The sequence below is a fragment of the Melanostigma gelatinosum genome, assembly GCF_949748355.1.
Source record: "Melanostigma gelatinosum genome assembly, chromosome: 7".
Taxonomy (NCBI): Eukaryota; Metazoa; Chordata; class Actinopteri; order Perciformes; family Zoarcidae; genus Melanostigma; species Melanostigma gelatinosum.
This window is the reverse complement of record NC_136640.1, coordinates 13,067,144-13,130,741: the sequence shown is the minus strand read 5'-3', so window position 1 is coordinate 13,130,741 and position 63,598 is coordinate 13,067,144. Positions and strand designations below refer to the sequence as shown.

Sequence of the window (63,598 nt, the reverse complement as noted above, 5' to 3'; positions counted from 1 at the left end):
CTCCGGCTCATTGAACAGCATTTACCGTTGTGGAAGTCAACACCTGCTTTGCATCGCTGGTTTCTGAAGGTAAGATCAAACACAAAAAAGGACTTGACGTCCGGGAAGGCAACACTCTCGGACATCGTGACGTGCACAGCTGCAAACATGTTCTGGCTCATGAAATAATTTGGTGATTAACATTTCTTACATAATTGATACTAATCGATCGATGAAAACAGACGATAGTAATTATAGAGGAAGCACTCAACAATTATGGGTAATCAGACCGTGTAAGTAATAAAATATGCATCTATCTTACGTTCTCGCTCACACACACATGCACGCTGCTGTCCAGAGTTTCTTCGTGGAGTTGGACCAACAGTGTTGGCTGCATATTTGAAATATGATAACACACACAATGTTAAAATTACAAAATCAGTTATCTTCAGATTAAAGTTTAAACTTCACATTCAGGTCTCTGTCACCACTAACATTCTGTTTTCAATTTGGGATGAAAGAGTCAAATCAATACAGCCAAGACCATACCTCCCTGGGCTCCACGTTTCGTGATTCCAGTGAAGCATGCGTTATGATATGATGTATGATTCTCTTCCTGAAAATTGTGACATTCTTTGCTCAAGTTCCCATCAGCAAGCAGATGCTGCTGCATTCAAAATACAAGCCAGAGGTTGACATGCATGCAACACCTCATTCGTTTGGAAATTAGCACGTTTTTTTTCTCTGTGATTCAATTGGAGGAGGAAATGATGCTTACCGGACCAAGCATCTTATGGTGAGGCAGTTCCAGGCAGAACACACACACACACGCGCACACACACACACACACACACACACACACAAACACACACACACACACACACACACACACACACACACACACACACACACACACACACACACACACACACACACACACACATACAAACACTAGTCACTGCATGTCATACTTCTGCACTTTCTATACAGAATTTTTTTTATAAGATTTGATTCCACAGCGAACCTAGTGAGTATCGTGAGTCGTTAGTGTAACTACACGCTGGGGGTCACCGGTAAGCAACAACAGGACAATACAATGAAGTAGAACAGATTTCATCTTCAGTTTGCATTTTCTAAACTGTCTTCCAGGATATCTAAGACAGATCTAAGTGTTTTCAACATTATGTAATGTGTCCTGAATGTTTGGATGAAGGCACATCATGTATTTACATGTGTGGTTAATGTGTGATAAAAGTATTTTATAGTTTATATTGAGTGACTTGCCTTTTCCTTCTTTGTGAGAACAGGTCCAAATTAGTTACAGTGTCCTGTTTTAACCCATTCATCCATCTCTCCATCCATCCCTTTCTCCATCCACCCAGCCACTGATTATCCCTCTGTGTATTGCTTTGTCCATCCTACCACCCATCTATATATTCATCCATTCATTTTTTGATACATTTGTCCATCATCATCCATCCACTCATTTAACAATCATCCGTCCATACGTCATCCAGCTATCTATTCATCCATCCAATCAAACCATCCAGTCCTCCATCCATTATCTATTTGTCTATTCACTCAGCCTTCTGTCCATCATCCATTCATCTTCACTGCACGCTTGAGTCACCACACCTATTCACACTTTTAATTACCGGTAACAACCAACACATGTAACCAAACACCAGCAGTTCCTATTGTAAGCCAATGCTTGGCTGCACTCATTGTAAACTGCTTATCAGGATGAAAACTTGTGTAAAATGACTAAACAGTTGTGATGTTGGCGTGTTGGTTCACAAACCGGTTTGGGGAAACCGCGCAAGTATGTCTGCGTCTGTTGTGAGCACGGCTGTCTGCTGTTTATTCAAAGATGGCAGCCTGGTTTGGTTTATCAGCAGTGCAACTATAAACACCCAGTGTGCAATCCACGCCTTTTAGGTGCCTTGTGGTAGTTGAAGATAAAAACAAATATCTGCATGTCTTTGTTTGACAGTATCACAGTGGCCCCTTCCAGCAAGCTCCCACCCACTACCAGCAGTGCAACTGTGCATCAACACGTGCAAAACACGGAGAAACTTGATCTCCATTACTCCAACCAGAAGAGAGCATTGGCACTATGCTGATGTCATTATGTTCTCTCAATAACAGCAACAGGAAGCAAGATGACAGAGTGGAAACTGAGCAATAAAATGTAATTACTATGCGGCCTATTTTCTTGATTGTGTTCATGTTATTGTTGCTACATCTTATTTTCGGTGTCATGAAAAGAAACCATTAAGGAGAGCAATAATGGCTCCTCGGGACTTTCATTATTGCCTCCTGCGTCTGCGGAAATGGTGATGTGTTCATTATGTGCCATTTTATATCCATCAACCAACATAATATCACAGCACTTGGCAGTAGCTGTTGATCTGTTATTCTATTTTCATTGAGTTTTGCTGTCTTGAAAGGCCCTGCACGCACGCACAGGCGTTTCCACTTCTCCGATCTGAATTAGACCTCTGCTCAAGTTTGGAGATACAGTGCTCAAAAAAAAAATCACGTGGAATATGTGTGAGGGATATCAGGCACATCCTGCTCCCACTGATAAAGTCCAGAGAAGACTAATCAGGTAGGGTAAGTGAAAACACCTGCACAGGTCGTGGCTGTGGACTGCATCAGGGTTAAACACAATGACCAAAATGTAAATCTAATACTGTCCACATCCAGACAAACCTGCAAAGCAACTGCAGGCTGTAACTGCAGCGTTTCCCATGGATCAATCAGATCAATTGAAACGAGCTTTAACATCTACCGTGTTTGGACAAATGAGGTCACTCGCCCATGGGACCAAACATTTTAATTTGCAAAATTACACAGCAAAGAATGGAGCCTTCCTGTCCCTGCAGTGATGGAGAGGAATAAAGCAAATTAAGTTACGTGAGTATTCCCATTTAATATTGCCCCTTTACACTTTTACTCCACTACATTTAAGAAGGAAACAAATGTTTTGCTTTAAAACTTCCTCCAGGATATATGATGATCTGTTGAAGATAAAAAACAATATAAAGCACTTCAAATTACCATATTGCTGCTTACAATTTTTATTATGATAAACATCTGGTTAATCTGCATTCTGAGTACTTTCATTTGTGTACTATGTAGCTATATCTGTTTGATAAGAGCACTGCACGTCTAGGTAGGGTCAAATGTTTAATATGTTTATTAAATGAGAAATATGTTATTTTGTTGAATCTCTATGTTTATTTACTAAAGGATCCAAATACATCTTTCCCCAAAAGCGTCCTTGTTGCTGCATGTTTTATGCTATGTATATGTATAAAGGCACTTTTGTTAAGCGCTCAAGTTGCTCAAATATTTGACAGCATGTTTGTAACCCTGAGGGCTATAATATCAAAGTCTACTTCACACTTTTGGAAGATGTCCCTCTTCATTCAGGTCACCAAAGGATGTGTCCACAAGCAGGTAAAGGATCTAGAAATGAAGAACGAACCAGCACAAACAAGCTGGGAAAACGTTTTGTAGATCCAGCTGAAGCACATGGTTCTCCCTTTCTCGGTTGAGTTGCATCAAAGGCTGCATGCAATGTGAACCATGGAGAGTACGGCTATTCAAAACAGACTCTTAAAAAACCAAGAAAACACTGCCAAACCAAATACTTCCATAAAAGACTAATTGGATGACATCTTTTTCTGAACTCTTCTTGTGAAACAAGCCAATACTACTAAGTATCCCTGAAACGTAACCCTTTCAGTGTGTTGGTGTCTGTGTTTTGTTATTTATTTAGCCTATACTACAATACAAGTCACTGAGAGTTCACTTTTAAGGTTATATATTTGTGTTTTATCTAAACTTGAGGGGAACATGTTTTTGATTTTGGCTATTCAGAGTGCTCATGCAATGCATCTGCTTCTATTTCTGGACACAAACATGCACGATACCTTGAAACAAGGAAGAAAATAACTCCACAAACAGTTCATGCTTCTTAATAGTCAGCATAAACAAGTGAATTCTTTAAGATGTTCGCCTTTATTTATTTGAAATGGTCTTTTGAATGATGTCTGTGAGCGTCTTTGGCTGCAGCAGCACAGTGGGTGGGACTTTAACATCGATCCGAAAGAGACTGGGAGGTGCGGCAAGAGAGACAGACGCAGAAAGTCAGCGGAGAAAAGCGGATCTTACTCAGTGTTTCTCTCCCTCCTGCGAGTTCAGTACTGCCGACACGTTACCGGCAGCGGCAGTTTGAAACTCCGTATCCGCGAAATATTTTACAAAGTAGGAGCCTGAATCTGCAGAAGAAGAAGAAGAAGAAGAAGAAGAAGATGAAGGAGGAGCAGACTAGTTACTTTTAAATGCTTCAGTATTTCTTCTCTCAGGCAGAGCCAATGAAAGGTAAGTGATTATGTGTCACTAAAACTATGACACGAACATTAACATGTTAACATGATGGGGGAATGAAAGAAAGCACTAAGCAACTTGTTTTTCTTGTGTTATTTGTTTCACAAAAAGATTCCAAAACTGGCTGCAATAAAAGAGAGAGACAGACGTCTTTAGTCAACGCATCATTATGGGACTTACCATACACCCCTGCCTTCAGTGTTGCCAAATGATGGTGTCAAGAGGTCAGGATCTCCATTTGTTGCATGGGAATTCCTTATTCATTCCACACTGAGCAGGCATATTTCTCTGGTGTGAGTTAAACATGAACAAAAGCATGGTTTCAAACGAATCATGTAACAATATCACGTGCAATGACAGTCTCATCGTGAATGAAGATGGCAAGCCAGCAACGAGCATCATCATGTTTTTGGCCGGCGTGGTGGGAAACCTGCTGGCTCTCTTCATCCTCGGGGTGCACCGGAAGGAGCATCGCTCCAGGTCTTCTGTCTTCTGCATCCTGGTGACCGGCCTGGCCCTCACCGACCTGCTGGGCACCTGCCTCCTCAGCCCACCCGTGTTCATCTGCTACGCCCGCAACATGTCCCTGATAAGTCTGGGCGGTGAGGGCCTGTGCAAGCACTTTGGCTTTGCCATGAGTTTTTTCGGCCTGGCGCCCACGCTCATCCTGTGTGCCATGGCCGTGGAGCGCTGCCTGGCCATCAGCCACCCTTACTTTTACTCTGTACACATCCGCCGCAGGTTTGCCAAATTCACCCTTTTCTTTATTTACCTCTTTTCTTTGGCCTTCTGTCTGCTGCCATACAGCGGCTACGGCAAATTCAGACAGTACTGTCCCGGCACGTGGTGCTTCATCGACATGGATGCGACAGGGGATGAACAGGCCAGCTTGGTGCTGGCCTTCTCTCTGTCCTACTCCTCCCTCATGGCGCTGCTGATCTTGGCTGTGTTTGTGTGCAACGGTTCAGTGATTGTCAGCCTGCGCCAGATGCACCGGAACCAGATGATGCGGCGCGGCTCGGTTGGGTCGACGGGGAGGAGGAAGCTGAGCCTGGCCTGGTTCGTGCAGGGGGAAAAGGAGATGGACCACCTGGTGCTGCTGGCGCTCATCACTGTCATCTTTGTGGTCTGCTCGCTGCCACTCACCGTGAGTTTTCATTTGACCTTCCCTCAGTGTGCGTTTGTGTGTCCCACTCCCTCTCACTCAGAACACATTTTGTGCTTCGTCCTCAGCATTTATGGCAGGTTTGTATCTCTGAATCATGATATTTCATTTTACAGTTGAAAAAGGAAGAAAGAGCTGAAACCTTGATGTATCATTTATGCAGTTGTTGAAACACGAACCAAAACTCCTCCGCAAAACTAAAGAGGGAGAGCTTGAATTGAAACGGGAACAGAGAAAGGGAGTTTTCGTTATTGTTATCATCAACGCTTTTCCCTGACTGGATGTACATCTGAACACTGACAGTAAAGGCTTTCCAGCATGAATAGTTTCTCCTAAAAATAATTCCATCCCCTCATTCTGTAATCATTCTGTACATAGAAAGCTCAGCAGGAATGGCGACCGTTAATTCTTTTGTTGCAGTGGTATGTGTTTGCATGCCCTGTTGGTGTCTCCCAAGCGATCGTGCTTTGCTCTGCTGGCTGGCCCCGCTAATGTAAGGTGTGCCTGGGAGTGCAGCCTTCGCCACACAAGCCATGTGTGTCTACTGTTAGAGAGGAGTGTGCAAAACCTGACAACCCTGGAGGACTGGTCTGGGCCTTGCCTTTCCCACCGGACAAAGCTCCTCTGGGAGGAGTCCGAGGTTAACCAGCCTCTCCTCTGTGTGTGTGCCCATGATCATTAGTCAGAGGTACTGAGGAAAGTCAAGTTTTTGGGAGGTAAAAACCAGCTGGAGGATGTGATTAATGTGGGTTTTATTATATAGGTATGCCTGCTTTCATATATTCATGTTAGCCCTGTTAACAGCGGTGGTCTGATGATCAGGTAGTTTAGAGGAAGCCGCAAAACGTGTTCACCTACGACTAATTGTCTGCATCTGGATGGTTTGCGGTAACTCACGGTGCGTGCAGTGGCATACGCCCAGAGTTGTGAGAAGACGAGGCCCTGGGGTATTAGCAGTGATGACGATACATACTTGTCAACACTTTGAGTCAGGCTTCACCACTTGCAAAGTGTACGTGTGCACCAAGACCTGTGTTCCCTCAATGTTCCACTGTTCTCTAAATTCATTTGATTACTTTACTTTTTTTTTGATTTACTCGTCAATATTCCCAAGTCAAACATCTCTGTCAAAAAAATCTGGAGTCACAAGCATGATCAGTCAATACCCTGTTATTAAGTAATTAGTGATTCATGCGTCATCTCAGCAGACCCGTGTGTGTGTGTTTGTCTGCTTGTTTGCGCTTGTCCATGTACATCTTGTGGTTGTAACTGAAACAACTGTGACGGTGGTTATGATCAGCAGACTTGACGCATTTCCAGACAGATGCAGCTTCATGATTAACACCAGTTAGTTTGCCTGAAGCACATCAGATGTTTGCGAGAAGTTTATTGCAATGCAAATATGGTAAAATGCATACTTACTACTCTCAGTACTGACGCAGCTCAGAAGTTTGTTCCTTCACATACGCAAGTATGCAAGCTGCTCACCGTCATTATTGTCGCATGTGTAACATTTGTTCCCGGTTAGTCTTCATTTTCTCTCTCTTTTCTCGCGTAACTGAATATACATTGGAGGATGATTTCAAGCTCTGAAGAATGGGCTCTGGCTGCGCTCTGCCCTCATCAGCAGGGACTGCGCGCTGGCAGATGTGGGTGAGACGGAAAACAGGTGCTTGAAAATGAATGCTTCCTTTTCTTAATGTAAGCAGAGGAGGTGAAATATGATCGAATCAGAGAACTGAATCATGTTGCAGACTTTGCATTCACAGATCAAGCTGTGAAATGTTGTATTTGCTGAGTTTGACAAAAAAAAACGACGAGGACCGGCAAGGGTATTTATTATTCAGGAAGCAAAAGATCAAATGTTGTGATTGTGATCGGGAAGTTGTGATGATCAGATGTGTGGGAGTTTCTCAGAAAAAGCTAGTTCTTTTTTTTTGGAGGTGGTGTGGTGGGCTGATGCCATTCTTAAGAGTTCTCTGTTGGCTGTGAATGTTTGACCTGAATCGCACCAGCTTCCCAGGCCTGTCAGTCCACAGCCCTGGCCTTATGTCGCATATCACTTCCCACTAATTTAAACCTCACTGTGCAATTGCAGTAGACGGCAGAAGCAGATAAGGTGCCATTAACCAATAGAAGGTGACGTGATGAATGTTATCACCGCTGCTGTTCTGTGAAAGAACGTTTGATTTGTTTGATGTAGCGTGAAACATGAGGTCGATCATGGTTTGTTCTAGGAAGGACAATTGACACATTGTTAGTGTGATGTAGTGCCTGAGAAAAAATCCATCTCCAGCTGTAGGATGGGGTTCAAAGCCTCCTCTCCAGTGTAGTCAAACACTATTAGAGATACATTATGTAAGGTTCATGTACACCACCAAACTGACAATAAAATCAACATACATAAAAGCAAGAATATAACACAGTTGTGATGATTTAACATTATCGTGACATACGCCTTTATTTTGAAATTCCCATAGCACGTCCGTCACTAGTTACGTCAGTGCACCTCCTTCCTACGGAGCCCAGTAAAAATAATAGTCAAATCATACTTTAGTTGCTTTTTGTGAGTTGACGTAGATGTAACCGATGGTGTTAAATGAGCCCAAGATATTATCTGTCCATCGCAGGCCCCTGAATGGAATCGAATCAAACCGATGAAACTTGTGATTTGAACCCCTTAGGAAATGGTGCTGGAATGGGAAGTTGATGAAAAGAGAGTTAGTCGTTTATATCAAAAGCACAAATACAAACATGGATGTCACCTCTTGCACTAAGAGGTTTTGTGATGGAAATCTTTAGACCGACATCATGATCAATCAATGAAAAATAAGATGTAAAAAAATGTATTAGCGTGAAAGCTGATCATGCTTAGCTGCTGCTCTATATGGAATAATTGCTCTGTCGATTCATGTGACTCGTGGGTATTTCAGGTCATTATTTCTCGAGTCTTGACAGGTTTCCCTCTGAAAGGGAAATCAACTTTCCTCTTTGTCGTGTCATCATCTTATCAATGATCAAAGCTCTGCTCTGCAGGCGACCGGCTCAGACTGATAGCTTGACAATCACCAATACCTCCCCCTCCCTGCTGCTCCCATGGAAACTACACAGGCTTCCCAGGTTCCATATGCTCCGAATCAATAACTGGATCAATAGAGTGCTGCCCTCATATCATGAACTATTTTTAGTTTTAGCTCAAAATGTCACCCGTTATCATGTGAATCAATAGTTCAGACTGTAAAAACATATATTTGTAAATAACCCCAGGGCAGGTTAGGTTTTAGGTTACTGCAGCAACTTTAATCCAGCGCAGCACTGTGGGATTGATTTCAATGCTTTGACTTAATGATAAAAGGTTTCCATTAGCGTAGCTGCCGTGTCTCAGTCAGCAGACTCTTGTTGACGTGTGGATGAGGTTAAGACGGGCACTGCAACAAAGATTGTACCTCACTGCGCTGTTGAAAGTACTCTAAGTATCAATAGCAGCTGTAATGAGATGATTTAAACTAAGTGTTCAGAAAAATACTCGATGCTGTGATCAGTAGAGTGACATTACGTGCTAAATGGTAGACTAGAGGTCAGGAAGTTGGAAACAGGATGAAGACTTGAAGGTTTACATTAATTGTCCACGGCCGGAGGCATTCTTTTTTCGGGCCGATTGTCCGCTGAGTCCATTCTGGTCAACGTGATATCTCGGGGACGCCTGGAAGGAATTTCCTCAAATTTGGTACAAACGAGCACCTGGGCTCATGGGTAAATTGATTGAGGGTCAAAGGTCACTGTGACCTCACAAAACACATTTTTGGCCATAACTCAAGAATTCATATTCTAATTTTGACAACAGGATGAAATGATGACGTTTTGGACAGGCATGGATCTAAACTGCAACTTTACTGGTTGGCGGCGGAGTCAAACAACCGAGAGGCGGTAATTCTAGTTTGGAATAATTTTAAACCCACGTTGTTCACATCCATGTTTGCATTCCAGCAGTCCTCTTCATGTCATGCCGTTGTTTCTACATTTGCTTGCAAGTTTCCCCACCTGTAGATCAGCCGAAGAGCCTTAATACCCTCAGCATGACCATGTATTGCATCACCATGTGTGCATGCATGAACTGTTTTTGATTTTATTCATGAGTACTTGCCACTGGGATAAGTCCACAAATGACTTTAACATCAATCTGAGAATTTCATTGCATGTTGTCCCTCTTGCTGCCAATCCTTTTTTTCTCACCCCTGTGGTCACCAAATAAAGATTGAACAGCAAAGGAAAGATAACTCTTGGGGGTTCACAAGATCACAGTAAGTTCTGGGATTGGGAAAAGGAAAAATGGAAATGCCAAACCACTTCCCATAGCTCTGAGCAAACTGTGCACGAGGATTGTCAGGAAGAAGGTAAACAGCTGCTCTGACACATATACAGTCCCAGGGCATCGTGCCTTCAGGAATCGGTGCGGCACCTCATACATCTTGGTTGTCTGGCAGACTAGGCAGAAGACAAAAGAAAAAAACAGTATGAAGCAAAATATTCAGTTTGAAGACTCAAAAAACACGTGTTCACCTTTCTAAAGCACCCTGAGACTGAAGAAGGATTGAGAAACCAGTTAACGGAGTCAGATACAAACTAATTCTATATGAGAGTCTGCTTTAAAACAACTAAAACATTGGATAAATGTTTCAGTTGATGCCCGTAGTAAGCATACAGCTAAATCTACCTTGGAAAGCTTGGAGCTCTAAAATCCCTCGACAGGCCCAGTCATGGCCCAGACTGGAATGCTCTTGGAAATATGCAGGATGACATCCTATTGACTCCCAACATCCAAACTGTAGCCAGATTCAGTCAATCATCAGTGTGGGCCAAGAGCCGAAGTCCCCGAATCGAGACTCATTCAAGATGACTCAAAGCAAAGCGGAAATCCCTGCAATGCTTGACAGAGGTGGTCTCTGATGAGTCAAATAGTGAGGAAATAATGGGTGAACTATTTGTGTTGGCAGCGTGGTGGTGGTGTACCATGACCGCTGCATTATTTTAAGACATGGAAATGGCACACAGTCAGAGATGTAGAGACACGCATGCTGTGACAGAGTCATGAGACACAGCTCTGTGCTTGAGGTGCTGCTGGGAGATACATCTCATTGTGAGCGATTCTATAATGACAGGTGATGCTCTGCGTTCAGCAGCTGCCTTCTGTGGGCTAAACAATGAGGATTCCCTTTCTTAGTGGCTGTATGCTTAAACCTCCATTCAACATGTGCACAACATACGCACACTTCATATACGAGCACACATTTGCTCCTATTACAGTAGCCACAAAGCTGCAGGCTTGCTAATCCCGCCCTGTATATTTGATCCTGGTTTGTTTGTTGTCACGATTTACTCGGTTTGAGCCACACAGGAGAAAGTGGACAACAAATATAATAAAGATCTCAGAGGTAATTAGGTTGAACCCCTTTTAATGGGTCAAAGTGTGTGGTTGCTGAAGAGCACGGCCTCAGGCTTCAGTCGGACAATGAGAGGTGTGAGCAGGTGCTGAAGGGATTTGTAATGGCCGAGGCACAGGATGATGAAAAGAGAGTAAAGACAGATGTGGAGAGGAGATCGGAGATAGAAAACAGAACAGTAGGTGCGCTAATATGCTGTGTTGAGGTCAGGGGAAAAGCAGAGTCGGGTGATAATTCCCTGTTGGTTCGTCACTGCGAGCGACTCCTTCCACATAAAATGAGTCATGTGATTTCATGGTTCATTTAAAAATATTGATCAAAAGCACTTTAAAGTGTTGATACTTGCAGTTTCGTTCACTCCACCATCTTGTATTGTGTTAATGTGTGAGTTGTCATATATTTCTCAAGAAGTGAAAACAGTGAGCGTAGCCCTAATGTGTCCCAGCTTTACTGTTTACAGCACAACTTTAAAATGAATACTTGTACCGCAAATATGAACAATATCCTGCTGGGGGCTTCATGTGTTCATGCATAATGCCTTCTAGCTCCCTGTCCCTTGAATGATCTCAGTCTACTTCCAGTCAGACTGCTTACCACACATTCCCATCACTGTGGTACGAAAAGCGGGATATAGAGCAAGAAAATACCCTCAAATGCTATTGTTCCCTCGTACTGCTTAACTCTCAATACCCCTTTAAATAGCATGTCCTTGATAGAAAAACAGATGGGCATTGTTAACAAAATGTTATACGGTGCCCTTGATAGATCCATTGTGTGTTTGTCAATCATTTGCATTGTCAATATTGGGTGTATTAAATGATAGGAAAACTGGCCCCAAATGTTTCTTTGATGTGCATTCTCACTTCGACAAACATCTTTCAACAAAAGCTAAGAAGTGTCTGCAACAAATGTGCAATTTGCAACAGTGTGGAAACATGTTTTCATCATTTTTGCGGCCCAGAAATGAACAGATGTTCTGCTTTACTGTTGCATTGACAAATGACAGAGTGTGTGTGCGCCGTGTGTGTGGGGGGTCAGTGGTGTTTTACAGGATGTCTCGATGAGTCGATTAACACTGAAAGATCTTTCTGCATAAACAGTGCAAAAATACACATTTTCATTAAGCTGTGTGCATCTGTGCAATCTAGTTTGAGGGAATTGAAGATGACAGCATGTAAACGCATCCAGATAAGGCAAAAAAGAGAATCTGCTCACCTCTGGATAAATGCAGTGGCATTGTTACCTTTAATTCGTGCCATTAGCTGTCCACACGCGTTTTTGATTGTCCTTGTTTGTTGAGTATGTCATGCGGTGATTTCTGTGCCTGATAAAGATCTGTGGTCGATTCAGGTCGGAACAACATATTCATTTGTTATTGGAGCACCAAACACGTCAACACATTCTACTTTTCCCTGCAGGATCTACTTTTCTAATAGTTTTAGTGCCCTCATCTAACCTTGTATTACATTGACCAAATAATAAAGTGTATTGATCTTCGCAAATGTTAATAGTTGTGGATTATTTGTGTCGGTTTGTAAGCTGAAGAGAGAACATTATAGTTCTCAGTTTTCACTCTGATATGACCCATGCTATCACTCTGAGTATGGGAGTGGCTGTGCGGTTGATGATTGCTGTCAATAGTGCAGAGTAAAAATGGTGAGCGGACACTGAGATCAGATAACGATGGATGAATGTACGTAAACTCTGTCTCATTACTGACAATAAGAGCAGCATCAATCAGCAGGATTCTTCCCCTGGTATATTTGTCGTCATCATCATCATCGTCATCATTGTTGATGTTCTTTTTAATTGTATGTTTAAATGCAGCATATGTACACCATTTAAAACCAGGATTTTTTTCATGTCATTTGCATCCCAGATGAGCTCACATGACACTAGTTGAGGAAGACTGGAAATGTGTTTTCCTGCAGATCTGCTCTTCTTTTGATTTTTGTGCATCAGAAACTTCAATGAATATTTTCTGTCTTTGCAAGCAAGGCACAGCTAAGCGTTTACTCAATGGTGTGTGTCTTGTGTTTGTCTTTGAGAGAGATGACAGCAAAGGGAGCATTTCCCTTTAATGCGCTGGTGTGCAAAGTAGTAGCTTGTTAGGTTAGCAGGTTGCGTGCATCTTTCTAAATGGGTCAGTCAGACAGAAAGGTTAAATATTCAAAGTTGTTACCAAGACACACAGAAATTCTTAGATCTTTCACACGCAGCCGTTTACCGTCTGTACAAAGACATTAGTGCTCTCCATATTTGCCTTTGTAGGTTCTTGCCATGCCATGTGTGGCCAGTTATTTGTCCATCCATCTACACTTTCATTGTTCACACAGCATCGCGTGAAGTGAGCTCCACACCCAAGTGTAGAGTTTCTCAACCTTAGGGTTGGGACCTGTTGTGGAGTCATTTGATATGCAGAGACTTATATATATGTTGATATTTGTTTCTTCCCAGTCTACTTATTAAACAGTTTTAATCAACAAGTTTTAAAAAACGGTTATATACTTCAAAATCTATTTTGAGCTCCTTTCATGTTTTTGAAAACACAATGTAAACGTAAACATTCTAAAATTGAACACGGTAACTTCAGAGATATATTTCAGGAGGATCAGACACACTGTAAAAGGAGTTTTGCTTGAACAAATATATGTTTTGGTTAACTGATTGTAAATGAAGGGAGCTGCAGGTTTGGGTGATAATTCTCTGTAGGTTCATCACCAGAGGGTTGGTGTTATCGTGAGGTGGTCCGCTAGATCATTTCTCTGAAGAAGAGCCACCGCTCTGTTGGTCCCTGTTGAACCACAAGAGACACCGTCCAGTGCTATAATAGAGTGACGTGTCCTTCCACTCACAAACCATCTTTGGCTGTAACCTAATTATTGTTAATTAGGTACAGCGGATCTAATCTGCCATCGGTTATGTTTGACTAAATTAAAGCTGACTTTCATATATTTTGTTTTTTTTGCTCTTTACAAGTAAAACAAGTGGGGAGAGATTAAGGGTTTGATGAGAAATTTGTTAATGTTGGAAATAAAATCCAGGTATGTTGTCAACTGCAAACCGGATCCGAAATGGAACCGGCAAACCAAACCCCCCCCAGTGTTAACTTATTAATTACATCTTTCAGAAAATATTGGTACACAAAGAACAACAGGAATCTTGTTTCGTGTTCCACCCTGCCTGCAGTCTCGGGAGACATATGGCCTAATAAAACTTGGCTGAGCCGCAGCGGTGAAATACAAAACCCTCACATCAAACAAACTCTAGTGAGGCAGAATGTGATGCTCTTCTGTTGTTGTGCTGAGGGACGTGTGAATTTGGGAAATGGCGGATATCCACCAGTAATAAAAGCTGGATATTATAAAACACTGGAGAATCAGCTTGATTAAGATGACATGAGGTGGACGCGTTTCAGTTCATGTCAAGACAGAAAACGCATAACATAGGAATTCACCCTTGTGATTTCTTGCAAACAAATACATCTTTCAGTGTCACGGAGTCACTGATGAAAGGAAGCATGGATGCTATTGGGGCTTTGAGTGCAGTCATCCAATATATCATTGAGTCAGTTGTGTTGTAAATTCTGGGAACAGGCGCCATTATCTTCTGTGACGTCTTCCCAAAATGTTTTTTTCTGCTGCCCATAAAACGACATCTCCCTTCAAAGAGCGTATGCTTGGACAACTGGGACAAAACTAATTCAACAAGATAATTGCAACCAGGCAGCCAGTGGTGGTTTGGGATTTTAAGTTCCAGTGAACTCTACATGAAATGTATTTGATGGGAATAAAATCCGCCCCACTCACCTCTGCCCCCCGACTTTTAGACTTTTAAAAATACCTTCAGTGACATTTTTAAGTCAAATGTGGTGCAAAAGCTTGGATGATTGGCAGATGATTGCACAATGATGCAGACAAAGGGTTAAATCCCCAGATGAGTTATTTTAAGTCACTTTATATTTGTTTATGTGTGTAGCTCAGTTATGGAATATGTGAAAGAAAGCAGGCTGAGTAAAAAACTGTTTATTTGGGAAAAAACAAACTTTTTGGTGGAAAAATTGGTGAAGGCTTGGTGATAAAAAGATCAAAGAAAACTTGAAAAAAACCAAGAAAAAAACAAGCTTTCCCAGCATAATTGCAGATCAAAAACAGCATGCAAGAACAGCTTGCATGTATCAGCATTTACGTATACACATACTTGTCATTGTCGCAGTGCTTTGAGGTTGTCCTTAATTAGCAGCAAAAGAGGAAGCACATTTGTATTACACAGTATGAATTATGCAATGTTGCACAGTGACTGCAGAATGGAAAAAAAAACGTGTTATATGTATCGTAACATTCAAATCTATACCTGTATGCAGCAGGTGGTGTTACTTAGCATTGGCATTACTGCAGCACACAGCAGAGTCAGTAGTTTAATGCGCAATCTTCCTGTGTTTAACCAAAAACATGTTGTAATAGTGCTGTCATGCCAACTCGTATTAGTTAAATTCGTGAAATGTATCTAAAATGTGTAAAAACACTTCCAGACTGTGTGTGACACATGCACTTGGGAAAGTCAACAGCAGGCTGGCAGCAGTGCACGTCAAGATTTGGAACTATTTGTTGCGTGTAATGTGCTGCTGATTACTTGTCCTGCTCCAGTCTGTCTTCAGTTAGCTTTGCTTAAATCACATCACAAAGAACATGACTTCTTAGCATTAACATCTCCCAGAAGATAATCTACCACTAATCACAAAGTGCATGGCATCATCAACAAGTCTCATCTAGTCTGTACAGTGTAGGCAGCATGCGGCTCTCGCAGCTTTGTCTTTGTCATAGAGGAACTGCGTTTAACAACAGCGACACGGCTTTGCAACATTGCCAACCTACTCTTATCATGTATTGACACATATAATCAGCCCACCAAATCTTTCACTTCCTTTGCCAAATGTTTCGTTGGGTTTTCACAGTTGTTTCCACTTCCTCTTTGGTGTTGCTGCATAGGTTTTTTTTTGTTGTTTTCTTGTCAGCAGTTTCTGTCAGTTGTCAAGCAGTACTCCTACAGCTTCCCACGTGTGTACGCGTGACAGTTTACTCATCAGAGAGCTCACTCTGACTCTTTATGTTTGCTTTTAAGTCTTCTTACATTATTTCGGAGAAAGACATGGTGATACTTGTAGCTTCTGTAGACATAAAGGCTGTATTTATTATACAGTGTCTTCACAAACAGAGGAAGAGAAAGATGCATGAAACAACATGCATGATTTATGGCATAATGCTGTGGTGTAAAAGTAAGTAAACAAAGCCTGAGGAGACATTGACATAGTGGACAAATTGATTACATGTTGAAGCTCTTGACAGCGCACACCCACTCTTTCTTCCTCCAGATAACGAACCCAATTTCCAACTTCTGACCTTCAAGCGTTCCAGGTGCACAACGCCAAACATAAACAAAAACCATGGCTGATCGTCACAAATGGTGTTTCTTTGGCATATGCACATACTGTTGAACGCTCAGCAGTGTTGTCTCCACATTTTTGGGCATTTTTAGGTTTTTGAATGACTTGTGCACAGAGAAGATAACTTTTAGAGATGTTTTACTGTGACCAGCTCCCTAATAACACTGGTGACATATTCTTATTACTTTATCAATTGCCATGGAGAACAGGTTTTACTATATGATACTATGTATTTAAATTAAACACAGACAAACTTAACGGTGCCTTTTAGTTGCCGTTTTAACATCTACAATGTGCACTTTGTTGTTGTGTGACGTGAGACAACGGCTTCTTCGTGAATTCGGGGTAGATGGACTTGCACCGAGTTTACAAGTAGAAACTCAGACTTTGAGTGGCGTCCATTGTACTTTTTCTACTAGGAGGTTTGAAAATGTCAGCATTAGCTTTACAGGATGTGTGATGTGTGGCTTTCAGCAAGGGGGAAACAGTTAGTACGCCTCCCACCACCGTTCAAGCTGAATCATTAACATGCTGTACTTTGTTTGTTTAACCCACACATAAAACAGAAATGTAAATCCCTCATTATGTATTTTATTCTCATCTTATTCTCGGACGGATTAAGCATGTTTCCCAAAATGTTGAACTACTCCAGACGAGTAGCATTTATCTCTCTCCCTGCTGTAAACATTCCGCTCTAAAAGGCCTGTTATCTCTGCGCTGTCTCTTCTCATCCCCGTGAAATGATCCTTTCAGTGAAACACGATCAGGAAGAAGGAGTTGGAAAGAGTCCTCCAGGACCATGAGACGTAAAGTAATGGGTCGTAGAGTGTAGACATCCATTACGTGGTCTTGTTTCCAGAAAGACAAAGCAATCATCAGCCCCAAATAGCATCTCATGATGTGTCTCTGGCAGGATGTACCTATTTACACCAACTGGGTCCAGGTGCTAGAAGATTTGCAGTCATCAGAACATCAACATACGAAGAAAAGGGAAATATCTTCATGACCAAAATAGCATTCCATATTTGACATAGGAGATTTAGATATATAAGTTCAGGTACAAATTGCAGATCAGTGGATGCTGGTGCTAGATGAATGTGTTTGCGCATGTATAAATCCAGTGTACATGCAGCTGTCTGCAAATGTACTGTATGCATCTGTATACAGTACACGTGTGAATGTATTTTCTTTTGCTGGATTTATAAGTCTATGAGCACGCTCACGTTATGTTCCTTTCTGCACCGACACGATTCTCTGTCCTAAATAATCACCCTGATCCTCGGCAGCTGTATACCGTTTCTGGGCTGCTCTTTAACCGCAGACTGATACATTAATATGCTCCTGTTTAAGGAGAGCCTGACATCTCATCACTTTTGGGCCCTCACATCTTGCAGTGCTTGGAGAGGACAGTATTTGATTTGTGGCCCTCTCTGCAGGGCTTCAGGTTTGTCGGGAGGACCATAAGAGGCAGGGTGTCATGCAGCAACGGTAGCGAGGGTGAGGGTGGCCGTGTGGAGCCAGAGGGCGAGGAAGATGGCAGAGCGTCTGAGGACGCATGTCTGTTTGAAATGTTCTGGCAACACCGCGTGATGAACAATGTGTACGATAGCTGCGCGTTGAGCACAAGAGGCATTTGTCATCGTGTTTGTTAGTGTGTTTTATGCCAGTAAGCCTTAGATTCATTTTTACTTCAACTATTAATTCAAATAGCAGATTGGTGCCAGCATAAGGTCTGTTTGTTGGTCATGTGCCAAGACAATTAATGGTGGGATTCTTGTCGTAAGAGAGGTTAAGGTCAAATAAGGATATATTTCACTGTTATTTCTGAGGCTTTTGAAACATTTGTATCCACTGCCTCCTACATTGTGCTGACATCCTGGCAAATAGATCTGCTGTAGTTACTAACAACTTAACACAAACACTTAGTAATGGATTTATGAATATATGGTGCAAGCCAAACCTGGAGATTACATAACTTGATCATGAGTGATTTTCAATTTAAATGTCAAGCATTAATCAGATGAATGCAGGAACTGATGATGGAGGAAAAACTGACTGACCGTCTGGTTGTGAAATGTTTTGTCGGTCTCCAGCAAACATTCTCCTGTGAAAAGGGAACTGGGGCCAAACTGTCTTAACCTGTGTTCATATCAATCCTGACTTGGTGTGTGTGTCTGTGTGAGTATTAATATAATCCATAAATACCTAAACTTTTTCCTCAATGCATCAAGCCTATGCAATCAGTGAGAATCCGCCAGTAATCCTGACTCCATCAGTTGTGCAATTGATGAAATTTTGCGGAACCTCCAATACTTCCTTAAAAAAGTAACATCTGGTTATCTTCCACTTTGGACCGTTACATGTGTACCATTTCTGGCACATCTAAGTTGACGACCCTGTTCCAGGGTGTTGGTTTTAAGTTATTATGCCTTCTGAGCTCAACATCTTCTCAGAAGCGTCATACAATGATTGCTGCTATTTTGGGTTTGCAGTCACACAGTCAGCCTCTTCCTCTCTCCTGCTGTTTTTCTCATGGGTGTATCACAATTTGTGAGCGACCACATCCGTGTGAGTTTGGCCAGTTAACAAGCGTGGAGAAGACATATCCCTCATGTCATCATGGCTGGCCCCTCTGGTAGTCTGGTTTGGCATCTGCTCCTTCTGGGCCCTCTCACTCTGTCTCTAGCTTATTTGTTTTTAGTCCAGGCCCTAGCGTCAGGGAAACATTAACGTCCAATGCATAAAAGCACTCAATCAGCACAGGCCCTGCATTAGGCCACTGTTTGTTGAATATTTCATGGAGGAAATGGAGAATTGTTGATCGAGAAGAGGAGTGAGGTGACAAAGACAGTTGTAGTTTTGTCATGTAGCATTTTCTGCATCTGTATTCAGGACATTTTTGAAAATTGAAGGCATTGCGTAATTACGTAATGTCCCGGTGATGTTGTAAAAGCAGCCGTAAAACCCAAACACACCCAAGACACCAAAGAAAACCTGCTCGAAGTGTGACAACACCAAGATGTTATGCTCATCTTGTCTGGTGATATCCAAATACTATTTTACTCAGTACCTTACATGTAAGCTTCCTAATCCTAGTAATAAATCACCTAAATCACCAGCATAACGTGTCAAAGCTACTGTCCAGACAATATTCCTCGGAACATAAATTGATCATTTACTAGAGAAGCACACCAGCAAAATCTTAGCGAAGCAGAGAACACAAATGGAGCAATGCAGAAAGGAGGAAAATCTTTTTTTAAAGAAAGCAGGTGGTGGTATTTAAAGAAGTGGAAGACCTCTCCTCACCCTCACAGATGGTGAGGAGAGAGAGCAAGAATGTTGAGACTAAACTGCAGATAAGATAATGCTGAGTTGCTCCTAGGGAGTGAATGTGAAGCTATGTTCACCAAAGTTGCTCTCAGTGAAGGGTTGAGCTCTGCATCGCTAGAACAAGGCTGCAACATGATTGACCGATCACCAGAATGAAAACGAGCAGGGCTATCTAATCTGGGACAGAACACCAGCAGCGCTCTGTATCCTGAGCCCTACTGAGGTCTTCAGACACAGCTCTCTTGTATTTTCCAGCCTTTACATTTGTAACCTATGATGATCAGTAAACTGTGTCTAACGCATCTATTTCTTCAGATTGCAGGCTTTATCAACGCCATTCGCCCATTTTGTGGCGACGCGGAGAACCTGACAGCCTTCCGCTTCTACGCACTGAACCCCATCGTGGATCCCTGGGTCTTCATCATCTGCCGCAAGTCTGTGTTCCACCACCTTTACTCTCTGCTGACCTGCCGCTTCAGCAGAAAAGCTGTGAAGACGAAGGCACACTGCGCTCTGTCTTTGCCCCTTGACAGTCACATGCAGCGCAACCCCCCAGACGTGACCGTTGCACAGACAAACATGTTCTCCAGTATACGTCTGTGACCCAACAGGACCCAGGGGTGACTGGAAGCTAGGAGGATTCCAATTACTAATAGACACTGTTTCAAAGTTGCAGGAAGACTTGTGCCATAAAACAAACGGCACTGTAACTTACCACTAAGGAACACATCAAATGATATCATGCCTATGAATAATATACTGTAGAATCTGAATATGTGCACTTGGGTAAAAGCTATGTGGGTAAACAATACGCACGAGTGTATTCTCTCAGCCTTTCCTTTAAAACACAGCCGGGTAACTCCACTAATGGATGGATCACAGCGACAGATCTATGACGTGTCGTGCAGGTCGCACTAAACATGAAGATAACGGTTTATTTCCTATAGTCATCGCTGGATGACGTGTTAATCCATTTCCCCTGACCGCAATTAAAACGCATCTGTGACAGGTTGAGTGTGATCCAAAAGAGAGACACGTCTTGTATTCAAGTGAGGAGATGTTGTCATTTGGTTTCCCAGGCCAGGTGGGAATATATGAATGTATTAGCAGGCTTTAATCTTGAGTCACAAGAGTGAAAGGCTACAGCAATGCTCACGGTCCTTTTAAGGCTTCACTTTGGTACAAAGGTTTCTTTGAGCGAAATGCATGTTGATGTTCAGCAGGTATCATGTTCAATATCTTAGTTTAGCATGTTTCCTTGTTTAAATTAGCTCATTTGAACAAAACACAAAGTACAGTTTGGATTGATTGTCATCAGTTTGGCAGGTATTTCGTTATAAACCAAAGTATTGAACAAATTCAAATGTTGGCTTGATTGTGGTTTTAAATGTAAAGTTAAAGAGTGACCAAAGTTATCACAATTCATCCACTTCCCTGACTATAGCGTGCATATATAGTGCATACTGTAGTCTGTGTTTCAGCTGCGTTACATTGTACCTGTGATGGTCTTGGAAATGTGTCTTGATCTTTCCGGTTGTTGTGAGTAAATAATCAAATTACTCTCACTGACTAAAATGCATTTAACTAAACACTTTTTAAATTGAACTCCAATCTTCTGTCAAGAAATCAGATTGGTTTCTAAAAAACTAGACAAAAGGTTGGTTTTTTTCAAACCACACCTGAGAGCTGAGTTAAATGGGTTTAGAAGGCTACTTCAGTCCCAAGCTAAGACTAATTGACCCTTCGCTAAAACCCACCACCTGTTGGTAGTCTGTCAAGCTGTCAGAGACACCATGGAGCCCACACTGTCACTAACTGCACTCCCTGAATAAATGTGTATCTTATTCTTGGAAAAAAAAAAAGAGATTTCAGTGAAAAGCAAAAATGTCTACAATATGGGTTTGAAGGATGTATCCAGGATGTCAAACTGGTTCAGCAGCTGAAAACAGATTCAAAAAGATAAAGATGGAAGCTAAAGCCGACAGTTCACAGATAAAAGTGAACCAGCCCTCACCCGGGGATCGAGTCAAAAGACAATGAACTTATGCAACAACGCGTCTTCTATAAAGCCGGGTAGGTCTTAACTCACTGTTACGACAATTAAAAAGCAAAGCATGTGTATACATTCAGTGTACCATTAGTTGCTAGCATAGCCTAGAAGTGTTGACGTTAATTAATGATGTGCTAACACACTTTGTTAATGTTTGCTCCGCTGGTATTTACTTAGAAATGTAACAAGCTGGCCAAAGCTGTGCTATGATTGACCAGTCATGCGTTAGAGGGGCGACAGCTCGTAAAAGGTTAATTCCTATTCCTGTCCAGCTGATGATGTCACTTTATTGCATGCACATTTGCTTCCCTCCTTAACATTCTCATTGATTTCCAAACTACATATGACGCTTGTCTGTGAATAGTAAACTCTGTGAGATTTAGCTTTTTGTTGTTGTGACTTTAACTGCATTTAAATATCGTGCATTTATGCCCTTTCACCGTGTATGATGTCATTACTGTTTGGTTAATGCAGAGATTTAGGGATAACAGACATGGTCATTTGAGTTCATTAATATTTTATTTTAAGGCTGTGTTGCACGTTAATGTTTTGCTGTATAGTCTTCAAATACACAGTCATGCATGACCCGAGGTAAGACACGCATGTTACCACTTGCACATTTGGTCTTTGAGGATATTTAAATTGTACATCCATCAAAATGAATGCAAAAATATACATAAAAGAAAATTGTGTTTGTTATATGGTACACATTTTGTTCATGAGAAATAAAATATTAATATAAGAAGATAAAAAAACAGTCATACAACTGATGTCTGTGTTTCCAAAGAGAAATGTTTATGCTGATTTCACGATGTTTAACTGTCCTGCTGCTCTTTTTATCGGCCCATGTACAGTTTTTCAAAGCCATGGGACCTGTGCGTGTTTACTCTGCGTTCACGACAGATGAAATGGATGCCGATACGAGATAAACAGAAGATAATTGTGTTTAAGTTGAGACAATCATTTGTTTTTGTCTTGTTATAGCCCCCCCAACGTCAACATTGACTACAGGGAAACATTTATTTGACATGCAGTGCTCTGTTTTATAAGACTCTGGCCATTTGGAGAGATTATTTTACCGTATGAAACAATTATAAACAAAGCCTCATTTAGTTACATGGCGATGACACGTTCCAGTCTATCAAGTAAAAGTTGTCAGAATGAAAGAAAGTCAGTAGGTCATTGGAAAATACATCTTACGCATAAATGTGAAAGTGACAATTTAGCGTGACATTTTTGAGGGCATAGCCTGACAAATCTTGTGGACACATTTTATTGTGTTATGAATGAATTAACTATTGAGCAATCAGCCTTGTGAATTTAAATCTGGTTTTGATTGCACAAAACTACAGAATGATACAGAACTCAAGGGTTCTTCTTTAGAAGTGAAAGGGAGTACATTTCTAAAATGTGACCAGTTTACTGATAGACATGTAGTTCAGTGTAGTATAAAGCTTACATGACTGAATGATGACTTATGTAAACTCATTATGTATTAATATAGGTACTCCACATAGCCATCTCTAGAAAATCATGATTTAGTGAACCACTGACCTGAAAGTCTCGTGTAGAAGTTATAGTTGGAAGAGCAGCAGAGCAGTGGCTGGTGCTGTAGCACCACTGTGTGGTTAATGAGAGTACACGTTTCCAAAACTGGATGTGCATTGCTAATCCTTCCACCTCAGGCCACCACTTGTGAGTGATATAGTGTCAATAACAAGTAAATCAAAGCAGTAGCAAAACTTAATTTGCTTGGTTACCACACTTGTTCCTCAAAAGATCACCCGAGGGTTTGAGTGTATGAATTCACCAACACGAGTAATTAGGATGTGGCTCACAATGTGGGTTGTTTTATCAGCAGTTCACACAATTGGCGGACTCATTGAAACACATGCAGCGGGGTTTGTTCATAACAAAACCCGCAATACTTTTTAAGAAATAAACCCTGACATTTCAAATAGTTCCTCTGGTGTATAAGACAGTTTTTAAAATCATGGGGAAGAATTAACCTCTTGTCATTTCAGTACCTTTAAACAGTCCTTATCCCTCTTGCACGCCATCCTTTTTCCCCCAGCACAACTGAAACTATGTCACATAGTTATTTCAATTAAGTCTAAAACTGAAAAAGATACATCTAAAAAGTTACATCTTTAGTGAAAATCACTAATTGTTGTAAAAAATATTTTCCCCATTGCTACACAACTGAAAACTATAGTACAGTCTATTTAGATCTTATTTTATCCCAACAGACTCTTATCACAAGTCTATGTAATCATTGAAAATGTGAATAATTGTTTTCTTTACGACTACTAATACAGAAGATACGGTCTAAAAGCCCCACATCAACTGGTTCTCTCTACACTATGTAACTGAAGTTATGTTACTATAAATAAAACCCTCAATAGTATTTACCCATCAATAGACTGACTCCAGACATGGACACACTATCCTCACAACAAATGATGCCACATGGATCACCGAACCACTCTTTTATTTCCATTATTACCTTTAAAAATAAACAATTGTCAAGACTTTAGTTAAGTGGGAGGAAAACTCCTCACAATTGACGAGCTCTGCGAGTAGCTTCCTGCCTCAAACAGCTTGATGACGACGGCTTCATGAGGCCGCAGTTCCAATGTGTCCAAAGTTGTCGACCCCAAGCGGACCTTTCCCGTGTTGGCCACAAAGACCCCAGCTTTGGACAGGCTCGGGGCCCAGGCGGGATCCAGGGCGCGAGGCTCCGGCCCGACGTTGAGCAGAATGAGGAAGTGGACACAACCCCAGGAGCGCAAGAAGGCCAGGATCGGGGGAAGAGTGGAGTTAGAGGAGGACGCGGAGTTGTCGGTGGAAGAATTGAAGGGGAGGAAAGTGAAACTGCCAAACAGAAGAGCTTCTTCTCTGGCTCTGGAGTGACTGAGGGTGGAGAAGAGAGCAGAAGCTAAAGGCCTCTTCTCCTTGTCCTGCGGGAGGGATGGTAGAGAGATGTGTCAGACAGAAACCTACCCAACTAAAGCTTTGCATCTTCAACTTTACATTACTTGAATGGACTACGGAAATATTAAAAGCATTTCGAGAGGGACATCTGGCTTTATTGCTCACTGTATGGGTGTCTGGCGATTTGTTCGTGTCGCCATCTGACGAGCCGACTTCCAGAGACGCATTCTGCGAGACAGAAAAGCTTTATTTGGTAATGTCAATTTAATTAATAATTTATAGACTGAAAGTGTCTGGCGGGACTTCACCTGCGCTTGGTCGACGTCTTCGCCGTAGCGTACTACAGGTGTCCCTGGCAGAGTCATCACCAACACCAGGAGTAATTTCTTCAAGTTAAGGGATGCTTTACCTCCAACCTAAAGGAAATATTTCATTATTTAGGTCAGTCGGTTCGTGCCGAAACGATAAATCGAGCATCCGAAGATTTATCTGCAACAGATTTAAATATTGATAGCACATGATGTCTTACTGTCCAGCTGGGCCATATGTCTTCGTCTCTTGTTTGCAGGTGTGTCTCTATGGAAACAGCCACTTCCTTAGCAGACAGGATGTGCTGCGACGATGGCAGAATTGACCTCATGACCACATCTACCAGCGTAACATTGCCCTGGCTGAAGGGTTTTAGAGGAGGCAGAACGTCTTTCGTCTGTTTTACCACCACAATCCTAAAGAGACGGGCACGTTGAGCTTCATATTATAAATACATTTTATTTGTTTTGTTCAAACATCTCTGCACTGCATGTTTAACGATACCTTTTGTTCTCCTCACTGCTGAATTCTTTCAAGACACCTTTCCACTCCAGGAGAGTCTGAAATATATTTTAAAACAGGCGAGTTTGTTGGAACTCTGCTCGTTAGAAATCAAAACGTGCGCCAGCATCATTTTACCGTTTCTGAATACGCTGCATCTGTGTCACAGATTGCAAAGCCTGCCGCACCCTGCTCCAGCCAGAACCGAAGTGCATGCTGTGGGAAAGTATCGGCATATTTTTAGAAATCCAGCATCACTGAGAACTTTTAAGTAGCATGCCCAGAGAATAGTTAACATGTACTGTGGCTGAGAGGTTTGATGTCTTGTCTGCGTTTCCCGCTACATCCTGAGGGCCAAATAGATCCAGTTCACAGACATCTAACACCACTTTCAGATCTGCAGGCCCAACAAAAAAAAGCTCATTAAGTCCACCTACGCAGGCTGTTTGACAAAAAGAAGACCATCACTCACCTGCTTTGTGGCTCTCTGAAAGCAGATGCTGGATTTGAGGCAAAGTCCCAAATCCTTTACCAGTGGCATTGGGGTTTAAAGGAGGGGCCTCCAGGATTAGGGTGCCTATACCCAGGGACCTGAGGTAGGGCAGCTGCTTACACAGCGCTTGAGAGAGGTTAAACATTAGACTGACTTAGTAACTTATTTTTTTACATTTGTGTCTCAATACACTATAGTTGCAATTCATGTTTTGTTAAAATAGTATTTAGGACTTCTTTCGGTTTAGTTTTTCATGCAACAGTTATATTTTCTTTTCCAAGGCTACTTATCTGCACTTTGTTCTTAAACATCTTTTAGTTGGTACATTTCACTGTGCAGGCCCAAAACAAATAAAGTGCTATGTCAACCACTTTTCTAAAGTTAGTTGCAAGCATGTGGTAGCCTGCAATATTAATGCTGGGATGTCTGCACACAGTGTTAGATAAAGTCCGCCCTGAAGAAAGAGGTATCAACTTTTTTTTTATGCAAAGTATGACACACTTTGGCATCAGATTAGTATTCTCAGTAATCAAGGAACTTGTTTGTCAAAGGTTGTTAAAAAATGTCTACAGTGTTCAGATTGAATGTTCTCATACAGAGTCAACATAGCTCTCAGATTAATATCAGCCAGCTGGTAGTCACTAGAAGAACTGGATCTCCACCAATAAATGAAAAGGGTAACCAGGCAATGTTCACTGTATGTCAACTAGATTGCACCAACTTAATTGAAATGCGTTTGGTCATAGGCATAATTAAAGCTGCAGTGTCATCCGACACGACAACGGCCTTAAAGTGCCTCAAGATATGCTGGTGTCAAAATTGTGTTACATTTTTCTTTTGATTTATAAAAAGTAAACCACCAGCCACCAGAAAAGTCGATTTTTTTCACATTTTTATTTCCCTAATGTTACTGGCATTTACTCACCATTGACGCCCCCTGACCCGTCGGCTCGCTCCTCCGTGAGCAGGTCGGGCTGCAGCTGGTAGAACAGCGACTTCTGCCACCACTTGAGCTGCGTTTTAACCGGCCGGGGGCTCATTACTATGATGGCGCTGGCGCTGGCGAGCATGGCCAGCCAGGTCAGCCAGAACAGCAGCACCAGGTAACGACGCGCCTTCCGCCACCGCGGACCCCCCGCGGCGACCTCCAGCGCCTCCTTAGTCAGGGGCTGCCACTGCTGGAAAGCCTCCGGGATGAGCAGCAGGGCCGACTCCGAGCCGCCCACGCTGGCCGACAGCCCCGGGCCTGCGACGGTGCCGTATCCGGTGCCTGCTGCGTTCAGAGGCATCCTGCCCGGCTGCAGGTGGGTGACATACAGTTCGATTAAAGGGCTTCATTTCGGTGTGGATAAGCCTGCAGACAGTGACATTGCTGACTCTTGCTGTGTTTTTTGCTCTAGCCATACCTCCTCAGTTCGCTCAATCGCAGGATTCAACGCTTCTACAGCGAAGTGCACACTCAGCATGCAGCTCTGACATGACTTACCTGCGCACAACTTCTCTCCTGCCGCTACCTGTTTCACACAGGTGTTTCAATCAATTCATTAATGAATTAACTGCTTTGACGTGTAAAGATCAGGTGACACGCAGGGCGTCGCAGACTTCTGATTGGCCAGTAAAAATACTATATTTATTTTACGAGGAACCCTCTCACTCAGACTGTTTTATTTCAGTATATTCTTATATTAGTTTCAGCCACACATTATAATGCATATCACAGGGATAACACAAACTCTTTTACACACACAGGCAATTTTCCCAAAGCAAATCACATAAATGAATCAAGAAAGACATTTCTTAAAATACATCAAATGAACCCCTTACTTTAATTCGTATGACACTGTACACAAAATAGAACAATGATTGCACTTATATAGATAAAGGAACACAGAAAAAAACTAGTACCTCTGATTTGCATTGTTCTTCTGCTTAATTTGATGGATAATGTATGGATTTTCTTTATATTTTTCACATATCTACTTTGATATTTCTCAATGCTATTTTTAGCTGATGTCAGCGAGGCACTGTCTTGGTAAAAAACTATATTTTGATTGAGACCATTTAATATCTTAGGCTCATAAAACCATCTGAAACCTCCTTAGATAAAAATAACAAAAATGCAATGACATTTCAAGCTTTACCTGATAACAGTTGCTGGTTTAGGAGCCCTCTGGTGGCCATTATAATGTAAAATGCTGCTGCTAGTGTGTCTTTGGACCATAGAAAAGCTCAAGCCGGCCAGGTCAGGATCCCAGTACCATCCTCAACCTCTCTGTCCCAATGTTGCTTATCTAAATATCACACACACGCAGCTATTACTCACATTATCTGTCCGAGCTTTCCCGTCCTTTCCTTCTTTTCAACCTCTTCTTCTTCTTGTCTTTGTCCACGAGTGTTCCCGGCTGAACAGTGCTGTCCGGAGTTGAATATTTCAGTGATCTGACTTGTCAGGAGTGAGGAGGTGAGAAGGACTCTCTCCAATAATAGCTCTGCTCAGTCAATTCATACGGAGGTGCTGAACCTCATCACACCTTCGCAACACATTGTGAAGAACACATGACTGCAGAAGAGAGCCCGGTAAAGCCCCTCGTAGTTTTTACTTTGACCGAAACCGTCTTATTTGTATTGTTAATACTTTAGATAGGCAAAGAGAGGAATGTTGGTCGGATTTATTTGTCTCTGGTATAGTTTTCCATCTGTGTGCTGAATCTCCGACACACTTTTATTTGGGTATGTTTGAATGGAATGCAGAGTTGTATGTTCAAAGCAAGTATCTGAATTTCAAGACACACAATGACAAATCTAAACTTTATTCTGATATTAGGTTTCAGACAAAACCACACCATTTCATGTTTTTCTTTCTTTTGTGTGTGTGTGTGTGTGTGTGTGTGTGTGTGTGTGTGTGTGTGTGTGTGTGTGTGTGTGTGTGTGTTGTTTGATTAATTTGCAACTGTCTTGATAACCGATTATTCATTTGACAAATATTTCAAACAACAAATTTCAAAACATCTTTGTTCTTCTTTCATATGGGCTAATAACTAATTGTCTTTGTAAATTGGACTGTTGGTTAGACAAAACAAACAATTTGAGGACATAACAATGGGCTTTGAAAAATTGTAACGGACATTTTTCACTATTTTCTGATTTCTTATGGACAAAACTGTTAGTTGAGAAATGAATCAACCGATCAATCGATAATGAAATTGGAGCGCTAAACGACTGTAAATCTCAACAAATCCTATGTTTAAAATAAGTGGGACAGATGTCTCAAATGCAAAATGGTCAAATTAAAAATGTATCAAAAACACATGTCAGCTCACAGCATAAGCAAAGGAAGTTATAGTATACATTCATCATGTAGAACACTGGAACACGCTGTACTATTAGTGTGTTCTGTACATGAAGAACTTTAAAATGACACAGTCACACGTCACACGTCCTCTCTAAAGAGCCACGTTTAATGAGGTATGTGTGCATCTCATCCTCTCTACCCTCATATGGCCCTCCACCTCTTTCTCCAGCTCTCTCCTCGATCCTTCTCCTTCTATGTGTGTGTCTCTCTCTCGCTCTGGCTTTCTTCTCTCATGGCATACTTTCATGTTCTTGTTATGACAAGTCAGTGCTATCCACATCAGCCCTGCTCCTTGACAGCATCGTGCAAACACATTATTTACTGAGAGACACTGCGTTCTATTGTGAAACTCTCTGATACACATGTAGTCCACGTACATTACACGTACATTAAATACATTCACGTTGTTTTGAAGAGTGTGATGTTATTTTAGTTTTTGTGTGATTTGTTGCATTAGAATAAGTCAGGTAATTAGTTTACAGTATCATGTAAAATCAGCTGCTAAACAGAAACATGTGCAGACAGATCAGTTTCTTCTCAGGCACCGTGTGGTTACACGGTTATTAAATACTCCCTCAATACATTAAAAAACAACTGACATAGTGGTTGTTTGATTTAAATTCCACTTTAACTGCAAGCAAATGCTCAAAGAGAATAAATTACACACAAACAACCGGTTAGTTTAGTGCACAGCTAAGTTAAACTGGTCTCCATGGAGATGGTGAAGCTGGTGATTATTCTGTTTCCACGGTAACGGTTTAGTGTGAGTCCTCCTCCGATCCTTCGTCGTCCTGAAACGTCACAAGACGGTAATGTCAGCGGCATAAAATATCTACATTGTTGACGTAACTTTGTTTTTCCAAGGTTACTTTTAAAAACCAGAATTAACTTTTAAAAATCAAAGAGATTCTTGAATATGTTCTTTAGTTTTTACCTTTATAATCATTATTCCTAACAATTACTTTCATTATAATCAGTCAATTATTGTTTTCAGATGTTTTACGGACAAAATGATTAAACAGTTAACTGAAAAAACAATTGACAAAATCAAGAATGACATTTCATTTTTTGGTGCAGCTGTAAATTAGGCAGATTATTGTGAGATAACGGCTGATGTTGTTTTAATCGCCTTCATCTAATGGAATCCAAATGTGGTGTCATGTGACTCATGTGTCTTACCACAGGCTCTTGAGATTTGACAGTCATGATGTGTTTCTGATATGAAGAGATGATACAATCTCGCCTGCAAAGAGTGAAACAGTGGCATTGTGTCAAAAGGATTTGTGTTTTGAGTCTCTTCAAATAAGTGAATGTGGGTTTTTTTAGCGGGGCGGCGGGACTGACTTGCTGGTGATGCCTCCTCCTGGCGGGAGTCCTGGCATCTCTTCAGCAGCCAGGAATTTGATTACATACAAAAGGTCAGGGTCCTCATCTCTGGACCTCATCGACTGAATAATTTCTGTGAAGGGAGATTGTCAAAACAGTACAGTTACAAGTGAGGGAGCTATCAGCAGTTTAAAGTGCCGAGTGTTCTGCTGTGGGGGGTTTTGAGTGACTCACCTTCCACTTTGGTATCGATCTGTTTCTCCAGCTCCGCCTCCTGCTGCAGTGCCTCTTGTGACACCTGGGGGGCACCGGGGAAGCAGACGATGATGATGCTCATGTTATCCAAGCTCCCCTGCAGAGGCAGACAGAAATATCAGAGAAGCTTGACAGGAAGCACGACGACTTCAGTTTTAATTCAAGTTGAAATTAAGTAGTCAGTGGTGGAAGGTAACTACATTTTGAGTTATTTTACAGCTATTGTTACTGAATTACTATTTACGATATAATGAGCATATAAATTACACAATAGGCCTTGTTCTACAGTATTATTAACTGTGCGAAATATACAGATTAGATTAACTCCACCTCAGTGTTATTATGTAACTGCTTCATGTACGTTAAGTCAGCCATTTTAACCCAACAATATTTCATGTAATTATTTTTTGCACAGGGCCTTCTGCCTGCACAGTGGCCTCTTTTACTTTTGATACTGAAAGTCAATTATACTGATAATGCGTCTGCAAAAGTTTGAATGCAGAGCAGTCTTCCACCACTTGAGATGACTTGAAATAGACCTGTTGATAGGTGAAATAGCAGGTGACTTATACATGGAGGTATATTTTGGTTTGGACAGGAAATCAATTTCCTATGATGTCACAGTAAAGTACTTATAGAGGATGATGATATTGCTGAGTTGCAAACACATTACTTTAGTCTGTGGTTCAAAAGGTATCAGTGGATGTGATGGGCAATAAGTAACAGAGTGTTGCAGTGCAAAAATTATGATTTTGACTGGAAATGCTGCTCTGACAAATGCCTGTGTGCATACTGTTGTGCTGTTGACGTCTCACCTTATACAGACAGAGGTCAATGACTTGGATGCAAATCTCCCTCAGGTCATCGCACACCTGCAGACGGCTGCGCACAAAGGCACTCAGTTCCTCATTACCAATGGCGTCCCACACGCCGTCACATGCTAGAATGAGGAACTCGTCTTCGGGCGTCCTCTCCAGCTCATACACTTCTGGCTCCGGCGACACTAGCTGCTCTGTCTGCGGCCTCCAGTCCACCTCCTTGAAGTCAAAGTCCCCCAGTGCTCTTGAAACGGCCAGCGAGCCGTTGATTCTCTGGAGGGTCACCGAGCCGCCGGCGTTCTGGATGCGCTCTTTTTCCCTGGGGTTGAACGGCTTGTGGTCCTCTGTGTAGAAGATGACCTGGCCGTTATGGCAGAGCAGGGTGCGGGAGTCCCCACAGTTGATAAAGTAAATGTAGCGTGGTGACATCATGATAGCTGCTGCAGTGGAGCCACTACGGTCCCAGTTGTCCTGGCGAGCCAGTTTGTACATGTGGCGATCAATGTCCAAGAAGCCTACACGGATCCCCTCCTTCACCTGCTCGGGGTCCTCGGTTGCTTTGACCCCACCTGTGGGAAATGAGGGCGAAACATTTGGTTTCAAGATACATTCACACCACACTAGCATTGCCGTGTTGTTGGTTCAGAGGCCAACACACAGCAGAGAAGACGTCATCTGTGTTATTGTGCAATAACATGGCCGACACAACGGTGCTGACAAAGTGTCAAATACTATTTTAAGTCAGAACGTCAACGATCATTTAGCCTTGCCTAAAGATGTCTTTGCTTCAAGAGTGTCCCGGGCCCTCAAAGTTAACAGTATCAAGAGCTATAGAGCCTTTCATGGAATGATGATTTTTTTATTTTCTCTTATATAACTAACCAGTTCACGGCACAAAAAGTATGAAACTTGACATCTGTATGAAAGTCAAAGCTCTGTTTTGTTTAGATACCTGCCTCTATATCTTTCTCGATAATGTAAAGAAAAATCCCACAATATTCAGTATTCTTGTTTTGAAAATTGACGCTCATTATATCCTATGGGATTTTTATATACATTGTGACATGTTTGATCTCATTTTATTAAACAGCTCTTAATCAGCTACTTTCATGGACTTTGTGTTCCTAAAATACATCAAATTGTTTGCTTAAAACAGTGTCATCGAAGGACTAGGATCAGTATAGTACTTCATTTTGGGTACAATACATAGAAGTCTTGTTTGCAAATTCAGTCTGTTTTCAGTTTATTAGACGACTTTGTTCAAACGCATGCCGAACTGCTTCTACCTTACGTGGTGTTGCATTGCAGTTATTTGGCAGATTCTGTGGTGCAAAGCGACTAAACTCTGTGTGAACAAGAGCTAGATGTCATAACAAATTGGAAGTGCATCTCTCCCAAATAACTAAACTGAAGTAACTGAACAATTAGATCCATCCAATTGGTCACTAATTGTTCTTTACCTGTTGCTAGGATGTAATCCAGCAGGTTTCTGGAGCAGTACTGTGCCACTGTGGCGCCTGCATGTCCATCAAAAACAGCAAAGTATCCCCAGTCCGTCAGCTCTTCTCTCAGCTGGGGCATGCAGGTGTGGGCGTCCTCCATCTGAGTCCTCCAGCCCTGCATGCTCGCCACAGCGTAGTTCACCCCCGACTGAGAACCCCCCTCTGACACATGCTTCTCCAAGATGGGACGATCGCGGTACGGGCTCTGCATCGAGTCGTCCTCATCAGAAGTGTCCTCCTCCCCACTTCCAGTTTCCTTGGGCCCCCCTTTAAAAAAGAAGGTGACCATCTTTCCCGTCTCTTTGACCAGCTGGCGGAGGAAGGAGGGCACCTCCACATTGCTGGCCCGCCTGGCTGTGTTCATCGCTCCGCGGAGCCTGTGCTCAAGCTTCCTGCTCGACTTGGCAGCAGCCCGTCTCCTCCCGGTGCCCCTCCTCGGGCCCTGAGTTTTCCGCAGCAGGTCCAGCTCAACAGTTAAGCTGTGGCACCCCAAGCAGGTAAACAAAAAGTGACTTCAAATAAGAATAATTGTTAAAGGAAAAACTTTAAAACCATCCTTTAGGTAGATAATCCGTCTTCTGTCCTTTTATTATTTGACGATAGGACCATCAGGTGTCTTTCTGTCTCACTGTTTCTGTTTCTTTGTCTTCCCTCCTTCTCTGGTTTACCCGTCCTGTATCAGCCCTGCTCTCCTATTGGCCAATCTATTTCTGTTGATTTATCCCTCTGCTCTGCCCCCACCTACTGCTTATTTCCCTCTCTCTGTCTGTGCACTGCTGCTGGGTAATCAGCTGGCCTTCAAGGCAGCCCAGGTGACCTGTTTCTGCACGCAGTATTCCATGGATTACTCTATGAGCGTGACGTTTTACAACAGCACAGAGGGATCCCATAGTCGCATGTCTGCATGGGGACTTTATGGAACTTATCAATTCAAATAACTTTATTTTTCGAATTGGTCTAAGTGAAGGACAATCACAGTAGACTGACTGAACAATAGCACACATTTGTTTCTGTTACAGAGGTTTGGAACTTTTTGACTTAATGGCAGAACTCAGGGTATGTTGAATTGAAACATGCACTAATACTTTAGTTCATTCTTAATTTTGACCAGTGTTCCCAAAGTACACTTTGAAATGCAACTTTTAAGACAATGTGGATAAGAAGAACATCTTTCCATGACAAATGGACTGTCACCACGTGAGATTTGTGGGTTCAACCAGCTTTTATATATCTTTGGGCTCAACTTTGCTTTTCCAGGATTAAACCTTTATCAGGGGTAGATCAAAGATTTTTCAAAATGAGTAAACACAATGCAATATTTAAAATACATATTTAAATACAACTTAAGATTAAAAAAACATGCCAAAATGGAATAAAATAGAATAAAGACAATAAAAAGTTACATTGCCAAGTTAAATGACGATCTTTTTTATATTTGTGTTGTATGTTGACACACACCTGTTGAGCCCTGTCCTGTATGTGACTTGCTGATTCCATGTTGTCACTGCTATGTGTCTTAATCTCATTAACTGCTGTGTATTTGGAGCTCCTGACCTGGTTTACATGAAGGAACCCTTGAGTTGTAATCGCGTTAAGGACCATATGTGACACTTTGTTCTTATCCAGCTTTAGGACTATGAAAAGCTTTTATTAGCTTATGTTGGTCTCTGCTGGCAGTGTTTCAGATGACGGGTGTTTGTTTACCTACACTTGAACGGAAAGCAGATTGCCCTGTGATTGTCCGAACATGACTCACACAGCACTTTTGAACATGGGAATTCAATTGTTAAATTAAATGTGATACCCCACAACAGAGATCTAACCACATCACTGTCATGGGAAGTCTTGTTTCTGAAAAGTCAGACCATGTCTCCCATGAACCCACTTAATAAATCCACTTTGTCAGTAAATGACTCAGTGATGTCAGAGCAATATCTATCTAAAGCTTGCAAACATTAGCGAACATAAGGTTGATAATCTTGTGAAACTCGCAAGATTTTATGCTAGATTTTAAAAATCATTCAACCGAAAAACCCAGCTCTGTGTTGCCAAGTCTTTTTCAATGAAAACAGATCTTAGAACCAGTTCCAAAAGTCGACAACACTGAGAATCCGTCCCATCGGACCCTCACTTCTTTCGGGCAGAAGGAAATTATTGTGAAGGATTATTACAGACCTGCGACAGCCACAGATAGATTGTTTTTCTTATTTTTGTTCGAGAATTTGATTAATTTATTGCTGTCATGATACATGACTTCAACAAAACTATCGGAAATGTTTTTGAAGAAGACCAACCCTGCCTCTAACCATAGAAAGCTACAGGTCCTACCAGGCCGAGTCAGGCTTTAGCAGCGAAACCCCTGAATGTATTGATATGAGCAAAAGTGCATGTCATAGCTTGTGAATTCAACTACTGATTTGTAGAAGTCACATCGTATTGCTTTGGTCATCTTGTGCTGAATTTGTTATACATGTCTTTAGTGCCTTACCAAAATGAAATGACATATAAATCATATCAAAGATGCCACACATACACATTTTCCTGCATCTCTTTCATTTGCTGCTCAAACGGTCTGTAGCAGCATCAGTCACAGCGACACACTGCTGCCCCCTACTTCTCACTATTGCACAGGCCTCACTTCCCATTGTAAAAAAGCTTTCACTGTAGTTGAGTCTGTACATTATTTATACTCCAGCTTTTATGATATAATTTAGCTGTGGTTTGTGATTTTTGTTGAGAAACACTAATATTTCTTATATGTGAAATTGGAGGATGATACATATTAATGAAACACAATAAAGCTGACAAACCTTACATGCTGGTAAGCTATGAACCTGACTGGGGCTTTAAATGCACCTGATTATGTTTAATATGCTCATGTTTTACATTATTAATGCCGTGTTACTCCTTCTCTTGCAGCCTGCCCTTATAAGAGGCTGAGATGAAATCACATGACCAGGGAGAGAGGCGCAAATAAGCTATGAATGGGTGATGAAAGCAGCCTCGGACAGACACAGAGAGACACTCTTGCGTCTCCCCCTTTGCTGTTGCACACATTACTACAGCGGCAGTCATAACGATGCAAGAGGAGACGAAGAGAGGATGGTGGAGGGAGGCAGGCAGGCAGGCAGGGCGGGCGGGGCTGCTGAGTGACAGCGGGGGGCAGGAGAGCGAGGAAGCTGCTCAACAGAAGACCAAGAAACAGAGGGAGGAGGAGGAGGAAGAGAGAGAGAGTATATCCACAGGACGCGAGTGCCGGCAGCAGAGGACGAGGGGGGGGGGCTTCCAGACTGGATGGGCCCAGCGATGCCTTGATGGAGTATGGGCCAGGTTTTAGGATTCTCCCACTGCCGTGAGTCTGCTTTTGTTCTGCTGGTTGCTTCTGTGTTTCCGTGTGGGAGGTCTGAGTATGTTTACCTCCCTATGTCATCGTTCTATAAATATATATTCCAGTGGAGCATCTTTTCTTGCTAACTGCTGGCGTCGCATGTGTTAGCTCAGCCCCCCCCCCCCCCCCTCTCCTCTCCCTGCCTCCTCTCCATTCCTCTCTCCTGCTTTTAATAAACACATGGCTGAACGGATAGATGCAGTGCAGACGGAGTCCTATTCTGTTGCCGTGGCCTCCCATTGATTTGCAGATGTTTATGTGGCTGTGTGCGAGGAGGCTATGCAGGCAGGAAGAATTAAATAATGCAAGTTATTTCTCCCCTAAAAGCCTCTGTTTTGCTTTCATATCTGCTTTTTATTTTATATTTTTTCTCACAATATTCACCTGATATTCTCTAAAAATACATTTAAGTGGTTTATGATTATTTGCATGTGTTCATTCATGTTCAAAGAGAATATGCTGCATTCTTTGCCCATCCTCGGTTGATTTATTAATGTCATGCTGGCTGTCTAATGTAGTGAAGGCCTTCACTGCTGCCAGCTAATCACTGATCTACAGAATGCTACAGTCTGAGGAGTGAACGCTTGTCTGTGACTTCTTCAATCACATAAAGCACAGTTTGCAGCTATAACATTCAAATTACTCAAAACAAGGTACCGCAGTGTTTGTCTGGGCCTTAATGTTATCCATCATTTAACGGGAGTACACCTGCGTTAAATGTTTTGAGATGCACTCCAGTAAGATAAATGCGAGATGGTGAAAAAATGGGTTCAGAGCTTGCAAAAGCAGCAACGACACATTCATATTTCTGACAATTTCTTTGCTACGGTATATGTTTGCTCGTAGATTTATCTAAAATAGTTTCTGTTTTCTTCCAGAGGAATATGGCTCTGTGGCATCCACTCCAGACTCAACGCCTCCATGCACCGATGGTACGGAGCAGACACGTGACACAAATTCCATCTCACAGTACCAACAAAACGAAGAGCTTCCTGCTTACTGACGAGCACGAGCACGAGTAAACACAGATGATGATCACAGCTACATTTTGAAAGGAGGGATTTTCATGCCCTTATCAAAGCGGGTTTCCTTCACTTTAGATGTCACACCTATTTTTCCTGGCTGCTTTCATTTGACAATCTATTTATTCAAAGCAAAATCTCTCTCCTTGTATGACTACGCACCATTCAGTGTTAGCAGCAGCCTCTACATTTGGATGAACAGGTGTGACCACATTGATTTTGTCTCCATTCAGGCGGAAATGAGGAGTCGGAGTTGTGCGAGCTGCAAACAGCCAGGGAGTGGTCTGATGATGAGGACGAGGGAGATGGAGATCCAGATGATGATGAGGGACTGGCTTCATCCCAGTCCATCTGGGGCACGCCGCGCCAGAACTCCTTCGAGCTGACTTTCTCATACATCGCCATTGCCGAGCCCGAAGCAGTGGGATCCTCGCGACACCTCCGGGACCGACGCAGGGGCAGCTCTCGGGGAAGTCGCACTCCTTTGATCCACACGGACACCCTGGAAACACTATTGGACTCCCCCGATATAGACTGGGACCCTCAAGGCTTCGTCAGTCGAGATGAAGAATCAGAAGGTAGAGAGCAGGGGAGTGTGGAGGTGAGGACGGCAACTGCAGCTGCGAGGAGGGAGCAGCACAGACAAACTGAGACGATTACAATCCAGCCCTCGCCCGATAACCTGGACCCAGATACTCAGGGGAGAGACTCAGGAATCCAAAGACAGGAGTCTCCCAGAAGTCTGATCCAGATTGCCCAGCATCCCTCTTCTCAACATCAGAGCCCCTCACAGATACTTCAGGGTGAGAAACAGGAGGAATGTGTGGCGAGGTTGTTTTATTCTGTATGGTGCTTAAAGATGCAGTATCTGGGAATGGTGATGATAGCCCAACGCTGCCTGTAGTCAGACTTTGTCAATGCGATAGTGTCACAACTGTGCAAGATGCAGTCATGAGACTTGACAGATGTGTCGTTGGGATCAAAATGAAGTTGTGAAGGTCCAAGCAAGAGCACTGGAAGTTGGGGTTAGGAAGTGGGGAAGGAAACATTGGCACCCCCACTTTACGGTCCTGGGCCGACTTGTGAAGATGCATTTCATGATCTTTCGTGTGTCAAATGCTGTTAATAGTTAGGTCTCATGTCATCAGTATTTTTTCAATTCGTAAGTAGCGTGGGTCACACCAGGCAAAACAGACCTTGAAAATGTGCCAAAGCATGCATATTTTAAATGAATCTACAGCCATATCTAGTTCAATAAAATGGTGAAAAATGATAAAGCAGCCTTAAATTCTAAGACCTGTGCAGCCGAAATTTTAGATCGTCAACAATAACTTTTTACTGATTTAATTTTCCAACATTTCTAACAAATGTTGCAGTTGAAATACTGTGTTTTTAGAATGTCATTTCATGTCAATGTCAGCAGGTCGGCGCTGATGTCATCACGATAGTGACATCATCTTTTGTTTCCCGGCAGCAGCCGCCTCTCCGACCCCCGAGCCAGAGTCTCCCTCCACCAGGGAAACCATTTCAGTCAAGCTGCTCACATCTGTGCGACCCAGAGGCCCGGCGTCCTCGTCGCCAGCTGCCATTGGTCAAAACTCTCAGGAACAGCTGGTCAGCGATCAATGGTTTTCAGCACTTAACCTATCAAAGGACCCGACAGTATGCACTCACATAGCAGGTACAAGGTTCACATCTGTATCTTTAAACGTTCTCACCGCCGTCTGTCTGCCTTTGTCTTGCTGCTGAGCGAGATCCAGCTCGTTCATCAATACTTTAAAGAAGGAAAATATCCTATTTCACCTTCAGCGTGGACCATCGAGAGAGCAGGCAGACAAAGATGAACACCCCCTCTTCCCGGAAGTCCTGCCTGTTCATTGAGTCACCATAGTAACCCTCTCCTGGGATTTCAGGAACGATTGGCTAATTGTGGGGAAACATTCTTGGCATTGGCTTACATTTTTGACTCGCACACCCTGACGTCACAATGTATCACTGTGTTTGACACACAGAAAGAGAGACAGGGTTATGTGTGTGCAGTTTCTTTATATGCAGGTTTGTTGGCACTTCAGGAATTTTTGAGACACTGAAAGGGAGAAAGAGGGAACAAGAGATAACATCCTGTCTTCCAGCTTGATGGTATTTTAAGTGGACGGTCAGTCAGAGTCGAGCTCAGTCTTATTTTGGTGGATGTGGGGGTTCAGTAAATCCTCAGGCCGTTGATGGATGTGTGTGCCAGCTGATGACAGAGTTTAGGGTTTCCTGAATAAATAGCATACACGATGCATCTATTGGAACATCACATCTCTTCTGGTTTTATTACTTGTTTTCGGGGCTGCGTATCAAACCTACATTTTTTTTGGCAACTGAAATATGTTATAGCACCCGGTAATATCAAAAGCTGGACAATTTTAGAAAACGTCTTGTTAAGGTGAAGTTCTTGCACTGCGTTTTAACATTCAACATTTGGAAAGCTTCTTTTATTAAATGCAAAAAAATATGTTTTGTAGAACAAAATGTAAGGTGTGGAAAGCTTTTGGTTTCATATCGGCAAACAATTTAAATAATAGCAAACCCTACTTTTTGGACTATGCAAGGAATTCAATCAGTAGTTAACCAAATACTAATGTCTTAATGTCGAGGTAAACAGATACATTTTTACAATTAAAAACAGCTTTATTTTCAACAGCATTTACAGTTCTTAACTGGGAAAAGTAAAGTCCTCATCAATTTATTATCTGTAGTGGTGACACTGAAAGGTTTGGCTTGGTGACACAACAGAAAATAAACCCGGGTTCTCCAGTTTCAGGTGTTAGATGGCACATGGATACAAGCACAACTCTACAAACCTTTAGTTAGAAGGAACACTTTGAATTTGGTATGCTTCAGAAAGAATGTTTGCATCAAGGAAGAAGTTATTTATCAGATTTGTTAAAGTATTGTCTGATTGTCGTGAATCATCTCTTTATGTGTGAAGCTCTTGGAGTCTTGATGAGAGGTGGGCGGTGCTGCGAACAAGATTATTTTGGGCTGTCAGGCCTTTGGACTGCTGAGCGAGCAGGGGGGTGGCCAAAAACAGCTCAGAGGAGCGAGGGGAGAATAGCCGAACAGAGAGAAGGACAGAGGGTGTGAGGGGAAACATTCGAGCGGCAACCAAAATGGCCAGTAAAGGTGAGAAGAGGAAACTTTAAGACGCCTGTGTAGACGGTATTTGCTTACAGTGTTGAGCTGACAGTCAGCTATTGCAAAGAGCCGTGTTTGATTTCAGAGAGAAGGCAGAGGATAGCTATAGATTCAAGTGTGAAGGGGTGGAACAACCACTTCTAGTCTTTAGAAGTGGACTGTTTGGCTTTGTGACTTTTGGTGTTGTGGGGAGAAGGCCGGACCATCAGGGGACTGAAGGTGGGAACGGAGCGTACTTGGCACTTCTCTCTGATCATTTTACAAGCAGAGTCTCTGGAGACGGCAGCATCCATCAGCTAGAGGCGTGTTTGGCTTTGAACTGATGAGCTGTACAGACGTAGGGTGGTCTCCGTATCAGTAGCCCACATTTATATGAGCAACAGTAATTCAAAGGAGCGTAAACTGGCCTGTTGTGGTATGCTTTTGGCAGAAAGTGAACTTTGCCAGCTGGGTTCTCTTACGTTTTCGTGTTTCCTTTGAAGAGCTGAGGAGCTGGCACAAGAAGAGGCTTTTCACACTGCAGTACTACGAGATTACCTGGACGCATGTGATTTATCTGACATGAACGCGGTCAAAGGAAATAGATGTTGATGTTAAAATGAGATGAGATAAAGTATACATGGGCAATGTGATTTATGTTCTTCATGATTGATTGGCTTGTTGATTGGTTGATTGATTGATTATTTGATTGAATTATTAATTCCACCATGCAATCACTCCCACAATGCTCATTTATATAAGAAGCAACTTAGCGGACGATCAGCACACTAAGATCATTTCTGCTGGTTTGGATTGTGTTATTGTGGTACGGAGAATGTCCGAACTTATTGGAGCTTATTACTTATTACTGAAGTGAAGTTATTTGCTGTATTTTTACATCTACTGATACAAACTGTACATTTAAATGCTCTTGAATTTGATTTATTTGAGGTAAGTTATGAATGCAAATGAAAAGAAACGGGAAGTCGGAAGTCCCCTTTAAGGATATCAATACAGAAGTGGCTATCAGCCGACACCGAGTATTGACCCGATACCAGTGATAAGCTGTGTGCCTCGCTGTGTGGAAGAGACTTGGATCATTATTTTATGTGTAAGGCAACATCATGCTTGACTTAAATATTTCTCTCCTAAATTTGTAGAACAAAGTGTAAAAATACATAGATATAGATGTACTAAATTGTTGTTCTTAAGAATAATGGTATCAGATAAAAGGTCGACGTATTGTCACTGATACCCAATCCAGCTATTTGAGTCAGTATTGGACCAATATCTTATATCCGTATCCGTACCAATAACTAACTAACTGTTTCCCCCTGTTTCTAGTCGTCATGCTATGCTATGCTAACTGTTCTCTGTAGCTGTATTTAACAAATAGTTATGAGAGTGGTAGCGATTCTTTCATCTAACTCTTCACATGGGAGCACCATGTTTTTAAATATAGCAGTGTCTTCCATGTGCCCTACTTTTTGTTGTGTCGATACTGTCCATAGATATGATGCTCTCAGTACTCCATTGTTGGTTTCTTTCTACTGTTCTCATGAACATCATGCGCTGAGAAACCATGTCCCCGAATGACAGCGGCACAAACAAACACGTTGGACAGGTGTGTGCCAGGGGCATCATGGGTATTAATTGTGTGCAGTGATGCTTATAAATATCCCACCTGCTGCCGGTGCACTCTATTCAAAGAGGCTTCCCTTTAATCTCATGCTGAGGCTCAGCATTTCACTGAATGATAAACACAACAAGCAATGCCAGTCCGACAGTGCTGCACCATACAACATACCCTGTAATAACACTGAAAAAAAACCTTTGTGGTAATGCATAATTCATAAAGGGTCATGAGGTTACGTTATAGAAAGAGAAAAATGGTGAAACCACGTATTCCACTTTATATATCGAATCTTGTGAAGCATGACTCTATGGACGCCTCGGTCACCAAGGCAGCTGTTGCTGGGTGACAGAGGGACACCAACAGCGCGTGTAAAGAAAAAAAAAAGTGCTGCTGATGGTCTGACGTCCGTCAGCAGGTGCTGTGACATGCTGCATTTAAACTCAACCGCTTGCTTCCCTCTTTCATCTGAAGGCTAAATGTAGCTCGAGCCATGAGCCTGACATGTCATCGTAGCTGCTCAGAGTGTTCTCTGATGCTTGAGGCTGGAAATCCCTCTCTGCCTCCCCCCCACACTTCCACTTCTCTGGCCTCTCTTCCCCTTCCTATCCTTATGTCAGAACTATTCTTCCTCCTCCCCAATGGGCCTCTCGGTGGGCCTTAGGGCTGGAGGCTGGGTGATGTTGCTGCAGCTCCTCTGTTAGACCAGGAAGGGTGCAATAAATCAGGTTTGGTGAATGATAAAGTACCAACAGTATGACGATAATTCTCGAGAATCTCCAATTCTGTCAGCTATCTTTACATTTCTCCCTGGTTTTTCTGCTCTATAACTGTTTTGCTTGCATCACACTCTTTCTATTTTCTCACCTTCCTGTCATAACCTTTCTTTTCTCTTCCTTTTCCTCCCTCCACTCACCTCGTCTTTCAGTGATGGACCTGATCTACTGGAAGGACACGGAGCGAACAGGCATGATCCTCACAGGGTTAGTGGTCATCCTGCTGTCCCTGTTCCAGCTCAGCATCATCACGGTGATCTCCACAGTCTCCCTGGCTGTCGTTTGCTTCACCATCTCAGTGCGCATCTACTATCAAGTCCTCTACATCCTCAACTGGGGCGATGGAGAACATCCCTTCAAGTGAGACGCGATGCTTTGATTTTGTCTTTAAGGACAGTGGACATTTCTCCAGCTATTCTAAAATGTCCCACTCGGGCGGATTAGCCCCATTCAGTCAGAGTGCATGAATGTTTCCAAATCAAGCATCTGAGTTCATTTGACCACGAGCTTTTCCACTCCTCTCATTTCTGTTTTCTGTCTTCGACTTAGCAGATTTCCTGCATTTTAAAATTCACATGTTTTTACTGTGCTTACGTCCAATGAATTCATGTTTAGTGGCTCTAATTATGGTTATTAATTGGTGGGGTTTCTATGAGCAAGCTTATGTTCGGGTTCAGTCTGTTAAATCATTGTAAAAACAAATAAGGCTTGCGGTAAAAAGCAATATGCTGAGTCAGTGTATGTGTGCTTGAATAGAAATATGTGTTTAAATACAGTTTTTGTGTCGTTTTCTACAACAAATAGACAAATACTCAGTGATAACCCCTTACTGTGTATGAAATGACAGCAGCATAGAATAAATTGAATACAAAAGCCTAGTGGTGACCTAGCAAATTAAAAACCTGGGCCTTTTGACTTCTGGAGCCTGACAGTACTGATATGAGACATGGGATATACAGTATATTTGGATTGCAGCCAAAAATATGAATCACAAGAAGGAACAGTACAGGAAGGATGACGTTTATGATATCGTCAATACTTCCATCTTTTTAATTTCCTCTTCCTGTTGTCTCTCAGGTCATACTTGGACCTGGACATCAGTTTCAGTGGAGAGGAGGCTGACCTCTATATGCAGAAAGCCATCGTCATGTTCCTGTCTGCTGTCGACTCTCTGAAGGGACTCTTTTTTGTTAAAAACCTCTTGGAGTCCATCAAGGTGAGATTAGCTAACAAATTAGGTTGATCATAGCATACCAAGATTTGCTCCCTCTCTGCATACTTTCATCTTCCTCCCTCCGTCCATCCAGCGTCCTCCATCACTGGAGATGACATCATTGCCATGCCGACCGTCTGTCTCATTATGCTAGCTTAGAGTGGATGACTCCTAAATTCGGGCTGACGTAAACTGTCGGCCCCAATGACGTATTTTTGGTGATCGTGTGGAAAGCAAGCGGTCCCTTTGTAATAGAAACTTTAAAATGTATTTGAATTGGTACTAACAGCGTAAAAGGAGACAGTCTGCCTCATCTTTCTCATCGATGCTTTTCATCCTCAGGGTGTACCTGACAGTATCACGTGACATCCCCTGCAGTATGTTGCCACAGTCTTTTCACATTCTACGCTTCTTTGCTTTGTATCAACGGGATGTACATGTTGCATGTTTTTAAACAATGCTTAAATGAGTGTAGGTCAGTGTGGCGGCTATTGATCGTCGTATTGCTTGTTCCATCTTTGGTCCCTTATGTCCACATGTTGACGTCGACAAGCTCAACCCCAAATTGGACAAAAGCATCTGCGAAATGAATGTGTTGCTGTTAAATTCACAGCAGTCATCATGTCGATATTAGTATCAACAGACATAAAAAGGTCAGCACCAGTGTCAAATTTCCAACCAGTGTGCTGTACATTCATTGGTATAGTATGTCAAGCCGCATTTCAAAAATGTGACATATTTAAATGCCAGATCTGTATTAGATAAGGTTTCTATAACTTTCTGAACAGTTCTATGAAATGGTAGTGTTTAAAGGTGATTCTCCTTTTTAATAATTATAAAAACTAGTTTTTTAGTTGATGGTGTGAGTGCAAATATCTTACAGGAAAACTTCTTCTAAGGCCAAAAAACCCTGCAAAAACAAAAAAACATCATAAATCCGTGATGTATTGAAATAAATTTGACAAATTAGTAAATGTGACAAGTCAGGACATGTGCTACTGATACAGCATTTACTGCATATCGGTGTTACAGTATAGTGAGTAAAGTTCTCTGGTGGTATTAGAATGAAAAGCTAGATATTGTATTTGTGTCACCATCAGCTGAAGTCTCCATATGTATTATTGCACATCAAATACCAGCAATCAGTTCAAATCATCCCTAATATAATTGTGGCATTTCAGTAATTAACAGCAGCAGTTTGTGACCAGACAGACTTAACACATTTGCAGTAAACGGTGAGTCAGTGTGAGCTCACTGAGCCCCCTAAATCTCAGGACCTCCCAGCCTCAACCCTGACCTGGCCGGTATGCGACATGACACACGGGAGGAGGTACGCAGAGACGCCCGGGATGAGCAGGGTTCTCTTTCCATCTGAGACAGGGGTGTCCCATATCAGGCCAACGTGGTCATACACTGTACTGTGACACTGAGAGATATAAGGGGAAACACAGAGACCCATATTGGGAGTCTCCTACTTGGAGCTCTTTCCTTTCTTCATCAAGGAGAAAGTGTTGTCAGTGTGGATCATTTTGGGGGGAATTGTGTCATACTGCAGCATGATTTACTGCTTTCTGCAGACATGCACACAGCGTTGATGGAATTTAAACGAACTAGCGAACTTCTCTTTCTCTTGGTCTTAGTTGCTGGTTCTGGTGTACCTTGTGACGTACCTGGGAGACCTGTGCAATGGCCTTACTCTGTTCATCACCAGTAAGAAACTGCTCCAAATATGGAATCTATTAACACACTCAGTGGCTGCCAAGTTAACTTCTCTGCTTTTCTTTCTTCCTTCTTCTCCAGGTGTGATCGCACTTTTTTCTCTGCCACTTTTCTACAGACAGCGCCAGGTAACAACTCTCTTAATTAATTCTGTATCCTGTCACTTTAACGGGTCCTTTGTTTCCATAGCCACGAACATGTGTTTTTCTGTGTTTCTGTTATTTCACAGGAGCAGGTGGATCTCTTCTTTGCAAAAATCCATGCCAAAATTGACAACCTTAAGGACACGTGAGTATGACGCCACCTTCTGGCACAATGTTCGAATTCATACTGCTATTTTGCCACTAAGGCAGTTGGTGCTCAACAGATGTTAAGGGTCTGACTGACCCTATACCCACACAACATTTTTCTCAACATCATCATTAAAAGGAGGATTTTTAACACCTATATTGCAACTGTAGATATACAATTTTAATCAATCAGTTCAAGCACATATTTGTATTTAGTAAATTGCTTTGGCTGTTATCATATGTTATACATGTTCTGATTTTATTCAAGCTCATATAATAGTTCATTTCTATTTTAAATAGTGTATTACAGGTTATGTTTCTATTTGTTATTATTCTGTCTTAAAGTGTTAGAATACAGGTGCATATGTTTTTATTATATACAGCAGGGGATGGAGCTGTAAGGTAGTTGTAAGTGTTCATGGGTAAAATAGTTTAGGCAAGTGTGTCTACTACTCTGTGTCACGTTAAGAGCACCAATGCAGGTATTGGGGCAGTCCCTACATTTGTTGCCCTAACTACTCTTCTATTTATCTTCCACAGCTTTCAAAGACTTGCCCAGGGTGGTGCCCCTCCTCCTGACCCAACTCCTGGTGGCGCCAAACCCAAAACCCAGTAAACACTGATGGACAAGAACTTAAAGAAAAGCTCCCAGAGTTGCAGGCTGTCACTCAGATGTCTTACCCAGCAGTCTGTGCTCAGAGCTCCAGAGACTTGGGAAGGGAAGGGAGGTTACTTAAACTGACAATGATGAAGATCACACATTTATACTCTCACTGTATCTACGTGATGGGGGTTGGAGGTTGGGGTTTGGGTTGTAAGTTAATCAAGGTGTATGACTCCTGGATGAGACTCTTGCTGCTGACATCAGAAATTAAACGACACAACTTGTCGTATGCGACCATCCTTGGAAATATTACTTTTTTTTTTAATATGTACAAATGACTCAAGGAGTATCTTAGATGGTTGAGAGCTGTAGTCCAAATGAGGAACTAAGACCAGGAATGGGAAGTTCCCACACGGCTACTCACCTGAGGAAAGGGAAGTGAGTTGTTCAGGTGATTAACAGGGGTCATCATTATTCATGGCAGCATAAAACTGGCAAATAAAGATGCATGTGTCAGCACATGTACATTTTCTGAATGCATATTCATTCTCATGACTGTTTCTCTGTGTATGCAAGTATGTGTGTGTGTGTGTGTGTGTGTGTGTGTGTGTGTGTGTGTGTGTGCGCGCGTGCACGTGTAATTCCTGACATACAGCTTGCTGAAATGAAAATGTTAATTACAAGCAATTCAAGTCACATTTCTTCTTTATTTTCCTGAGCTTTCTGTGTTCCCTCTCTCCGGCACAGGCATTCACTTTCATTCACACGATCATTCATTTGAGGTTTTTTCTTTCTTCCCCATGTCATGTTTTCCTCATGTTTCTTGCGTACACCACTGGGGAAGTTGTAACAGAATATTCAGAGGGATAGAGATAGAGTGTTCTGCCTCACGTTCAATAATTAAGACATATTATAGATGGAAGGGAAGCACTTGAGAGGAAGTTGCCCATTGATGGAGCTTCAGAAGTACCTACGGTGTCTGTGTCTTTTCAGGATCGGATGGATTGATGCCACAAAAAGCGCTCCGATTTCAGACAGATATCCTCTCTGAGCTCTTAATGTGATTCTGTCCAGCCTTGTGAAGGGTTGTGGGAGTGAAATATACAGCAGGTGCCTTTCTATACTTCAATAACTGCAGGTTATTGTGCATGATCTGATCCACAGTACTTACAACTGCTAACAGCTTACAGAGACTTCTCCCAAACAAACCACTTCTCATCACCTTCCATTGCCTTCCTGAGAATGATGTTTTGTATGTGTACAATACTTGTGTGATGTGCACCATGACAAGGTAACAAGGAATTGTGAGTAGATGCATTTTAGGAACAATAAAAATTAATCAGGATACTCTGCAACTCCGCATTTCTCTTTTGTGGTTGCTTTTAATGTTGTCACCAAAATGTATCTATCCTTATGCCTTATTGTTGCACAGTGTATCTGTGTGCTCCAGTGAACGCGTGTTAACATACATGATCCATAAAGTCCAAACAGCCTTAGACATCATGACATCATGTCCTGCTGGACCTATTTGCTTACACATGGCCTCCTGTAGCAGTTGTCTGTACGAATACAAAGTACGTTGTTTGTCTTGCATTTCTTCAGCAAAGACAATGGAGATAACAGTGAAATTACAAAAGCCCTCATGTCCTTATCTATCCACACATCCTGGCATATATAAAATAGGTTAATTATATGAGACCTGTCTTCTGAAACGACTATAATTAAACAATCTAGTGAAACTAACTGATCATGTTTGTACAACTGTCTCACTATGACTCCTTTTTCTTTTTGCTGTGTGGAAGAAAGAATTTACGATCAGATGGAATCAGCCATTATGTGCATCATAGTAGTACACTGATTATTTTGTATTTCGTAAAGAGACTTTTCTCTGGTCAATATGTTGGAGACACTATTAACATAAATAAAGACCTTATATAATCTAGCCAGTGGAAATGACCATGTTGTTGGTGCCCTTGTCCAGGTTTAATTCATGTTAACATACCGAGGGCTAATCTGATGTAAAGGTATGATGTGGCATGTGCATTTACATGTGGAAAGTGTGAACCTGTTGCTTTATATGCTCACCCTGCCCTGAGAGTTTCAGGCATGTCAGTTTCACTAAACTCTTGCAACCAACCACAAAACCAACCACAAGGAGGCGACACAAGTCAAGACATTACTTCAGCCATATTCAGGTTTTTCCAAGTGTCCAGTCTGTCCGTCAGCTTAGGACAAGGGACCAGGATCACTTCAGCCACTGACAGTTTGAAAGGTTACTCAATCAGACGGACAGTGACCTTTGAGTTTGTCCTTTTCGTTTTCAAATGTTCCTTGATTGAGCTATGTTTTGGTCTTTTACTGCGCATTCTCCAGTAGATAACATTTAGAGGCCACTGGCTCTTCCTTCTAGGCTCCGCTTAACAAATGTAAGTAGGTCAGGTGGTCTGAAATTTCAGTACATCATGTGTCATGTTCCGAATGGACATCAAGATTGTCCTCAGTACACTGGTGAGGACACGACTGGAATGGCTCGCACAGGTTCAAACTCAATTAAAGCTGCGAGCAGCGATGAGCGGGCCCTCGCAATATGCACGTCGGGGTGCCGGCGGGACTCCGGCCTGCGCGGACGAGAACGTCCGCGACTGTCGGACGGCGCGAGGACTCTGGTTGATGCTGCCATTCAGTTCTGTGACCGTCAGTTACTGCATGCAGGTTTAGAGCATGGCCCCAATGTACTTTTATTGACGTCCATACGTGATACATGTTCCTACCACATTTCATACATCTAGGTCAAACATACTGCGAGGGCTGCTTCGTGGAAATTTTGTAGGGGGCGCTATTGAGCCGATTTGCCACTCTGAACCAATAAAATCATATTCCCTAACTACATTTCGGCCTTGTAATCTACTTGCCAAGTTTGCTTATGTTTCGAGCATTTTTAGCCTCTCAAAATGACCTTCGTTGTTAACGGCGAAGACTGCATCGCCACGGCAACGGCGTTCGACGAAACATCAAAAGCTTCATGATCTGGCATTATGAACTTCTTCTATTTGTGTGGAACAAATTTGATATTGATTTGATTTACCTACTAAGAGAAACAAGCCAAAGTATAAAGACTTTAACTTCCTGTTACCAGTAGGTGGCGCTATGACTATGATTCAAAATTGGCCTGCGGATGTCTTCAGGCCTGGAGTCTAATCAAGCATGTGAAATCTGGTAAAGATCTGATGATGTGGAGTCGAGTTACATCAGTTTATTCGTTCATGGCGAAGGATCGAAATTCGCCGAGCCGCCACGTCGCCGCCCTTCAGTAACTTCTTACAATCTTCACAATGAAGCATTATCAAGGTCTTAAGGCTTGTTTGACAACATTTGAGAGGGATCTGATTAATCTGTGAGGAGCAGGATGTCAAAGTACGCAGCCTACAACTTCCGGTTGCCACTAGGTGGCGCTATCACTTTGATTCTAAATTATCATATAGATGTGTTCCGGGTCAGGATGTTATGACATATCAGAGCTTTGGAGCAGATTCGACAATGTACGGCCGAGTTACAACAACTTCCTGTTTCGTGGCGAGGGGGAAAATATGCTCATATTCCTGCAAAAGAATTGCTGCAGTGTGTGTACAAAGTGTGTGTGTGTTTTGTATTTATTTATATTTATTTAAGTATACTGTAAACTGTTAACAGTTAACATATTGTTCATAGTTAAAAAGTTTGAAGCTGTAGTTTGAAGCCAAGTGTTTTGTATTTATTTATATTTATAGTATACTTTAACAGTTAATATATTGTTCAATTTGAAGAAAAAAGTATCGGTTCAGGCACCGTTCAGGCACCGGTATCGTTTTAAAAGTATCGTTTTAGCACCGGTATCGGAAAAAAACCCAAATGATACCCAACCCTACTACTGACATACATATACATATAAGTAACTCTGCGTCACCCTGCGTCACTCTCTGGCAGCTTGTGTCACTCTGCGTCACCCTGCGTCACTCTCTGGCAGCTTGTGTCACTCTGCGTCACCCTGCGTCACTCTCTGGCAGCTTGTGTCACTCTGCGTCACTCTCTGGCAGCTTGCGTCACTCTGCGTCACTCTCTGGCAGCTTGTGTCACTCTGCGTCACTCTGCGTCACTCTCTGGCAGCTTGTGTCACTCTGCGTCACTCTGCGTCACTCTCTGGCAGCTTGTGTCACCTACTGACATACATATACATATAAGCAGAGGAAGAGTGAAGATATTTTCAAACATGTATTTTTGGATTGGACATTTTATGTCTTTTAATTTTAATATATACTTTTAAATGATTATAAAACGGATGATTTATTTTCATTATTTTAGCCGATTGTTGTAAATGACTATAAAAGTAATAATTTGGAAAGTGTATTATGTTCCATTTTGTTGCAAAACCAGCAAAATCATACTGAAATAAAATGAATGAGAAACAAAAAAGTACAACGTACTTACTCTAAGGATGCATACAGAGAACAGGGGGCTCCGGTGACTCAACTAAAATCATAAAACTGATTTATGGAAGCTGATCTGTCGTAACAACAACGGGTGTTCTCAGGAAATGTCTCAGGAAATGTGTCTCCGCCCCCTCAGCTCCGCAGCTTCTTGACGATTGCCGAACTATGCTCGCCTGCCACAGCTGAATCTTTCAGCTGAACTGACACAGACTGACGCTGAGTGACGCTGCGTGCCACAGACTGACGCTGAGTGACACAGACTGACGCTGAGTGACGCTGCGTGCCACAGACTGACACTGAGTGACACAGACTGACGCTGAGTGACACAGACTGACGCTGCGTGCCACAGACTGACGCTGCGTGCCACAGACTGACGCTGAGTGACACAGACTGACGCTGAGTGACGCAGAGGTGCCAGTGCCACAAGAAGGATCTCGCTGTCTCTCCTCAATTATCTCATGGCAACTTCAGTTGGCCAAAAAAAAGTAATTAACAGTTGGTTGTGCGGTGAAGTATTAACTGATTAAAATGAAACAAGTTCATGCAGTATATGTTTCTATTCTAATTGCCATTAAGAACATACTCCCAGCAACATTCAAATGATACACTTCTTTTTATTGCCCAGACTTCCCTTCTCAACCTCAAACTGTCAGTTCGGCCCTCTGCTGTTGGGAGGTGAAGTGGGTGGGATTAGTCAAATCAATCTGAAGATGTCAGGCTTTAGACCCGCCCTCACATTGTAAACTGCAGAGTTCAAGCCTGTAGTCCTGATGCTGATCGGCCACAGTGGATTTGGCAGCGCGCAGGACAGGAGGAGACGTTTTACGCACGAGTCCTGCTCGCGATTAAAAGCAATTGGCAAACTCGTTGTAGAGAGGGGATCCTGCTCTCATGGTGGGTCCGTCATCTTCCCGTCGAGGAGAGCGCGGTAAAGTGCAAGCTGATTGAATGGTACCCCTAGTCACCATGGATTACGGACGGACCATGGCCCCTCCGGTACCCCCGCACAATCCCACACAAACCCGGCCAGGGCAGCCGCAGGAGAGGCTGCTGAAGTGCGTCCTGCTCGGCGACGGAGCAGTGGGCAAAACCAGTCTCGTGGTCAGCTACACAACGAATGGCTACCCAACCAAATACGTCCCTACTGCATTTGATGACTTCTCAGGTAAGCCTAAAATACTGCTATTTCAGTTTCCTTATCATCTTCTTAATGCATTAAGCGTTCGTATGTACAAGGGATATCCCCCTCATTCCATGGATCAGAGATTAGCACAGACCCTTGTATAACTGAAGTCTAGTAGCTGTGATTGAAGCCAGCGTCCAACTAAGATACAGATTTGTTGAATGAAACTGTGGTAAAAAATGTTCCACTTTAAAAGTTAGTCAATTTGTTTCCACCTGCCTTTTCACTGAACTTATCTTCAACTTTTCATGCTTTGACAGCACCCGTCCATTCTGTTATTTATCCTATTATTCCATTGTTATATTCCATAGATGTGTTTCCTATTATCCGCCTTCCATCAGTGTTAATGCACATGAGTTATCCTCGATGTAGCCAGGTTTCCATTTGGCACGGTTCCACTTTTCAAAGTCTCTCACTTGTCCCAGCAAGCTTTTGTTTACTGCAAAATAAGAGGACGGAACAAAATACTTCAAACTGGAAACTTGCTTCAAGCTGATCAGTGTCAGCATTAAAAAACACACCTGTGACCTGTTGATCACCTTCATGATCAGGTCTTCACACTGGCCCTCCTTAGCTTTTCTTCAGAAACTGAAAACCTTACTCTGTTATGACTATCAGCTATATTATGGTCATACACAAAAGCATAAAGTGACCGTATTGATCACTGAACAATCACACATAAACACATGTTATGCTTATTTAAGAAGTTACAAATTGATACTTGACAATTGTGTCCTGTAAACTGACTTGTACATTTTTTGTCATTTATCTTACGGTAGTTAACTATCTGACATTTCACTGGTGAGCAGTAAAACTAACAACTTGGCCAACACACACACATCCCATAAGAAAGCCGCTGAGAACACACACCACCCTTCAGACGAGCGCTGGTTTTACCCTCGCATACAGAACAGAGAGCGTCTCTGGTTCAGGGGTTTGGGATTGCACAACTCTGCCTATTGTTGTCAGCCTTGACCCGCGAGCCCTCTCCTCTACACTGGAACGGGCACATCTGTTACATTGGCTCAGAGGCAGAGATTGTCTTTCGCCTCGGCCTGACAGAGGGTGATTGTGCTGTTGGGGCCCTCAATGGTGATGTCATTTCTCGGTGCCCTGGAATCGGAGCGTCCTCTTGAAAGCTGACAAAAGAGCAGTTACGCCATGCCACAGGTGGCAGAGATGCAGAGGAGCGTGAGGCTGGGAGAGGGGACGATAAGAGGGAGTTTTGATCCAGGAAATCAAAGGAGTATCATATGTCAAGGATTAGGAAATGATTACACAATGGCTGCTCCCTCTCACTTTCCTTTCATTCTCTCCGCCCGCTCTTTCTCCCTGCTTTTGTATGATGCCTGTCCTACTACATGAATAGTTCCAGCGAACCCTTTGATCAGGTGGTATGACCGACCACACACTCCAGGCGTATTGTAAATGTTTCCATGTGCCTGCTGCTCCGCGTTGTGCTCGCTCCTCTGAAAATAATAAATGGCCCCATAAAGAAACGGTAAGATGACTCATCCACTTTTCCAATCTGGAAATGAGGCCAATTGGAAGAGAGTCACCGAACGAACCATCCATTAGACAAGCTTGGAATGGCCTCTGTAAAAACACAACAGAGAACAAAGCTCGCAGAGTGGTCCGAGCGACAGTAAAGTGTTATGGTCTCAACGGTAACTGGCAGAGTGGGTGGGCGAGACGGAGCAGGCCGTCTGTGAGCGGGAAGAGCTGAGCAGGGGGTCTTTGTGTTTTCAACTGGCAGGCTTTGTTTATTCCAGAGAATATTGTGTGTGTGTGTGTGTGTGTGTGTGTGTGTGTGTGTGTGTGTGTGTGTGTGTGTGTGTGTGTGTGTGTGTGTGTGTGTGTGTGTGTGTGTGTGTGTGTGTGTGTGTGTGTGTGTGTGTGTGTGTGTGTGGCTTTATTAGCCGACACAGACGTCATGTCATGTTGACAGCTGTAACTTATTATCTCTGTTTGTCTGTTTCTGTGTCCACAGCTGTGGTTCAAGTGGATGGAAACCCGGTTAGACTACAGTTGTGTGACACTGCAGGACAGGTGAGTTTTGGTCACACACAAACACATATCGCATTACATATTCGGGACCCTACGTATGCCCTGCATGCCTCTCAACCTTCGCTACACCCAGAAGTCACATTTTAGCCATGCTAGTGGCGTGGCTCTGTGGATGGTTATGTCAGTTGGCCGGTCAACCACCTTCTCTGGTCCAGACTGAAACATCGCAACTGCTGAATGAACCCGTTAGGATCAATTGTAACAACTTTGGTGATCACTTAACTTTACATTAAGTGGCATCATCAGGTCAGATACTTTGGATCATTTAGTGCTAATTAGCAAAAGAAGAAATATCGAAAAATAAATCCAGATGTTGTTGCAGATCTCCTGTTTTTGTGGTCGATCCAGGTTGACCTTGCTGTACATGGGCTTCTTGTCTATTTTGGGTAGCTTAAAAAGGGTGAATTCCTGGGCTCTGCTGTCAATCTTCATCTCGTATGAAAATAACAACGCTCCGTGGAATAACTGTATCTCATGGTGGTGCATTGACAGGCTGCTGAAGGAGAGGGAAAAGCCTGCAGGTTAGATTGGAGGTGATGATGCCAAAAATACCTCAAATATATTTCAGGACACCGTGGTGCAGGGCGCTTGCCAGATCAAAGTACTTGACTCATTATTATGTTGCTACTTAACAGTAATCTTGGAAGGAACAGGTTGTGAAAGAGTGTTTTTATTTCCCTGGAGCATGGGTGGATGTTTCATAATCCAACTCAAAAGAACCCTGCCCTTGGAGCAGCATATTTGACAATCGCAAACGCTGAGAGGGCACTGCCAGTTCTACACACAATCAAAGACAACTTTGCTGTAAAGGGGAACAAGGTATTTGAACAAACCCCCGAATACAACCTCACAGCATGTTGTAAGCTGCACACGGTGTTAAAACCGCACATACACACATGCAGACAGACAGACGCACTCAAGCAGACAGGCACGGGCAAATACGCACAGATAAAAGCCGGCAAATACCTACTGTACTTCTGCAATGCAATTTCATAAGAGGGGAGCTTGAGCCAGAAACAGGTTGGGGTGTGCCAGAAAAAAAGAGAGGACAGACAGAGATAGAGAGAGAGAGAAAGAAACAGTCCAGAGAAAAATGATAACAGCTGCCGCCAAAGCTGATAAACAAAGTTGCTCTTTGCTCAGAGATGTTGATGTCTGTATGTTCTGCAGATGGACCCACGTCATCAGATCCACGAAGCACAGCCAACGCTCGTGTGGGGATCGCACAAGTTGATAAGTGTCCACTGTAGTTGTTAAGCTTTGCGTGTTAACTGTTTGATTTCATGACTACGTGGCGCAGATTCGGTCGTGCTTTGAAACCAGGAGGAGCCGACACAGAGTGGTGTTTAGGTGAAAGGGGATTAGGAGATGTGTGCTGGAAAAGAGAGTGTTAAGTGAAGGAAGGAGAGGTTTGTGTCAAGTTTCTGCCAACCTTAATGTGTGTACTCAAGGGTGTAGGAGGCCCTTGTTAGTCAAAGCTGTGTGGCTCCAAAGTGTGACTTTTGGAAATTGACTATAGATTCTTTCACTATGTATTAGCACCATATAAACTCTATTTGGACACTTTTTTCATTGATTGATTATTGCCACAATTCCCTTTCCTGTTGTGTTGTAGTACTTGAGTGTGTTGACCGGTTACTGAAAGTGCATTGGTGTGTGGTCAGCCTGGGTGACAACTGAAGGGAGATGAGTCATCACAAAGCTCAATGTTAAGGTGAACGTGCCTGATATTTATAAATCACGGACATCACCACATTGCCAACCATCTGTTTCTGTCTCCATTAGGATGAGTTTGACAAACTCCGCCACTTCTGCTACAGCCGGACAGACGCCTTGCTGCTCTGCTTCAGCGTGGTCAGCCCGGCATCCTTTCAAAACGTCTGGGAGAAGTGGGTCCCCGAAATCCGCCGCCGCTGCCCCCTCACGCCCATCCTCCTCGTGGGCACACAGTGCGACCTGCGGCAGGACGTCAAAGTGCTGATCGAGCTGGCCAGGCGGAGGGAGGCGCCGGTGCTGGAGGAAGACGCCAGGGCGCTGTCGGACAAAATTGGGGCGGTGACGTACGTTGAGTGCTCAGCGCTGACACAAAAGAATCTAAAGGAGGTGTTTGATGCGGCCATCGCTGTCGGTCTGAGGCAGTTCGACAGGAGAGCGAGGCGGGAGAGGAAGGTCCGCAGCACAGCCGATAAGATGAAGATGCTCTCCAAGTCCTGGTGGAAGAAGTATGTGTGTGTCCAGTAGGGAGTGAGGAAACCCTGTGACTGATGATGGAACTGGAACTGCTCACCTGTTGGTGGGGACTGGATGTAAGGACTACTTTTTTTGTTCACCTGGACGACCCCAGGTGTGGTAGCCAGAATACCTTTAATTCAGTGGAGCAGTAGCTCAACACAAGCAAAGTGTGCCTACCGGAGCTGGGGAGTTTTTGCAGAAATCCTCTTTGTTGACGCCTAAAAGTCAGAGCATGCGGCTAAATGAAGCATTGTCTTGCTCCTCAGAGCCAGTCTGAACTGTCAAATATGACTGTGACAAGCATTCAACCAAAAAATGGAGTTAATAAAGTTTAATGGCACGTATCATACTGGACACTGGAAACATAAGCTGACTTGGAAGGAGAGGAGTCCAGACGGTGATCTTATGTACTAAAAGTGTACTCCTCCTATGTCTCTGGTATGATGCCCATCAAAGTATATTATTTTCTGTGTTCTACACTGTAATTCCCCAACACTTCTTATACATTTATTTCACTAAAATCACAACTTGAAGTTAATGTAAACTAGCTTGAATTCCCAATCAAAGATGCAATAATACTACTGTTTCCTAAATCAGAAGCAACTCTAGTGACCTGTAACTGATTGCATTTATTTAAACTCCTTATCTTTTGGATTACAATCAAATGTAAATGAGTATAAATTTTCTTAAAATCAGATTTATTGTGGCGTGTTGGAGCCAGCTCATGTCCGTGCCACATGTTGAAGTGTTGCTACAGCTGTCACACTGTTAGTCGACAACACAGTTAGAGGTCTGTAAGCTCCTCACCAATACACACCTTCTACAGTAGATTGATGCCACCGAACATGAACAGAGGAGACCGACTGATGCCTAATAATCCTGGATAACACATGCCTGCTATTCAGCTTCACCCGAACTGTTGAAGAAACAGCTTTTTAGTTTCAGAGCTTTACTGTTACAAGGTTGCAGCAATAAGTTGGGTGGTGCCTCGGTACATTGCACTTATCACACGCAGTCCAAACGCACCACTGACGTCACGCCATGCAATGGCCTTTTCAGCAGTGGTGCGGATTAGATGTCGAGCAGGTAACTGTGGTGCTTGAGATGTAGCTTTACTCCGTGTCACTGAAACAGAAGCGTCTGATCTGCATGTCCCCTGCACCACCCACCGGTTCGGATGATCATAGGGTCTTTCTTTGTCATTGCAGTCACAGCCTTAAACCGATAATTATCCATCTTCCTCAGTCAGTAAATTGGAGCGCTTTCCTCTTTTGAAATGATACAGTAAATGAGGTGAAATCACCAAAGAGACTGATTCTATGTTTGCTTCTTATTTTTCAGAAGCCTGTCATTCAGCTCTGTCTATTTATCTGTTTCTTCTGGGCCAATAACTGATCAGCAGCAGCAATACAGAGCAGATGTATGAAATATTGTATGTCATTATGTATGTTACATAGTAATCATTTATGATGTTTGTAATGTCATCGGGATAAATCTGCGTGTACATATATAAGTGACTCAGTCATCGGCTGTGCTGTCCAACTCTAAATGGTACTTACAGTATGAGTGTTTCACTTAATGTCTGATTTTTGACTGGAAAGCAGTTTGTTGAGCCGAATGAGCGGAACAAAATAAAATGTGAAATATTTAACCCGTCTTCCCTCTTGAATCTTCCATGGAGATGTGTTATCTCGACTGTCACAATGAAGAGAGAATCATGTGATGATAAGAGTGGAGCAGTGTGTGTGTGTAACACGCTTGCTTTCTGAGGTCGAAGGTTATTAGAGTATGAGAAGTGTGTTGTATGCGCTTCAGCGGGACATTTGTAATACAGAAAATTGCCAAAAAGAAAGCGGGACCGTGGTCGAAATACTGATGTTTCCGACCAAAATGTAGGTTTGTTGGCTCATGCCAAGAGTGCACAAAACCTTTACAAGTCTTAAGTGGAAACACACATGAATAAAAATGCATTATAGGCCCTTTTCACACCATGTTGACATGTCATTGCAAGGTAAACACAGGTGTATTTAATTACATTAATTATGGCCCTGGTCCGTTCATGTGTGCCAGGGCCTTGGTATTGTGCGTGCTGGCTCATTGTGACACACTAAACAGAACGGGACCACAATACATTTTATCAATAACACCTGTGTTTACCTTTCTATGACACGTAAAAATGTCTGCCGTGAAAACAGTCTATTACTATGAGGATGATGTCCAAATTAAGTTATTATTAAGTTTAGTTGTTTTCACATGAAAATGAGGACATGAATCTACAATTTTATTAAGGATGGCCAACACTTATTTCCATTGTAGTCCTTGTTAAAGATACAATATTCCACTATATAGCATGCTCGCTATTTCTGTTGTCTTAATCTCCATTAGGAATCATTTACCCTATAGTAGGCTCATATTATCCCATAATGCCATGTAAAAAATGACCTACATTTGATGGCCACTAACCATGAGCTAAGACAGAAAGTGGGCAACTGCTGAATGTGTAATGACATGAGTAGTTTTTTAATTTCGTCCCATAATTTCCTGTATAGTGTCTAGTGATGAATAAGTAAACAATGTCAGTCTCTAAAATGAACTGAAAGCTATATTTTTACAACGTTGTGAAAGAGTTGCGACTTCAAAGATTTAGCCGCAGAGGTTTTGTCGGCACCAAGACTTCTAACTATGCAGGATCAGATGATTATAATTGCCTGAAATCGGCTTTTCCTCCTATACATAGCTATGTGTCTACACCACAGTGCACAACAATGGGCAGAGAATGACAGTTAGCTTGGTAGCTTGTACTTGTTTGGGAGCGCTAATGATAGGGTAGGCAGCTATAAGAGAGTTTGTGTCGTCTGGCAGACTGCAGATGAGTATGTTGTCCAGCCTCAGAGTGGGTAAAACTGAGCTAGAAGTGGTGCCAAGTGGTCTAATTATGATAGTTAGCATGGCTCCGCTTTCCACCAATATTTTAGCTGGAAACCCCACTGTTGTGTCCTATGGCAACCATCTTGAGAAACGTCCTGTGATTTAGCATTGTGTCTTGTGTGTTTGACTATAATAGCTACCTGTCTGAAAGTTATTGCCTTTGGTGGGAATATTGAGCTGTCAATCATGAAACTAACAGACAGAAAACACACCAGTGGTGAAGTCTATAAGTCTACATCTGTTGAATTTCACGGTGAGAGACTGTGTGTCCATCTGGGAGTGTCTCTCTGCTAACATCGACAAAACTCAGAGAGACAGATTTTATGCAAAACATGTAAACGTGTAAACGTAAACATGTAAACGTAAAACAAGTTAATGAGCCAACAAGGCTACTTCGGAACTAACAAAATGTAAATGTCATGGTCAAAGGCACACATAGGCAAAACTTTGTGGCTCACTCTAGAGCTGCTCAGTTTCTCTAAAAAAAAATTCAAAGCACACTGCCTAGCGGTGGGGAATACTAATGTTTTTGACCAAAATCAGGTCAACTCCTAAATTAATTGTTCAACATTTTGGGAAATACGCTTAGTCGCTGCATAAGCATAAAATGCAAAGATTGATGCCACCATCATATCCAATTCAACACGAACCAGCAGCCAGTTAGCTTAGCTTAGCACAAAGAATGGACGAAATGACGAGCTTGTTACACTTGTATTTTTTAATGTAAGATATAACATGTTAATCCATGAGCTTTAGCGGCACTTTTAGGAAGATTACTAACAGGCTGCTGCCTCAATTGCATATTGAAATTCATTACGACAGAATGGAAACGATCTTCTATTCTTTGAAGATAATGTCTAAAGAATATGACATATACAACCTGCATGTGTTGTGTACATAATTGTAAAATTGTAAACTCATCTTCATGCAATTGAATCCCCCAAATTTCTGGAATTGTTACTGAAGTGTTCCTAGCAGCTTTGGCCCTGGATGAAAGTCCCTTTAAAAGAAATGTTGGGTGAGATAACGGTGTGAAATTGGTGCTGTAAAAAATCAGATGGTCGTTGAACTTTTCAGTCCTGTAAACCCAATTCCTTACGTAACTTCTGAGAATCATTTACGTGGGACTCTGACTCCACATGAAAGAGCAGCTCTTTAATCAGTTTTGATGTCTTAAAGTTGGTGAAGGATTTCTCTGGCACCCCCACGATAATTGCCATCATAACGACTGGAGCTCAGCCCATGGGGCGGGATTACTGAGGGACATTAACGATGTCGATCAGCTCTGTGGGGTGGGAAGGGATCCAACCAGTAGACTGTGGTCCACTTTGTACATTGTCTGTAGGATTAACTGTTGCCCAAGCTCTTGTAATGCGATGCAATATGTCTGGGGCCCTGATTTAAAGACACTCACACATAGATTTAACCAACGCTTGAGTACAGTTCATTATTCTTGACAAGACCCCGGTCTCCCTCCTGTATGAAGCTACTACAGTGACCTGTTCTCAGGTTCTCATAATTCTATAAGCGTTGAATTCTGGGTCTCTTTGTGATTATGACACACAGGTTTAATGAGACTTCTCAAACTTTTCTTAATAATTTACCCTCTTTGTAATGTTTTTTTCAGCCAAGAAACCCCTCAAAAGTGCAAAACATTTTTAGGTGGAAAATAAAAGGTGTTTGTTGCAGCAGTTGACTGTTTAAGGCAATTCATGATTACCTTGAAAATGTGAATATTAAATATGAAATGTGGTCTATCAAACTTACATTTACATTTTTGATTGAATTACTTATAGTATTAATATTTTAGCAATCATAAAAACCTCCCCTACCCCGTACAGTACTCCTAAATACCTAAGTAGAATGCATATGTAGATTTTGAAACACATGGAAATCAGAGTCAGACAATAACCCGTCCAGTGGGGTGGATGGGGAAGCCTGTGGTCTCCAGCCACATCCCTCTTCCCCAGGCCCCTTCATTGCCATTTTCCTTCCATCCATCCACCAGATGCTCTCAGATCCCCCCCTCCCCCAATCACCTGACTGCTCCACCTATCTACACACCTGTTCCAACTTCTCTCATCTACTCTGTAGTTGCCTGGCCTTCCCTGCCCACCTGCTCACCTGCATCTCAGTCCCTCATCACCCTCTCAGTTCATAACTGCCCATTCATTCCTTGCCATGCCACTGCCTTTGAGCCACCAGAACTGGAACCTGACCCTAACTTGGATCGAGTACCAGCCCCTTGCTTGCCTTCCTGTCTGTGCCTGCCAGTAAGTCTATATGCATACAGTATGCCGTCAATACATCACTGAACTGATCCTGTCTCTCTGCTTCATCTGCATTTGGGTCCTGCTAGCTATTCTCGAATTAAACATTGGTGAGAGTACATGATGTAAAACCAACTTTACAAAAAAATGAATATGTGAATATCTTCACTTATATGAGACACAAATAACCTTTTTCCACTTAAATATTATCATTGGTGGTCTTGTGTGTCAGCAGTGTGTTACGGTGTGAGACAGGTATTTAGTGTAGTGCTGTACTGCTGCACTGTCCTCACTGTACTGCACCACTTGTGCGAAATGCACAACTTCTGTACCACCAAAGTAACGCACAGTAAAAGGCACAGCAAAAAAAGATAGGTCAAGCAAATAAATATAAAGTCAATATGAATAGAAATCAGCTGTTAAGTGAAAAGAGATTACTGGAGACAGAAATTAAGTTTGGTTGGAGTTGGTTTATGGATAAAAACATTTTTGTCTAAGCTCTTTTTTCATTTCTTCTTTGGTCTAAAGCCACCAACCTGCTGTTAGCTAACTCTATGGTCGCAGGACTGGCCTGCCTGACTTGCTACAGTATGGCGTTGCTCGCAGGATTATGTTTTAATAAGCTTATACAAACACCCCCCACAGTGTGGTCTCATTATGGGAAGCTAATTGAGTCGCTCTGTCCCGGGGTCAGCAGGGCCTCTTTGAACAGCTCAGTGTTTTGCTGTAAAGAGGCCCATCTCTGCCTCCAGAACATCTGTCCTGTGGTCTGTGGAACATGTGTCTTTTCCTCAGGCAAACTGTTTGGACATGCACATGTTTGTATCCTTGCACTTGCACATGTATTTATGTAAAGTTGTTTCAACTATAGCCTCCAGGTTAATTCAGATAAAAGTGACTACATGATACCTTTGTGCTCAAGCTAATTCTTTGTAAATCAGTATTGATATTTTTCAACCTTACACAGTTCTTTGTCCTTATTCAACATGGTGTTAGACTCATAAGTGTCCTGGAGCCTTGCTTGTGTTTTGGTCCATCTGTATGGCTTTATATTTAATTAATTAGTGTTCTTTTTAGCCATGTTAGCAACCTACACTGAGTTACTTCTATTGGATAACTTTTATAATAACTTTTGTGTTCCCCTCACTTTCCATATCGCAATCATCAGGTCAAAATGTCTAATCATCCAGAAGGCCTACTTTATGACCAAGTATCCGCAAAACTCAAGACATTCCCATCCTCAGCTATACTTTCAGTTTCATGCTAATTGGTAAACCTTAGTGAGAATAAAGGGTTCAAATATGTATTCATTTAATGTGAGTGTCCTAATTTGTACAAGTAAAGGGGAT

The 63,598-nt window shown here is 42.4% G+C and overlaps 5 protein-coding genes across 5 annotated transcripts; 3 read left to right on the top strand and 2 right to left on the bottom strand.

Moving 5' to 3' along the window:
* Positions 1-4,268: 4,268 nt before the first annotated feature.
* On the top strand, positions 4,269-20,347 carry ptgir (prostaglandin I2 receptor; the record flags this gene model as incomplete). Its single annotated transcript, XM_079271586.1, has 3 exons — positions 4,269-4,371; positions 4,489-5,524; positions 20,072-20,347. Coding segments are annotated over exons 2-3 (1,119 nt in total), but the record flags the coding sequence as incomplete, so codon positions are not given.
* Positions 20,348-24,343: 3,996 nt separating this feature from the next.
* Positions 24,344-27,332, bottom strand: LOC306779617 (amino acid transporter heavy chain SLC3A2; the record flags this gene model as incomplete). Its single annotated transcript, XM_079271585.1, has 9 exons — positions 24,344-24,766; positions 24,906-24,968; positions 25,049-25,156; positions 25,270-25,465; positions 25,554-25,609; positions 25,689-25,766; positions 25,853-25,947; positions 26,023-26,169; positions 26,969-27,332. The coding sequence occupies 9 exons, from the start codon at positions 27,330-27,332 to the stop codon at positions 24,344-24,346; spliced, it is 1,530 nt and encodes a 509-aa protein (XP_079127711.1).
* A 2,821-nt stretch (positions 27,333-30,153) lies between these two features.
* On the bottom strand, positions 30,154-33,660 carry ppm1na (protein phosphatase, Mg2+/Mn2+ dependent, 1Na (putative); the record flags this gene model as incomplete). The annotated part of the gene is made up of 6 exons (XM_079271584.1): positions 30,154-30,186; positions 30,575-30,638; positions 30,740-30,854; positions 30,956-31,073; positions 31,792-32,363; positions 33,255-33,660. 6 exons carry the CDS (start codon positions 33,658-33,660, stop codon positions 30,154-30,156), a joined length of 1,308 nt encoding a protein of 435 aa, XP_079127710.1.
* A 2,913-nt stretch (positions 33,661-36,573) lies between these two features.
* Positions 36,574-48,458, top strand: rtn2a (reticulon 2a). Its single transcript, XM_079272633.1, has 10 exons — positions 36,574-36,648; positions 37,563-37,616; positions 37,940-38,509; positions 39,181-39,387; positions 43,430-43,637; positions 44,355-44,493; positions 46,131-46,200; positions 46,291-46,337; positions 46,439-46,497; positions 47,040-48,458. The coding sequence occupies exons 1-10, from the start codon at positions 36,618-36,620 to the stop codon at positions 47,113-47,115; spliced, it is 1,461 nt and encodes a 486-aa protein (XP_079128759.1). The 5' UTR covers positions 36,574-36,617; the 3' UTR covers positions 47,116-48,458.
* Positions 48,459-52,369: 3,911 nt separating this feature from the next.
* rhoub (ras homolog family member Ub) lies at positions 52,370-58,672 on the top strand. The gene is made up of 3 exons (XM_079272617.1): positions 52,370-52,734; positions 54,743-54,801; positions 56,605-58,672. Exons 1-3 carry the CDS (start codon positions 52,518-52,520, stop codon positions 57,058-57,060), a joined length of 732 nt encoding a protein of 243 aa, XP_079128743.1. The 5' UTR covers positions 52,370-52,517; the 3' UTR covers positions 57,061-58,672.
* Positions 58,673-63,598: the final 4,926 nt, after the last annotated feature.

Coding starts and splice junctions, on each gene's coding strand:
- rhoub (XM_079272617.1), top strand. CDS start 52,518: ATGGTACCCCTAGTCACCATGGATTACGGACGGACCATGGCCCCTCCG. Junction 52,735..54,742: donor TGCATTTGATGACTTCTCAG/GTAAGCCTAAAA, acceptor CTGTGTCCACAG/CTGTGGTTCAAGTGGATGGA. Junction 54,802..56,604: donor TGTGTGACACTGCAGGACAG/GTGAGTTTTGGT, acceptor TGTCTCCATTAG/GATGAGTTTGACAAACTCCG.
- rtn2a (XM_079272633.1), top strand. CDS start 36,618: ATGGGCCAGGTTTTAGGATTCTCCCACTGCC. Junction 37,617..37,939: donor AACGCCTCCATGCACCGATG/GTACGGAGCAGA, acceptor GTCTCCATTCAG/GCGGAAATGAGGAGTCGGAG. Junction 44,494..46,130: donor ACCTCTTGGAGTCCATCAAG/GTGAGATTAGCT, acceptor TCTTGGTCTTAG/TTGCTGGTTCTGGTGTACCT.